The sequence below is a fragment of the Bufo gargarizans genome, chromosome 5 (genome assembly GCF_014858855.1).
Source record: "Bufo gargarizans isolate SCDJY-AF-19 chromosome 5, ASM1485885v1, whole genome shotgun sequence".
In the NCBI taxonomy this organism is placed as follows: domain Eukaryota; kingdom Metazoa; phylum Chordata; class Amphibia; order Anura; family Bufonidae; genus Bufo; species Bufo gargarizans.
The window spans coordinates 357,493,692-357,565,780 of NC_058084.1; positions in this window are offsets into that span (position 1 = coordinate 357,493,692).

The following is a 72,089-nucleotide window of genomic DNA, read 5'->3' on the forward strand; positions in this document are numbered from 1 at the left end:
GTGGAACGTCTCTTTGCACATTAAACACACCCTGATCTTGTCACAAGTATAATGCATGTATGTACACCACTGTAGTCCCTAGCACACACCCGACACATGCACCCCCAATTGGATTAGACCCAACAATACCCCATGGTATTAGGGAGCAGCAACGCCGCGTCAAGGCTCCAATTATGTTGCTGTCCATTCATACACCTTTCACATGGCAGAGGGTGACACCCCTTTTCCAGCAGGAGTGCCACCCCCCCCCCCCATTCACACACCAGTCACACTGTAGTATACACTCCTCACCGTGTGTAGGGACTACAAATAAATCTAAAAACTCATATCCTGAGCATATAAAAAAATAAAAATCTCATACCCTGAGCATATCGAAAAATAATAAAAAAATCATATTGTGTTGAGCAAAAAAATGTAGACATAAAATTATTTTTTTGTTTTTTTCTTTGGGCCAAGGGTGCCCCGGCTCTGGCTCCTCAATCTCCGTGGTGCGGAGGAGGCATGGGGTGGGGATGGAGGGGTGGGGGGAGGAGGGGGGGGAGGAGCATCAACCCCTACTTCCACACTCCTTGCAGGTGGTGGCTGCATGCCCTCCATGGCGTTGGCCAGGCGGGCAAGGATGGTGTTGGTCTGGGCCAACATCCGCATTTGGCGGGTGGTGGTATCCCGCTGATGCCGGCGGGTAACTCTCGCCTCCTCCTGCACTGCAGCGGTGTTGGCCTGCACAGCAGCGGTATTGGCCTCCACCGCAGCTGTCATCCTGCTTAACAAAGCTGGTGTGGTCTCCAGAGCCACCAAGCAGGTGACTATGGCCTTAGAGTTGCCACTAATTTCCCCCAGGCTCTGTGCCACATGTTTGTCTCGGTCCTCATGCAGGGTGAGGGCATGCTGCATAGAGGTGGAGGTGGATGCCATGCTGTCCGCCAGACGACGCACCTCTCCCACCATGGCCCCTATATGGCGGGTCTGCAGGGCCTGCTCCTCCAGCAGACCGTCACGGAGGCTGGAGGATATATGCCTCGTTTTGGACAGAGCCTTCCTGGGAGGAGAGGCTCGGCCACGGACAGAGGGAGAAGGGGAGGGGTCCACAAGGGAGGGGCTTGCCCTGGAGGGGCTTGCCCTGGAGGGGGATGACGTGCTGGGCGGGGGGGTGGTGGGTTGCACAGGGATGGTGGTATCCTCCTGGAGGGAGCCAGAGTCCTCCTGGATGAGGAAAAAGGAATCCTCCTCCAATACCACTTGCTCCTCCATACTTGGCCCCGGTATGATCTCCTCCTGGACCAGCATAGCCAGAATGTCCATGGGGCCTGACTGGACCCCTGGCTCTGGTCTGGATGGGCTGGGTCGAGCCGCAGCCGAAGACGGCCCAGCTTCTTCTTCCTCATCACCACCTGTGGATGACACCAAAACGACATATTTTGCTGGTGCAACACACTTCTCATATGTTCACTTGTACCCCCTCCCATGATGCACAGCAGATATGAAAGAAAAATAACTTACCAGTCCCCAAGTTCCCAACAGTGGAGTCGTACCCTTCAAGTCCCTCCACCTGCTCCTGCACGAACGTTTGTGCAATAAGCTGCTCCTCCTGATTGAGCCGGATCATACATCGCGGACCACCTCCCGTGCCACCGGTATGCTTCCTGATAAGAGCCAGTTTTTCACGGACCCTGCGCCTCATATCATTTAATTTCTTCTGGATGTCATCCCAGGTACGCACTTCATTACCCAGGGCATTGATGTCCAGGGCAATGGCTTCATATATAGCCCTCCTTTGGGCAATGGTGGTGTTTGCCCGCTGGGCACCATATAGGACTTCCTTATGCTGCTGGAGTGCAGCAATCAGGATGTCCATCTCTGCAGCCACAAAGTTGGCCTTCCTTATTTTGGTCCCTTTGGGAGGTGCCATGTCTTGCAAAAGGGCTGAATTTCCTTGCTCAGGGGGGGGTAGGAAAAAGCAGGATGAAATTCAGCAAAGAACCTGCGCAAGTCTGCTCCTATTTATTTGCTCAGTGCAAGCAGCTGAGCAGGATTTGCCCTGAAATTATGCTAGCAAACCTCTGCTGAGCCGAAAATTCCTCATTTACATAGGGGCACACCCACTTTGACTTGCACGGCCTTGCGCCCTCAGCTTTGCCTTAAACAGGAGCAAATTAAATGAACAAACGATTCCTGAATCAGGTGGCAATTTGGCAAAATTGCTCCAGCGCAGAGAAATTCAGCTGAGCGGCTCAGGTGTAAGTAATGGGCAAATCTACCTGAATCTGGGCCATTGAGATTAAGTAAAAAGTAAATTTTAACTTAAAACCCAAAACTCATACAAAAACTAAAACCTTAGGAACACATGCAATTGTATAGGACTGAATTAACAAATCAATGTCTTGGAGGGTTCCCCTGAAACTGTACAGGAGAATTTCTACCCACCCAGTCATTGAAATGTTAATTTGCCTAGCCCCAAACAGCTTCAGATTCATTTTACCAGAGAAGCAGGATTTAACATCACAAGGTCCCAAAACCGGTTTCTTTCCTCTCTGAGCTTCACATTTTCACATTTTAACCGTTCATATTGTGATTTAAAATCTGCTTCATTGATAAATGACCTTGGCTGTCCCTGGGTTCTCTGCCTTTACAAAGAAGCATGTCTGGGACCATTACCCCACCTTGCTGAATAAACCACTTCACTTTTAGGTGTGGTTCTGGGGTACTTAACAAACCTGTGTCTGTTGCCATTAGCAACGTCACAATATCGTGCAAAGTGCCCGTATTCCCTGCATGCGAAACAAAGAATAGCTTGCCTCCCTGCACAATACCTTGCACATGGCGATTTGACTTGGCGAACAACATTAACTATCCTAGCATGACTAGATCCCACACTACTATCTGTATTGAGTCCACTTACCACAGACTCATCTGAGGAATCTTCTGGCCTTGTGTTAATACGCCCAACTCCAGGGTCAGACACATTGTCCATCTCCATTCCTGAGTTGGTTCCACTATCTGAATCACAGTCCTCAGACTTCTCCATGCTTACAGCACATGCATTGCCTCTAACCCCAGATACATTACTCTCCAATGGTTGTTTCGTCAGGCTGTCAGATAAACTTCCATTTTCCTTGCACAGCTCAGTATTACACCTCACAGTACATTCATAATTAGCGCTAGCTTCAGCTGCCTGCTGGACAAGAGTTCTCAATTTAAGAATTTTCACTTTTAAATCTTCCACTTCTCCTTCCAAACTTAGCTTAAGCCTACAAGACTCCTGATATTTATCCGCTATCCACCGAGCAGCAAAAATCAGAGCATACTTGCCTTTCCTTTTGCGCCATTTTTTGGTACCGATCAGGTTTGCTACACAATTCTGGGCCTGCAGCCATGGATCAGTAGATCCCTGCATAGCCTGAAGAATGGCCGCCGTGTCCTTCAACTTTGCTACTTCTTTAAAAATACTTATCATTGCACCAGAAAACAAACACCACAATGGTTGCTACAAAAAAAATACAACACACTAGTACCAATTTCAAGGAGTTGTCCCAATACTTTTGGCACAGAACCTTTCTACACTGTAGTATCCATATTAATTATGCCAAACAAGTCTACAATTCAGTGTAACAGCCACAGATATACAAACATTAAGCAGAATCATCAACTATAGGACGATTTCACCGCTAAACTGCCATTAATGTTCACACAATGATTCCTGTATCAGACTGGTCACTGCGCTATACGATAACCGAACACTCAACTGATATCCAGCACAAAATCAAACTGTACATAGAAAGGTTACAAAAAGACAAGATAACTATTCGACAAAACTAACATTTCAGGCAAAAACAATCAAATTGCTTTCCATAGCAAACTAAGTAAGATGGCCGACGAGCCACATGGTCATAAAGATGGCCGACAAGCACATGGTCATCACACAAAGGAAATCAAGATAGTGTCTACAATATCCAGCAATAAAAACAGTTTCTATATTTCCTGTTCCCTACCCCCGAAACTAGAGCAAAACCTCCACTCTGTGGGTGATTTACAGGCTGACAATATAAAAACCGGAAGTTGCGGACAGCGTGCGTTCCACACACCGGATATTCGACTCCCGGTGGTGGAAATGCGCGCCCGCACGCTCATTTAAACTGAACTAGCACAGGGATGCCCCACTGCTCCATCAAGCTCGGCAGGCGGCAGTCCGGATACTGTGGGGGCACCTCACCTGTAAGTTTTCTTCACCCTGATACACAAAGAGTCAGGCAATCTAGTAAGTAAATACCAATATTGGCATCATCAACTGTGTTAAACAGGGTGATCCCACCATCAGGGTTCATCCCTGGGCAGAGGGGTAATCTAGGGCAGGTACAGGGAGAAAACCATCCCCAGTACCCACAATAAGGTGCCCTATCCTCTATCCATTCCCCATACCTCCCATTAATGTCATTAGTGCCCCCGGAATTTACACTATCTTATTTTTTTTAAAAAATTCACCAATTCACGGTGGTAGCTGGGCAACATCCTGTCCTGTTATATGTTATTTTGGATACCCAGTTATCAGAGGGTGTTTATATATTTTTGGTTTTTTAATTGAACTAAATAAAAGCTACATTTTAAAAGGGTCCAACCTCTAGGCTAATACTCACTTATACGGACACTTATACTATTATATATATATCTAATTCTTTTAACAATATAAAAACACTCTCTAAAAGGTGTCTCTAATGTACAAACACTAAAACCAATTGCTGCCTCTATAAACCTCTATAAAATCGCCTTTTACAAAATCACAGTAACATAAAAGTTAAGAAGTTACAAAGAAAACACAATACCCTGTACTGCTCATCATACAATCTCTGTACAATCAACTCAGATCCACCAAAAACGATAACTCTTACCTTATCCTTACACCCCTTGATGCAGCAGACAACCACATACACCAAAAGGTTCTTTAAATAGATTTTTTTTTTATATCAGCAGATTGGAGTACACAGATTTCAGTTCACAAATAGTAAAACTTTCTCAAAAATAAGAGTAAGGAAAAGGATATTACCTTATACCGGCCTTTTTTGCTTTTTGAAAATTAAACTGTGTCTCCTTTAAGTTCTGCTGATAACGGGGGGAAAAATTATCTCCTTACTGAGCTCGCCAAACTGTTGTAGAAAAATGAATAGTTGTAATCAGCTCGCATCAAAGTTTGTGTAAGGAAAAAGGTAAATCCCTTTTTCCTCAGCCGCAGTCAGAGACAGACCCAGGTGCTACCATCTTGATTAAAATTCTGAGCAACTCCTCCCGCCCTGCTCAGTCTGAGTCTTTTATTTACTAACAAAAGGTGTAAAAGGGGCGGGCCCAAGACAAGGATATGACATACAGGAAGTGATGACATGTCAAAGGACAGGGAGGGGCAATCAATGTGGCTGGAATGCACACACCCCATCCCTGTATAAGGAAGGATGACCACTGGTCCCGATTCAGCCAAAGTACCCTCTGCTAGAATGCTCTTTGGCTAAATCCGACACATAGAGACAGATGACAATCTATAAAAACACACACACATCCTAAAATAAAATGTCCGCATAATAAAATTTCCACAACACAGCTTTAAGTTCCTGGGGACCTACATCTCTGAGAATCTGTCCTGGTCAACCAACATCTCTAGCCTGGTCAAGAAGGCACATCAGCACCTCTTTTGTTTGAGGACACATAAGAAAAAACACCTGTCTGCTGACATACTGGGTAACTTCTATTGCTTTACGATAGAGAGCATCCTGACCAACTGTGTTACAGTCTGGTATGGGAATTGCTCTGTTTCTGACCACAAGGCACTGCAGCGGGTGGTGAAAACCGCACAACGCATCACAGAGACTCCATTTCCTACTATTGAGGATGTTCACAAGAAGAGATGTCTACGTCGGGCACCCATCATTCTTAGGGATTCCTCTCATCCTTCCAATAAACTCTTCCTGTTACTTCCTTTAAGTAGGGGCTATAGGAAACTTCAGACTAAAACCAGCAGGTTTAGGAACAGTTTCTTCCCCACAGCTGTCACCCTACTGAACTCAGTCGCCCCCTGAACCCTTTCATCCATACTCACTTAACCCTCTACACTCCTCCTCCCTCCATCCCTTCCTATGACCATGATCATGACTGTCATTCATTCATTCTCAACATTTACTGTATGTTCATATTGGTTACTGCTATAGTTGGGACACTGTTATAGCATAAGTCTCTGCTATAGTACGTACTTACACTACATTGTTCACTATTACAGTTTGTCCATAGCGCTACTGTTCCACTTCTGGAGCTATATTTATAGCATTCTGCAGATCTGTTTACTATACATCTGTAAAGTTGTATATATGTAGTGCATCTGTATAACTTGTTCATAGTACATCTGTATACTTGTTAATAGTACATCTGTGTATTCGCCGTCTGTATAGAAATAGAAGAGTTTATCTGTATATCTATACAGGGAGTGCAGAATTATTAGGCAAATTAGTATTTTGACCACATCATCCTCTTTATGCATGTTGTCTTACTCCAAGCTGTATAGGCTCGAAAGCCTACTACCAATTAAGCATATTAGGTGATGTGCATCTCTGTAATGAGAAGGGGTGTGGTCTAATGACATCAACACCCTATATCAGGTGTGTATAATTATTAGGCAACTTCCTTTCCTTTGGCAAAATGGGTCAAAAGAAGGACTTGACAGGCTCAGAAAAGTCAAAAATAGTAAGATATCTTGCAGAGGGATGCAGCACTCTTAAAATTGCAAAGCTTCTGAAGCGTGATCATCGAACAATCAAGTGTTTCATTCAAAATAGTCAACAGGGTCGCAAGAAGCGCGTGGAAAAACCAAGGCGCAAAATAACTGCCCATGAACTGAGAAAAGTCAAGCGGGCAGCTGCCAAGATGCCACTTGCCACCAGTTTGGCCATATTTCAGAGCTGCAACATCACTGGAGTGCCCAAAAGCACAAGGTGTGCAATACTCAGAGACATGGCCAAGGTAAGAAAGGCTGAAAGACGACCACCACTGAACAAGACACACAAGCTGAAACGTCAAGACTGGGCCAAGAAATATCTCAAGACTGATTTTTCTAAGGTTTTATGGACTGATGAAATGAGAGTGAGTCTTGATGGGCCAGATGGCTGGATTGGTAAAGGGCAGAGAGCGCCAGTCCGACTCAGACGCCAGCAAGGTGGAGGTGGAGTACTGGTTTGGGCTGGTATCATCAAAGATGAGCTTGTGGGGCCTTTTCGGGTTGAGGATGAAGTCAAGCTGAACTCCCAGTCCTACTGCCAGTTTCTGGAAGACACCTTCAAGCAGTGGTACAGGAAGAAGTCTGCATCCTTCAAGAAAAACATGATTTTCATGCAGGACAATGCTCCATCACACGCGTCCAAGTACTCCACAGCGTGGCTGGCAAGAAAGGGTATAAAAGAAGAAAATCTAATGACATGGCCTCCTTGTTCACCTGATCTGAACCCCATTGAGAACCTGTGGTCCATCATCAAATGTGAGATTTACAAGGAGGGAAAACAGTACACCTCTCTGAACAGTGTCTGGGAGGCTGTGGTTGCTGCTGCACGCAATGTTGATGGTGAACAGATCAAAACACTGACAGAATCCATGGAAGGCAGGCTTTTGAGTGTCCTTGCAAAGAAAGGTGGCTATATTGGTCACTGATTTGTTTGATTTTTGTTTTTGAATGTCAGAAATGTATATTTGTGAATGTTGAGATGTTATATTGGTTTCACTGGTAAAAATAAATAATTGAAATGGGTATATATTTGTTGTTTGTTAAGTTGCCTAATAATTATGCACAGTAATAGTCACCTGCACACACAGATATCCCCCTAAAATAGCTAAAACTAAAAACAAACTAAAAACTACTTCCAAAAATATTCAGCTTTGATATTAATGAGTTTTTTGGGTTCATTGAGAACATGGTTGTTGTTCAATAATAAAATTAATCCTCAAAAATACAACTTGCCTAATAATTCTGCACTCCCTGTATATATATATACATCAGCACATCTGTATATCTGTACAAAAAAATCACAAAAAAACACAAAAGACATAAAATCATTAAAAAGACTGAGGGGCCCCTCACCAAATATTGAAAATATCTAACATTATGTCATAATGCACACCACTAAATACACCAATACCACCAACAAACCCAACAAGCACCATTCACAATGTCCACCACAAATTCCATTATTAGACACCCCCCCCCCCCCGCCAACACACAAATTAAAGCGCATAATCACTACCCAGATCACGTCTACTTCACCCCAAAGAAGAAATAACCCCAAAAAAGAATCACAGACACTCCCTAGACATGGAATATGTCCAAAAAATAAATAAATAAACATAATTAATAAAAAAAAATGCACCCACGGCCGGAAAAAAACGCAGCAGTACTGCATAAAATAGAAAAAGAATAAATGAATATAGTCAACAACCGACACCATGAGATCCCCTACAGTGAAATCCAACCCAGGCTATACATCCAACAATACAGTAGGCGATTATAAGAGACAATTCAAAAATCGGATCTCACCCGATTTTTTAAAAAACGGCTCCCAAAAAATCGGATCCCCAAAAATCGGACATATCTAGATCTTCGATAAAACCACCACACCTAAACGTTCGGTGCACAAGAAAATCGGATCCAGTCCAGGTCTTCAACAGATCCACAAACAGGGTATAAAAGGTAACATAATGGCAGTCAGCAGGCTACCACTGATAAAGAAGGCAGCTAAGACCTTCGAAACGCATCTGGTGACTCCGCCACAAACTTGCTAAAAACATACCACCTTGGAAGCGCTTCCAAACAATCGATATTACCCGAAACTTTTGGCTCGAAAGGATCAAAAAGACCGCCCCGCGAATATTCATAAACTGAACACAGCAAAGACATGTGAGACGCCAGACAAGTGATGTCACACCCACGTGGAACGCCAAAGACCGGGAACAGCCATCACAGAGCGCAGCAAGGACGCTCCAGCAGCCGAGACATCTGTACCTTACAAAGAAGGTAAACCACAGGTAGGGTGCAGCCCTTCTCAGTGTGTGGGACGCCACACCAGGTGCAGCACCCGACTGGTATGTTACCCTCATCTTTTTTTGCTATCTTTCTATCCTTTTATTGTGACTAATAACAGCGTCTGGCTAGCAATCCCTAAACTTTTTCCTTTGCAATATTTTATATACACTCACCTAAAGAATTATTAGGAACACCTGTTCTATTTCTCATTAATGCGATTATCTAGTCAACCAATCACATGGCAGTTGCTTCAATGCATCTAGGGTTGTGGTCCTGGTCAAGACAATCTCCTGAACTCCAAACTAAATGTCAGAATGGGAAAGAAAGGTGATTTAAGCAGTTTTGGGCGTGGTATGGTTGTTGGTGCCAGACGGGCCGGTCTGAGTATTTCACAATCTGCTCAGTTACTGGGATTTTCGCGCACAACCATTTCTAGGGTATACAAAGAATGGTGTGAAAAGGGAAAAACATCCAGTATGCGGCAGTCCTGTGGGCGAAAATGCCTTGTTGATGCTAGAGGTCAGAGGAGAATGGGTCGACTGATTCAAGCTAATAGAAGAGCAACGTTGACTGAAATAACCACTCGTTACAACCGAGGTATGCAGCAAAGCATTTGTGAAGCCACAACATGCACAACCTTGTGGCGGATGGGCTACAACAGCAGAAGACCCCACCGGGTACCACTCATCTCCACTACAAATAGGAAAAAGAGGCTACAATTTGCACAAGCTCACCAAAATTGGACTGTTGAAGACTGGAAAAATGTTGCCTGGTCTGATGAGTCTCTATTTCTGTTGAGACATTCAAATGGTAGAGTCTGAATTTGGCGTAAACAGAATGAGAGCATGTATCCATCATGCCTTGTTGCCACTGTGCAGGCTGGTGGTGGTGTAATGGTGTGGGGGATGTTTTCTGGGTACACTTTAGGCCCCTTAGTGCCAATTGGCCATCGTTTAAATGCCACGGGCTACCTGAGCATTGTTTCTGACCATGTCCATCCCTTCATGACCACCATGTACCCATCCTCTGATGGCTACTTCCAGCAGGATAATGCACCATGTCACAAAGCTCGAATCATTTCAAATTGGTTTCTTGAACATGACAATGAGTTCACTGTACTAAAATGGCCCCCACAGTCACCAGATGTCAACCCAATAGAGCATCTTTGGGATGTGGTGGAACGGGAGCTTCGTGCCCTGGATGTGCATCCCTCAAATCTCCATCAACTGCAAGATGCTATCCTATCAATATGGGCCAACATTTCTAAAGAATGCTATCAGCACCTTGTTGAATAAATGCCACGTAGAATTAATGCAGTTCTGAAGGCAAAAGGGGGTCCAACACCGTATTAGTATTGTGTTCCTAATAATTCCTTAGGTGAGTGTATTTTATAGACATTTTCTATTGCGAACTGCTCATAATGGACACACCCACCAGGGTGCCAATGAACTATTGAACCAATTGAAGGTGGAAACCACCATCAGACGACCACCGTATTGTTCCATTTTCGCATCCACCACCTCTGCAATTTGCTGCAAGGCACAGTGTTCTACACCACTATAAAGGCTCTCTGCAGCCAGGAAATAGCAGTTTTTTTTATGAAATTCGCCACAAATATATTCGGATTTAACCGAATCCGAATAAGTGAGTGGTCATCTCAACAAGGTTTTTATTCAATATAGTTTCTGTTACTTCTACTTTAAGCAGTCTCTGAAGTCTGATTTGAATGGTCTCTATTATAGTTCTATTTTGGGACTTTAAATGTCACCTTCCGCAAGCCCTATTAAGTTCAATACTACATGAATACTGTATGCTAATTGGAGGGCACACAAAATATTTGGTCTCACTTGGACAATATAACATTTCCCATAAAATGTATTTAAAACATAAAACAAAACAGATCAACAAATCAAAAAAAAAAAAAAAAAGTAAAATGCTGGGGCAATTATATTGCTCTAATGGAGTCCGGCATATATATATCCAAGTGCCTCAGTAATTATAGAAACTTAATCCACTTTATTTATCAGCTTTCAAGTCATGGATCTCTTTGTCGGATTTACAGATCTCTATATGCAGACCATAGATTAAAGCGTAAATTAAACTTGAGTATATATACACTCCAGTATAATATTTGGATGTCGATTGTTGAATAGAATTGAGTATTATCAATTTATACCAAAGAATGGAGGTATGCTGGCAGCATATTTCAATGCTGGCAGCAATAAAGTTGGCAAATTCATATTAATGATGATGAGTATATATTAATACTGTAATGTTAACACCCAATATATGTTTCTCAAAGATCTCTTGATTAGTAGAGTATTAAAGTTGACTTGTTATACTCCATGGAGAATTTGTTAGCGACATATATCTTATATACTGTGGCTATTACTGAGGCATTTGGATATATATGCCGGACTCCATTAGAGCAATATAATTGTCCCAGCATTTTATACTTTTTTTTATTGTGTATGTATTTTTGTCCTTTTTGTTGATCTGCTTTGTTTTATGTTTTAAATACATTTTATGGGAAATTTTATATTGTCCATGTGACACCAAATATTTTGTGGGCTCTCCAATTAGCATACAATTATTTTTCCATTCCTCAGCAACATAGGGTATGTTGCGGGGTGAGCACCATCTCCTTGTCTACCCAACTGGTGGAGCCACTATCTATTTTCCACTACATGAATACTGCTGCTGCCCCTGACTCTGGAAGGCTATTTTTTATGTTGGTACTCACTCCATTCCACCACTGTACCACCCCCTGTAAACCAGCTCTGGAATACATTGAGAGGACTTCTGCTTGATATCTCATCCTTCCGTGTGTGAGCTCTGCAGTCCAGTTTGAGGGCACACAGTAGGGGAACTACTGAGTATCAACATACAAACTGCTCATCTAGAGTCAGGGGCAGCAGTACTGTTTATGTAGTACTGTACTTAGTAGGGCTTGGAGGAGCCAGCGGGTTAACTTTAAGCAAACGTGAATTTGTTCAGATTTTAAACTACATTTACATTGTTATATTTACATTTTTTTCGATAATCATACAATTAAAATAACAAGATCCCAGTTGATTACCCAAGAATGATCAAGATGTTACATCATACCTTAGTAAGATAGGTTCAGCCACGTGATATCCATTGGCCAATAAGTTGGGGGCTATAGTAATAATCCAATAACATCATATCCAATTGATGTATTTTCTTTTTCACTGATATTCTTTCGAAAGCCTTTTGTTTCTTGGAATTAGTAACACTCCATGACTTGGTCACAATACACATCTTGCTCTTTTAACATATGACTTGCTTATTTCTACATTGATCTTGACATTTTTTAAATCCATTTATAGAGCTATAGAAATATTACTATTCATCGTTCATGCCTTGTGCTATTCAGTATTTATTTATCTCATACTTGCAATGTGCAAACGTACTTGAAACACCAGTTACGAGCTGGTAATTTCACACTTAAGCTTAGTTCAAATATGAAAACATGAGCACCATATCAATCCCCTTGCGTAATGAGTGATCTTAATGTCTGTGACATTAATTCAGTTATTACAAAACAAGTATAAGTTCATTTTATTTCATATGTGCCATGCATTTAGGAATACTGCAAACTTTAATTTAATGCATAAATCTTAAAGAAAAATAATAATAAAAAATTATTTCAGCCAAACTGTGTATAACAAGGCACTGGATGCTGCCTGAAAAAAGTGCATACAAAAAATATCTTGAGACTCAATGCCATTTGAACATAATAAACACCTTCTGGGAGTTCCATAGTAATTACTGCAAGAAAAATAATTTCCATCTTGTTGCTAACTATGTTGGATTTGAAGCCAGCGCCTAGATTATCCTTAAATACCTTTTACTTCTGGGAAATCTAAATCTAACATTTTGTGACATCATGTTTTCCAGTTTAAAATTAATATTATTGTTATTTAAACATTCACACATCTGAGTTCTTATTCTAGGTGACCTGTGGATGTGACTTTCATTGCCTAGAAGTATTAGCATAAGCTACCATTTGGGTAATATCCAGGAGATTATTTGATACTAAGTAACAGCACAGCACTGGAGAGCATACCATTTGTACTGTACAAGCTAATTCAGTCATCACTGGCTCATGAGACACATAGTGCTAGGGAAATGCCATACATTTGGATTTGCCATGGATGGCAGGAAAACTTCTTGAGGTACATTAACTACGCGATTGTGGTGTAAAAAAAGAGGCAAATTATGGTTCACGGTATATGTGTACCATAACGTTTTAAGCTTCTCAGCACTTTTCAGAAGAGCCGAGAAAAGAGAGCGAGGCTTAGCGGGAGGTGTGGGGCTTTGCCTCCCACCAGAGTTACTTTAACTTCCACCAGAAAATGGCTTACGTTATAGCTGAAGTCTATGCTAGCCTGTAGCTCGCGTAGACTTCAGTATCTGGTGCATGGCAGGGCAGAAATGTGCCTAATTTATTAAGAAGCATCTGTCTCTTAATAAATTAGGCACATTTCACCCCAGTGCAAGGGGATCAAGACTGGTGTAAAGGTACTGCCAGTTTTGTAATATATTGTGTCCTGCTGCAGTAAATCCCATCGATCATTTGTGATTTATGCAGGAACCCAACACCAAGAGATCAATTGCCCTGCAGTGTCACCACAGGTAAAAAAAAAAGACTTACTTGGTTCTAATTCTACACAGTGGGCTGTGTAATGCATGGATGTGTTGGGTCCTCCAAAGTCACAGATGGCCTTTAAAGTCTCTCTCCATTATAGCAAATAGATTAGGATTCTGAATGAGGGATCTGTGCTATTAACTCAAATTTCCCTAATAGGGTATATGAAAGTGAGTTTTCTAAAACAGAAAATTACATGCACAAGTCACAAATGATCGATGGGGTTTACTGCAGCAGGACACAATATATATAAAAATAAATAAAAAATAAAGTATTGTCCAAATTGGACATCTTCTTTAAAGAAAGGAGGAAAAAAAGTGAAAAAAAGAAACCGAGGGACGTTTATCAAAACTGGCAATACCTATATGCAAGTCTTGATCCCCTTGTACTGGGGTGAGATGTGCCTAATTTATTAAGAGACAGGTGCCTCTTAATAAATTAGCACATTTCTGCTCTGCCATGCACCAGATACTGAAGTCTACACCAGCTATAGTACATGCTGGCATAGACTTCAGCTATAACGTAAGCCATTTTCTGGTGAAAGTTATAGTAACTATGGTGGGAGGCAAAGCCCCACACCTCCCGCTAATGTCACGACCCTTGGTTAAGTCGTGACTCTGTGTCCAGCTCCTTTTTCCCTGTTTTGTAGCCCGGTAGCAAAGGACATTGCGCGATGGGTCGTGACAGCTAAGCCTTGCTCTCTTTTCTTGGCTCTTCTGAAAAGTGATGAGAAGCTTAAAAAGTTATGGTGCACATATACCGTGAACCATAATTTGCATCTTCTTTACACCACACGTAGTTAATGTACCTCAAGAAGTTTTCCTGCCAACCAATGTATGGCATTTCCCTAGCACTATGTGTCTCATGAGCCAGTGATGACTGAATTAGCTTGTACAGTACAAATGGCATGCTCTCCAGTGCTGTGCTGTTACTCAGTATCAAATAATCTCCTGGATATTACCCAAATGATAGCCAATGCTAATACTTCTAGGCAATGAAAATCACATCCACGGGTCACCTAGAATAAGAACTCAGATGTGTGAATGGTGGAAAAGTTTATAGTTCCGGGAAATATTTCCATGTTGGAAAAGGAAATACATAGAATTAAAAAAACTTCCATTATATTTTGAAGGAAGTTGCCCAAATTAGTATTGTACAGTATATATGCTGTTTTAATAATATTATGTCTTAGGCTACTTTCACACCTGCGTTAGGTTCGGATCCGTCTGGTATCTGCACAGACGGATCCGCACCTTTAATGCAAACGCTTGCATCCAATCAGAAAGGATCCGTTTGCATTACAATGAATAAAAAAAAAATATATATATATATATTTTTTTTATTTTTTTTCATGATAATGCAAATAGCTCCGTTTTAACTTACATTGAAAGTCAATGGGAGGTGGATCCATTTTCAATTGCCCCATATTGTGTCAGTGAAAACTGAGCCGTCCCTATTGACTTACATTGTAAGTCAGGACGGATACGTTTGGCTCCACATCGTCAGGCGGACATCACAGCGCTGCAAGCAGCGTTTTGGTGTCCACCTCCAGAGCGGAATGGAGTCTGGACGGAGGCAAACTGATGCATTCTGAACGGATCCTTATCCATTCAGAATGCATTCGGGCTAAACTGATCCATTTTTGGCCGCTTGTGAGAGCCCTGAAACGGATCTCACAAGCGGACCCAGAAACGCCAGTGTGAAAGCAGCGTTAGATAAACATAATATAATGATGCGCACACAAAATTACATGCATGTTTAAACTTCTTGGAGGAATTTATCAAGCCCTGCACTCTAGAATTCTGTCTTCAAAAAGTTGCCAAAAAGTTTTTTTGATTTTTTTTTACTCATTTGTGAAAAAATGGTGCACATTCTTCCATTTTTACACCACTTAAGGTGGGTTCACACTAGTGTTAGGGATTCCATTATGGCTTTCCGTCATAACATAGTTATAACGCAAAATAATGGAATGCCCAGACAGAATGCAAAACGGAAGTCTTTAAAAGGCATTCCGTTTGCTTTTCCATCCTAATCGAAGTCTATGGGAAAGCATAACGGATCCGTCTGGGTCCCGCTATGCAAGACGGAATACAAAGTCCAGGACTTTGTTTTCTGTCTTGCATAACGGGACCAAGACGGATCCGTTTTGATTCCCATAGACTTCTATTAGGACGGAGAGCAAACGGAATGCCTTTTAAAGGTTTCTGTTTTGCATTCTGTCATAATACAAGTCTATGGCCAGAAGAATGGATCCGTCCTTCTGTCCATGGTCTTACGGAATCCCTAATGCTAGTGTGAACCCACCCTTACTCCAGTTTTGAAAACTGAGTGGGAAAGTTATTATGATTATAGCTATGATTAGCTATCTTAATAAGAAACCCTCTAGTATTACTACAGGACATAAGAAGGGGTGATTGACGATAAAATAAATCAATCTGTGCTCATTTAGAAGACCTTTAAACAGTGGAAAGTGCATTGGGGACAAATTACTGTATCTTTTCTCCAGTCTTTCAGGGAGATGTGCTACCAACCATTGAGCATTTTTATGGTAGAAGAAACAATCCCATCAGCTTGCAAATAAGTTTCTTGCTTATTTGTTGACTGATCGCTAGCACATTGATACAAGCCATTTATCAGAAAGTTCATATAAATGTTCATAATTGGCTCCATCATCTGCACGAGTAAACAGACCCTTTATTCATACACAAGAGGATAGATTGTTGTATACTGCTGATAAATATAGCATGTATTAAAGGTACACTGATTTCAATATTTTTTACGTGGCTATATTGTCCATGCACAGTGCCTTGAAAAAGTATTCATACCCCTTGAACATTTCCACATTTTTTCACATAACACCCAGTGGCGTACCTTAATATAGAGGCAGACCACGCAGCTGCTATGGGGCCCGGCTATGCAGTTAAGCACCACCACCAATTACACTTACATATCTAGCTATGAAAACCTAGCTAGCTGCTCAGAAGGACCTGCGATGATGTCATCAGCATGTGATCAGGCAGCCATACAGAGTCAGTAGTTTAACAGCTGAAGAACTGTGATGATGTCATTGTCATGTGACCAGGGCAGGGAGATGGAGCTCAACCCTGGAGAGAAAAATGTAGTGAAACTAAATGGGGAGGAACTTCTGTGTGTGTCTGGAGGAGGGTTGAGTGGTGTCCTGGAATAGCCCATAGCATCCTAATACTGGGAGTTGTAGTTTTGTTCTACTGTATCCCCCTCCATGTAATGTTCACTGATGCCCTACAATAACAGTCTGGGCATGCTCACAAGTAGTTCCAGTAAACTATTCCAGCAGAGAAGAACCTGCTGAAGTTCTCTGCTTGCTAGAGGTTACTGGAATGCCCACCCTACCCACTGTACCCAGAGAGCACCGGCAGGCCGTACTGTGTCAGAACTGCTTGCTGGAACTACTGCCAGTATGATAAGACATGTCATGAAAGTGGTCATGATGAGACTTGTAGTTCTCTTGTCACTATTATGATGTTCTGCTGCAGCTGAGGTGTGTATTAGGCTTTGTTCACATCTGCGCTAGTGACATTTGTTGTTCATAACGGTAGTGCTGAATCTGGTGCATCCAGACATGGGGAGCCAATTCAGATTCTTGCTATGGGGCCCAATGATTTTTATGTACTCCCCTGGTTACACCCACAAATGTAAATGTATTTTATTGGGATTTTATGTGATAGACCAACACAAAGTATGTGTGAGGTGCTTTCATAAATTTTAAGAAATAAAAATCTGGAAAGTGTGGCATGCTTTTGTATTCAGCCCTCTGTACTGATACCCCTAAATAAAATACAGTGTGACCAATTGCCTTCAGAAGTCACCTAATTAGTAAATAGAGTCCACCTGTGTGTAATTTATTGTCAGTATAACTACACCTGTTCTGTGAAGGCCTCAGAAGTTTGTTAGAAAACATTAGTGATCAGACAGCATTATGAAAACCAAGAAACACATCAGACGGGTCAGAGATAAAGTTGTAGAGAAGTGTAAAGCAGGGTTAGGTTACAAAAAAATATCCCAAGCTCTGATCATCTCACTGAGCACTGTTCAATCCATCATCCAAAAATGGAAGGTGTATGACACAACTGCAAACCTACCAAAATATGTCCATCAACCTAAAATGACGGCCCAGGCAAGGAGAGCACTAATTAGAGAAGCAGCCAAGAGGACCATGGTCACTCTGAAGGAGCTGCAAAGATCCACATCTCAGGTTGGATCTTTGCAGCTCCTATTAGTTGTGTACTCCCCAAATCTGGCCTTTATAGAAAAATGGCAAGAAGAAAGCCATTTTTGAAAGCTAGACATAAAAAGTCCCATTTGAAGTTTGCCACAAACCATATAGGGGTCACAGAAAATGTGTGGAAGAAAGTGTTGTGGTCAGATGAGACCAAAGTTGAACTTCTTGACCTAATTGCTAAATGCTATGTGTGGCAGAAAACATCACCCTGAACACAACATCCCCACCGTGAAGCATGGTGGTGGCAGCATCATGCTGTGGGGATGCTTTTCTTCAGCAGGGTCAGGGAAGCTGGTCAGAGTAGTTGAGAAGATGGATGGAGCTAAATACAGGGCAATCCTGGAGGAAAACCAGGCTGCAAAAGACTTTAGACAAGAATGGAGGTTCACCTTCCAGCAGGACAACGACCCTAACCATACAGCCAGAGCTACAGTGGAATAGTTTAGATCAAGGATGCTCAACCTGCGGCCCTCCAGGTATTGAAAAACTATAACTCCCAGCATGCCCCATTAGCTATAGGCTGTCCAGGCATGCTGGAAGTTGTAGTTTTATAACAGCTGGAGGGCCACAGGTTGGGCATCCCTAGTTTAGATCAAAGCATACTCATGTGTTACAATGGTCAAGTCAAAGTCCAGACCTAAAACCCATTGACAATCTGGGGCAAGATTTAAAAATTGCTGATCACAGATGCTCTCCATCCAATCTGACTGAGGTTCAGCTATGTTACAAACAAGAATGGGCAATTTTTCACCCTCTAGATGTGAAAAGCTGATAGAGACCTACCCCAAAAGACTTGTAGCTGTAATTGCAGTGAAAAGTGGTCCTACAAAGTATTGGCTCAGGGAAGCTGAATACAAATGCACACAAGACTTTCCAGATTTTCATTTATTAGAAATTTTGAAAACCATGTATTATTTTCTTTTTACTTCAAACATACTTGTTACTTTGTGTTGGCCTATAACATAAAATCCCAATAAAATACATTTAATTTTGTGGGTGTAATGTGAAAAAACATGGAAATGTTCAAGGGGTATGAATACTTTTTCAAGTTACTGTAAATGACATGTCATGAAGAAGGACACCCACTAAAATGGTCCAAAACGCGTAACAATTTGTCCTGTTATTTTTACAAAGTCGCTTAAATAAAGATACTTATTTCTACTTTGGCAATTGAAGCTGGACTTTTTCAAGTTGTTGAATCCGTGATTGCCAGAACTTTCCAGGGGCTGCGTCCGTGCTTATTGCAAAGGAACACAGGTGAGAGCTGCAGACACACCTGTTTTTGCATAGTTAAATAGTGTCTGATTCTATTTAAAAGGTCTATAACACATGGAAAGTACAAAGGGGGAAATTTATCAAAGACTGTCATTTTAGGCCAGTCTTCCAGATGTCCTGCTCTGATGAAGGTGCCGACTAATTTATGACAAGGCACAGGCCTCATCATAAATTACGCGCATATACTGTGCTAAACTGAAATCTACAGCAGCTCTATCTTCATTTGCACCTAAAAATAAGGCAAATAAAAATAAATTTGGTGTACCTGCTGGCCTTGCCCTCTCTCTACCCTTGCCACCCCCCTTTTTAGGAAGTGGGGTAGGGTGGCGCATAAAATTGTGTTGCAAGTGGCATTTAAAAAGTCGCAAATATCAAGGTTTGCAACTCTTTTTACACTAAAGATAGAGGCGCATGGGGAAGATAAATCTCTCTAAAGAGTCCACTCTTCATTCTGATATAATAGATTCTGTAGTGGCTCTGTGTGTGCGGGCTGACATTGTGGAAAGCAGAATGATAGAAGAGAAGGATGTGAAATCGAAAGAAATGGAGACCAGAGTTGTGTTGTACTGGCAGCACCTGGGGAGTGACAGTATGGCTTTTTTTTTTAATTATTTGTAACCCATTATGAGCCATATTATTTTAAAAAATCAATACAGCTGAAAACCCCTTTTAAGGAAGTGGTAGCATGTAGTGAGATCATTTGGGAAACCATAATAATATACAGGAAGCAGGCAGCAGCACATCAACCTATCTATTCACATGTTCAGGATTTGTCACACTCAAGCCACCTCCTTCGTGACTGGGCTATTCGCAAACCAGTTCACATGCAGTGAAAAATCCATACAGATTTTTGTTGCAGACATGGTAGCAGGGGTGGAGTGGAATCTTAAACTGGCCCTGGAAAAAAACCTAAAAGAGGCAATGTGTTGTACGCGGGTCTGAAAAATCGGGCAACACATAAAGGCAGGTACAACACCAATAGGCAGACACAAAATAAGTAGTCGGGCCAGCAATACTGTGTGAAATTAACCTAAGGACTGACTTTGAGTGACTGTGAATGGGCCATTGTTCAACAGCTACCAGGACACAGACCATATCTAGGGAACGCTGAATAATTCGGAGTTAGCTAACATGACTCTTAGATTCTTGATCATTGATCACTTGGTTCTCAGAATCATGTTTTATTTCAGGCCACTAGATACCCAGTATTCATTGTTCCACTGGACATTGACTATACCAGGGACTTCTAAGGACAGAACAGCATTGTTTTCAATGAATGAAAGTTCTACTGCACATTCTTCTGACATTTGCTCTGTATGTTTAAATATCAGTGAACAAATCGACAAGATTCTAACTGTGTGTTCCTTAATGATGTTATTATCACTGGATAATTTTATGATTGCCAAAAAAAAAATGCATAACATTCCTGTAAGACTGAAAAGCGGCAGCAAAAACACACAAAAAAAATTATAATTTGTTACATTAATTATGATCTATTAGCCAATTTGCTGTGCAAAGAATTGGTGGGAGAAAAACAAGTTTTCATGAGAGATCAAAGCATGCACTCACATTTTATAGAAAGGACTTTTCAATATACACTCATTGACAAAAAAAATAACACACCCAGATAGAAATGTTGGATTGCTGCAAAACTCGGCATGCAGTTATGTCTCAGGCAGATATGTAAATTATTACAGATGTGGTCTGATTAGATACTGGGCGTTGCAACAAGAGGGTGAAAAAGTGCTTCCCCCGCTGCCCTAAAAAAGGCTCTAAAAGTCTACTTTTGGGTAGTGTGCCTCTTGGTGAGACATTGTTGACTGGTAGACAGGCCTCTACAATGTACTCCAATACATTTTACCCAGTTGACAGACTTTGAGAGGGGGCGAATCACTGGACTGAGAGAAGCAGGATAGTTGTTTTGACGAATTGTCTGTAGGCCGTTCTGACCTAGCTCATAGGAGATGTTGAGAACAGTGGTTATGTGACAGCATGGAACCGTATTGTGTTTAGTCCTAAATGCAGGTTCTTCCTGGGATCTGACAATGGTCAGGTTCGAGTATAGAGGTCTGGTAGTGAGCTCTTCAATCCTGCTTTTGCTTCAGAATGACACACTGTCTTAACTGCTGGCATACCACAGTCGGTCATGCTACACAAGGTGTTATGCCTCCTGCATAACTTTGCCAGGTGAGCAGATTAACCCTTTGATGTGTCACCTTTACATGCGGTTCTCCCTATGATGCACTATCCCTACATAATTACAGTGCTATGATTAGGCGGTAGTGATTTACAGGTCGCAGTTTTAACTATGTTTAGTTAAAAACAAGCAGAATTCTAACAAGAATTGCGTGACATGAGAAACATGTTCCTCAATAATGTAGCTGCCATTTTTTATTACAGTCAACTGCAAAAGAGATAACGAAATCATGAACTGTAAATTACCTACCATAAACCTTGACATCTTACTTTGATGACAAAATGAAACAGAAGAGACAGTTAACTGTTCATAAAAAAAACCCTTTTTTGAGAAGTAACCACTTACTAATATAATTATAGGAATCATGAGTCAGAGCTTGTAAATTTGGGCTGCTGTTTGATAAGTTGTGTAAAGACAAAAATCTAATATTCTGTATCCTAGTTAATTTCTAGTCACACCACACTTCTTCTAAGCAAAACTTTTAGAAAATATTAGGTACACAGAGCACCATCATCTGGAGGGGCAAGTAGTCTTTCTGCTGCCTGAGGCAAAAATTTAAACAGCTGCCCCCCCCCATGCCAAATTCTCAACCTAAAACCTTTCATCGAGCCCTACTGCTAAAAACAGTAGGTACTTTAAAGGGTAGAGTACCATATACAGTACCTCTTACATCCAGTGATGTCCTTTCTACTATAGATGTTCTATTTCCTCATCTTCTAATTTCTTTCAGCCACCGCTTGTATCTGCAAAGTTTGGCAAACAGATATCTTACTTACCTACTTTTCCATCATCCTTCCACCTTGTGAACACCCCATCCTGACACCCCCAATACTGTCCCCAGGGTGCTCCCCAATACTATACTGCAGAAACAGATAATCCCCCTGAAAATACTAGTACCACACAGATAGTACCCCCTTCAATAATTATTTCCACACAGTGCCCTAAAAAAACTGTGTCCGGCAAATAGTGCCCCTGACATTAATGTGTCATAGCAAAGTGTCACCAAAAATAATTGTGCTAAGCTGATACTGTGCCAGGGTGCTCCCCACAGTAATAACACTGCCCAAAGTCCCACCCAATAAGTGCCAGAGTGTCCCTAATAGTAATAATGTGCCTATTGTGCCCCCACTTGTCCCTAGGTGGCGTCACATGAGGCAATCGACTTACCTCACCTTATAGGACTGTGCACCCTGCCATCATTCACATGCATTCAGGGCCGTTTTAATACGTTGGCAAGTCCACTGCAAAGGTTCAAGATCCCCCCCCCCCCACCCACCATGAATAGGGTTCATTATCTTCTACTGTGTTCACGCTTACTTAAAAGTTATAAATAGAAACAATTTTCAGTTACAATAATTGGAAATTTCTGATTCATAGGTGATGTCTTCTCTGATTTCAAATGTCCAAATTCCCTTTTCCTCTATCCAGCCCAGAGAACCATGAAGACTTCTTACAACCAAGACTCATTTGCTCTCCAGACATCTTTGGCTCCTTGCTTTAAAGGGAACCTGTCTTCACCTGGATTTTGGGTATAGAGCTGAGGACATGGGTTGCTAGATGGCCGCTAGCACATCCGCAATACCTAGTCCCCATAGCTCTGTGTGCTTTTATTGTGTCAAAAAAAACTATTTGATACATATGCAAATTAACCTGAGATGAGTCCTGTCCCTGACTCATCTAAGGGACAGGACTCATCTCAGGTTAATTTGCATATGTATCAAATAGTTTTTTTCACACAATAAAAGCACACAGAGCTATGGGGACTGGGTATTGCGGATGTGCTAGCGGCAATCTGGCAACCCATGTCCTCAGCTCTATATACAAAATCCCGGTCCCAGGTTCCCTTTAAAGTACTCTCGCTGCCTATTTTTAAACAACTTCTACATAGTACTGGGGTCGTAAATGGTGTGTCTTTTGCTGCTCTGTCCCCAAAATATTGTACCTCAGAAATGAATAATAGTTCCACACAAATAGTGACCCCAAAATAGAAATTCTAGATAGAGAGTGTCCCAAAAAATAATGACAGATAGGGCCCTACACAGTAATTGTGACCCAAATTGTAATGGTGCCTAAATGGTGCCTCACATGGTAATAGCACCTAATGCCCTCCCTTGTATTCCATTCAGTAAAATGACCACATTTGTGTGCCTTACTGTAATATTTCTGATCTTAGTACTCTCCATAGAAAGATAAGACAAGAGCTGGATAAAGAGGATGAGATAAGCGGAAGGCTTCTTGAGGATGGGTTGAAGGCTTCTTGAGGGTGGCATGTTTAGAAGAAGAAGGGAAGTCACTAGTGGTTAGTGATGCTGTAGGTGAAAGAAATGGGTTAGGGTTTGTGATAAGCATAGTGATAAGGTTAAGGATAAGGTGGAATGGGACTGAGTTAAGGTGGTGAGATTTAATTTGGTGGGTACTGTGGGGATTCGTTCTGGTAGTTAGGAGAATTACGCAGTACAAAGGAAAAATACAAGTTCGTAATTCAAAATTCAGTGTTTATTCACACATGATGCCAAAAACAAAACATCACTTTTGCAGTGTTGGTGTTACTTCACACCCAATAGCAAGATAGTAAAACAAAAGTCACCTTGGTGGCAGTTCTGCCTCAGAAAGTTTAAAAACAAGCTCTAGGCGGCCTGTGTCCCTGACACACGGGTCTCCGCTCTCCAGCCCAGCACAGGCCTCCTGAGCTCCACTGTCAGACAGAGGTAATCCTCTCCACCTGGCAGTGCTGGCTGGTTTTTATGCCTGGAAAAACTCAGCCTGGAACATGGGGAGTAGTCACCAACCCAGCACTTTGACTACTCCCAGTGTAGTGTCCCACTACGTAAAGGTGGGCACTACTACGGGGTCAATTGGGTCATGTTGTTCCCCACCTCCTGTGGGAGATTTCTTATTGTATTTTGTATTGTATGACTGCATATTTCCATGTTAATTCCTGTGTACCAGGCCTGCTAGGGGTGTAGTTTCTCCTCCTGAGCTGTAGAGGGAGCTAGAGAACCCCCTAGTATATATAGTTAGGCCCAGACAGGAAAGGGGAGCTCAGTCTAGTCTAGGAGGCTAAGCAATTCAGTCTAGCCTGCCTGAAGTCCTGAGTAAGTGAAGCTCAGAGGTTAGTCCAGGAGAAGAAGATCCTCCTGAGTTATCCTGCACCCTGCAGAGTACAGAGCAGTGCTAATCCTATCCAGCCAAGTGGAAAGCTGAGGGGCAGAAGTTTATTGTCAGCAAGAGAATTTATACCAGAGGAGGTTTCCCTACCCAAGGATAAAGCCAGCTATTAGGCATACGGGCCTTGGAGAAAGCCAGACAGGATTCTGCAGAAAGTACAGCCTGATCTGTGAGTTTAATTCCCCCTGAGTTATCGTGCTAGGATTCTACCTGCCACCGAGGTAAAGCCTGCCTGCTACTAAATATTCTTCATATGAAATTGTTTGGAGTTTGTACATAGTTTGAACTGTTCAGTAAAGAAGAATTCTAGTTCACTGCAATCGCGTGTACCTCCATTATTCCTACTAACAATCGGTGTGCCACCGTTACCGGCACTGGCGTCACGAACTGTAAGGGATCTTACCACAGGCACGCTAAACCTTCAACACCCAGGGCACCTCACCTATCACCCGACCTGGTCCCTATATCTAGAGAGTGCCCCAGAGGATCTACATGCCAGCCTCTTAATCACTGACTGTACGCCTGCCCAGGGTATACTACAAACTGTGAGTACTAAGAGCAACCCTCGGTCTGTTAACTGACCCCCGTGACCTCAGACTCGCTCACCTCGAAGGACTGGCGTACTGCACCAGTAAGAGTCATCCCGGATCAGCTATTACAGCCATGCTAAGTACCAAGGTGTCAAACAGCAACTGCTGCTGACACATAAAAACCGGCTCTTACTCCACCGAGGCCAGGAAACTTGGTGACACGTATGTATCATCCACGATGATTCCTTGTACCTTCTTACATACCTCCCCCCTTTGTTTAACCCTGAGGGAGTGAACACATGCCATACAGTATATTCAGGACAGGGCAACCACATTTCCCTGCAACCGGCCTGCCCTGTGTTCTACGGAGAACTTAAAGTTTTGTAAGGACAGGAACCACCTGGTGACTCATGCATTTCTCTCTTTGGCCTGGCTCATCCACTTAAGAGGGGAGTGGTCGGTCACTAGGCGGAATGTTCTCCCCAACAAATAATAGCGGAGAGACTTGAGTGCCCACTTGATAGCCAAGCACTCTCTCTCCACTATACTATACCGGTTTTCGGCTGGGATGAGCTTACGGCTGAGGAAGACAACGGGATGACAGTACAGCACCAAGGCCTACTTCGGAGGCATCGGTCTGTACTATAATCTACCTTTTGAAGTCGGGCGTCACCAAAACTGGGGACCCGCACAGTGCCGACTTCAAAGCAGAGAAAGCCTCTTCCGCCCGATCAAACTAGCGAACCATCACTGACTTGTGTCCCTTCAAGAGCCCTGTCAATGGCGTGGCCACTGTAGCAAAGTGGGGGACAAACCTCATGTAATAGCCCACCATTCCTAGAAGTGACTTTACTTGCCTTGTGGTGACAGGTCGGGACCAATTTCTTATTGCCTCTATTTTATTCACTTGGGGTTTGATGACTCCGCGCCCAATCACAAACCCCAGGTACTTAGTCTCCTCTAACCCTATCGCACATTATTTTGGGTTAGCGGTTAGTCCTGCCTTCCAAAAGCAGTCCACTACAGCCTGCAATTTGGGTAGGTGACTTTTCCAGTCGGTACTGTGGATGACAATATCGTCCAGGTAAGCTGAAGCGTACCGACGATGTGAACGCAGCATAATGTCTATAAACCGTTGAAAAGTGGCAGGGGCACCATGCAGACCAAAGGGTAGCACCTTGTACTGTTACAGCCCTTTAGGTGTGATGAAGGCAGTTTTCTCTTTGGCAGCCTCCATTAAGGGCACCTGCCAGTACCCTTTCATGAGGTCCAAAACAAAAAAAAATACCTGGCTTGTCCTAACCTCTTGATAAGCTCATCCACCCGGGGCATTAGATACGCATCGAATTTGGAAACCTCGTTCAGTTTACGAAAATCTTTACAGAACCATAACATCCTGTCTGGCTTGGGTATTAAGACTTTAGGACTGGCCCACTCACTTTTATAATCCTTAATGACATCTATTGCAGCATTAACTGCACATCCTCCAAGATGGCTTGTCGCCGAGCCTCAGGTACCCGGTATGGTTTTAACCGGACTTTGGCCTGAGGTTCCATGACAATGGATTGTGGAAGTCCATCCAGGGAGGTCCAAGAACCTATCCGTGTTCCGACTAACGAGTTCCCTGGCCCCCTGAGCCTGTTTAGAGGAGAGGCTGTGAGCAACTTTTACGGCGGGGATCGCTTCCTAATGCATCAGACAAAGGGGCCGGAACCTCTTCCCCTAGAAAGTAAATTAACATGGTATATCTGTTCTGGCTTTCGCCGCCCTGGCTGGTGTACCTTGTAGTTCACCTCTCCAACTTTCTCCAGTACCTCGTAGGGCCCCTGACCACGGTCAGTACCAGAACCAAAACCCGATCAACTGGGTTAAAGATCCGGACCCGAGCCTGGCGATTATAGACTTGACTCTGGTCTCGCTGAGCTGCCTCCATAAGAGGCAACATTGTCTCTATCCATTCTTGCATCTGGGTAACATACTCAATAACACTTTTATACGGAGTGGGCTGTTGTTCCCATGCCTCTTTGGCTACATCCAAAAGACCGCGAGGGTGTCTGCCATATAGCAGTTCGAAGAGTGAGAACCCAGTAGAGGTCTGGGATACCTCTCGCACTGCGAACATGAGATAGGGCAGAAGAAGTTCCTAGTCCTTCCCATCTTTAGCCACCACCCTTTTCGACATATATTTTAGTGTTTGGATAAACCTTTCTACCAGACCGTCTGTTGGCAGATGGCAAAACGGACATCCGTAGCTGTTTTCTGTGCAGCAACTCACAGAGTTCCCTCATCATCTTGGACATAAAGGGGGTCCCCTGGTCAGTGAGAACCTCTTTAGGTAGCCCCACTCAGGGGAACCAATCCATTAGCTTCTTAGCTATCAGTTTAGCCGATGTATGTCGCTGTGCCTCCGAGTGGGGCAGTGGCACCTAATCCTAGACTACGCCACCCGGAGGTACCGAGTGGCATAGTCTAGGATGACAAAGATGTGTTAGTGTCCTCTAGCGGACTTCGGCACTGGGCCTACGAGGTCCATAACTATACGCTCGAACGGTGCCTCCATGATCGGAAGAGGCACCAAGGGACTACGGAAAAGGTGCTGGGGGCTAGTTGCCTGGCAGGTCTGACAAGACTTACAGGATTCGTCCACCTCCCTAAACACACCAATTGTGGGGATTCGCTCTGGTAGTTAGGATAAGCGGGCGCAGTACAGAGGCAAAATACATGTTTGTAATTCAAACTTCAGTGTGTGTTCACATATGATGCCAAAAACAAAACATCACGTTTGCAGTGTTGGTGTTACTTCACACCCAATGGCAAGTTAATAAAACAAAAGTCAAATACAGGCTTTAGGCGGCCTGCTCCCCTGACACACGGATATCTGCTCTCCAGCCCAGCACAGGCCCCAGATCCCAACAGACAGATCTCCTGAGCAGGGGCGGACACAGATAGCAGAGGGCCCCTGTGCAAAGAATATGCCCTGGCCCCCCACCCCCCATGCCAAGTTCTCAACCTAACCTATTCTATCCTTACATTACATACAGCAATACAAAACATTCAGGGCAAGGCTACTTTCACACCAATGGTGTATACATAATGTCCCTCCGAAAGAACTGTGCTAAGCTGATGCTGTGCCAGGGTGCCCCCACAGTAATAGTACTCCCAAAGTCCCAACAATAGTAATTATTTATTTGCCAGAGTGCATTTAGTAGTAATAGTGCTCCTACAGTGCCCCCAACAGTAATTGTGCCCCACAAGTAATAATGCTCCCATAGTCCCCTAGTTGTAATAAAGCCCACCATAATGCTCTGATAGTAATAATTATCTTTTGCAGATGACACTAAACTGTGTAAAGTAATTATCACTGAAGAGGACAATATACAGCTACAAATGTATCTGGATAGATTAGAGGCTTAGGCAGAGAAGTGGCAGATGAGGTTTAACACTGACAAATGTAAGGTTATGCACATGGGAAGGAATAATGCAAGTCACCCGTACATACTAAATGTAACACTCGGTAACACCGATATGGAAAAGGACCTAGGAATTTTAATAAACAGCAAACTAAGCAGTAAAAAACTGTGTCAGGCAGCTGCTGCCAAGACCAATAAGATAATGGGTTGCATTCAAAGGGGCATAGTTGCCGTGATGAGAACATAGTCCTGCCACTTTACAAATCACTAATCAGACCACACCTGGAGTACTGTGTACAGTTCTGGGCTCCTGTGAACAGGGCAGATATAGCAGAGCTGGAGAGGGTTCAGAAGAGGGCAACTAAAGTAATAACTGGAATGGGGCAACTACAATACCCTGAAAGATTATCAACATTAGGGTTATTCACTCTACAAAAAAGATGACTGAGGGGAGATCTAATTACTATGTATAAATATATCAGAGGACAGTACAGAGATCTCTCCCATCATCTATTTATCCCCAGGACTGTGACTGTGACGAGGGGACACCCTCTGCGTCTGGAGGAAAGAAGGTTTGTACACACAAACATAGAAGAGGATTATTTATGGTAAGAGCAGTGGGACTATGGAACTCTCTGCCTGAGGAGGTGGTGATGGTGAGCTTTCTAAAAGAGTTCAAGAGGGGCTTGGATGAATTTCTGGAGTGTAATAATATTACAGGCTATAGCTACTAGAGAGGGGTCGTTGATCCAGGGAGTTATTCTGATTGCCTGATTGGAGTCGGGAAGGAATTTTTTCCCCCTTAGGCCGAATGCACACGGCCGTGGAACACGGACATGAGCGGTCCATGGTATCCCGGCCTGGTATCCTGCTGACAGCACTACAGTAATGCACTCGTATAGATCAAAAGAGTGTATTACTGTAGTGCAGCGGTGGCATGAAGCGCACGGCATCATAGCAACCAATGACACCGTGCGCTCCTGCTGTCAGCAGGATGCCAGGCCGGAATACCACGGACCGCTCACGTCCGTGTTCCACGTCCGTGTGCATTCGGTCTTAGGTAGGGAAAATTGGCTGGTACCTCACAGTTGTTTTTTTTTGCATTCCTCTGGATCAACTTGCAGGATGACAGGCCGAACTGGATGGACAGATGTCTTTTTTCAGCCTTATATACTATGTTACTATGTTTATAATGTGTGACAGTAGAAAAACGCCCCCTTATAATGTGCACCAGTACAAAAAATGCCCAGTTGTGTGGCAGTAAAAATAAATAAAAAAATACTCTTAGTGCCCCCAGTAGAGCCACAGTAAGTTGAGAAGCAGGTTATGGGGAAGATCACTGAGTAGTTGGGTAATATTACTGTGCTTCATTTCCATCAGAACAAACCAAGCAATCCAGTGGCAGACTTACCATTTGTGCAACATGTGCAGCTGCACAGGGGCTTAGTAGGAAAGGAGAGTCATGTAAGGGATTGAATTAATGAGTTTCATGACTTATAGTAATTAGTGGATTGATAGAGTGACATAAGTATGTGATCTATGATCAGTTATTGGAGCTCAAAGTATCCATACTGTATATTTTTTTCCATAGGTGTCATCTGTGTCTGTCTCTAAAGCAATCAAATTGTAATGTCAATGTGAAACGTCCAGTAATAGTAACATTTTACTATAATAATTTGACATCTGACGTTTTGCCTATTTGTCTCATAAGGATGATGTCACTAATGATTGTGTATATAAATTTATATTGTTTAATTTGTATACATTTTTGAAAAAGGATGATGCTCAGCCGAAACATTGCTATTAGCACCATATTAACCTTTTTTTTTTTTTATTACTTGAGCTGCCATTTTTGTTTTTGTGGATTATGATTTCTTTGGGCACATTAGACTGAGCCCTACTCTTGGCATACACTGACATATCTATAGTAGATAGCGCTGTCTGCATTTCTCTTACAGATCTAAATCAGCATTGACGAGGCATAGGTATGAAGAGGAACTGGAGCGTAGTCATATGACTGAAGCATGGTCAAAGGACTGGAGCATGGTCAGCAGACTGACAGCTGGAACTAAGAATTGCCAAAAACAGCATCCAGAACCTCGCCAAGGCTGAATCATGTGATACCAGGAGCAACATACTAGGGTAGGCCAGTGTTAGAACAGGGAAATGCATCAGAAAGAACCATAAGCAGTGAACAGGAGCAGGCCTCAGACATTCTGTAACCAGGAGTGTGTGCACCAAGTGCATGACCAGGAGCAAAAACCAGGAACATGTAAATCAAGTGCACAGCCAGGAATTAGAGGGTTACAGACATCAGAAACACAACTAGAAGCTGAAATGTAGTCAGTAACATAGTCAAGGGTCAGCACCAGGAGAGCATTGTAGAAAATAGATGCAGTAAACAATAGACTTGGTGAGAATGTAGTTAGGGTTAACCAGGAGGCAATATCAGAATAGTAATACAAGTTTCAAGAGGCATGGCATCTGAAGGGAAAGGCAACAGCAAAGTCAGGAATAGCCAGGGGTAAGGACTAGAAGAAGTACTACAAATAACAGCAGAACCTAAATGAAAAACAAGGGATCGGATACCAGGAACTAGGAACAATGCTAGGGACAAATAATAAAATAAATGGTTGCTTAAGGCAGAGCCCACGGGAACTGTGATATAACTGGCAGAAAGTGGCTGGGTTTAATGCTAGAGAATAAAAGGTGATATCCAACTAGATACAATAGTCCATTTGGCAGCAGGGATTTGAGAAGTGGAGGTGAGTTGGAAGGTCCCTTAGGGTCACTATTTAATATAGCTCATGTAGATATTTTTATTTAGGTATTCAATTTAGGTAATTCAAGCTGGTGTTCAGTCCATTTCTATGAGACAAGATCACCAGATATGGTCTATAAGCCACTTTCCCACTGTATGGTACTGTCATGGGTGAAGTTTGCAGATAGCTGGAACTTATGAATAAACTAGCGACTGGCTTGATCCCAAACTAAGGAGCTTATTGGTGAGCCCTATAAAACCCTAAGAGCTCTCCCTGACTGCTATGCACATGCAAGGGTCTCGATGGAAGACGATTGCATGCCTATGTACCTAAGTCTGTGTGACACATGAAAACCCTATAATAGTGAGGGGACATGACCACCCTGCACTTAATATCAACGGAGTCATGGTCACCTAGAATCAAGCCAGCAAGGAAACACAATAAAGTAAAGGACTTATCTGAGCAAACAGCAGAAGCGGCCTCCAGCAGTGAACACTTCATCCAGGAAGCAGTATAAATCTCAAAGTTAGGCAGTATGGGAGAGAATATAACGGAAGACGATTAGTCTAAATAAGTGACACCTGGCAGAAGGAAAGGAGATGAGAAAGTGAAACCAAAACAAAGACCATCATACAAGAGGTAAAGAAGAACGTCTGCCAGACCTTCTCTACTCACTAAATGGTAAATGTAGTAAATGGTACCCCTCAATGTAGCTGGTAGCAGTACAGTGACAATTCACTGAGATGGCCTTGCGGTTCGCCCGGCGGTGGTTTCGCGGCGAACATTGCGTGTTCGCGATTCGCTGAATATGCGAACATATGGCGATGTCCGCCGGCGCCATATTCTTTTGAATTGCACTAAACTTTGACCCATGACACATCCATCAGGTGGGACAGGACAGCCAATTGAGACGTTTCAGCACATGGACACACTACCACCATATGACAGAACCCGATCTGGCAGCAATTTTACATTCTGTGTAGTGTTGAGTGAGTGTATTTAAATCAAATTTAGCCTCTATTTCTATGCAGAAGATCACTGTACAGTGAGGGAATCTCTCAGTGTGAGTCCGCGGCTTAGGAGTCCCTGCTTTGACTCCATATATAGCTATGTCCATATATGGAGTCAGTGCTTGGGGACACCCCAGTGTATTTAAATCTAATTTAGCCTGTATTTCAGAAAAGTTTCTTCTGGGATTTGAACTCACAACCTTCTGCATTAGAGGCAAGGCACTTAACCACTCAGCCAGTTACAAAAAAAAAAGTACTGTACTTTTACTGAGATCTATACAGTAGAAATCTCATATTTATTTATTTTTTTGTGATTGGCTATGCAGCTATATAGTGTAGTGGTTAAAGTTCTGGACTATGATTTAGAAGCTGTGAGTTCAAATCCCATCACAAACTTTTTCAGAAATAGAAGTAAAATTAGATTTATATATTTTATATTTTTCTTAGTAATTGTAAAAAATATATGGCACAAAAATGTGCATCTACCACAGCATCTTGCAGCGGCATGCTATTGAAGCTCATCAAGAGAATGCCAAGAGTGTGCAAAGCAGTAATCAAAGCAAAAGGTAGCTACTTTGAAGAACCTAGAATATTACATATTTTCAGTTGTTTCACACTTTTTTGTTATGTATATAATTCCACATGTGTTAATTCATAGCTTTGATGCATTCAGTGTGAATCTACAATTTTCATAGTCATGAAAATAAAGAAAACTCTTTGAATGAGAAGGTGTGTCCAAACTTTTGGTCTGTACTGTATATATTATATAATATATAAAGCTGAGTGTATGCGTATGTGTATATCCGCTAAAGGAATCTTCACCGTTGCATTTACAATCATGAAATTTGGCACACAGGTACATCAGGTGTCCGGGAAGGTTTGAGAACAGGTCTCAGCTCTCTAGTTCCTGAGATATTCCCAAAAAATGCATTTGCCAATAGAAGCTTGGTCACATGACCCTTATCAGCCATTAGAAGCTCTCAGGTCCTTCAGCCTCCACATACAGTTTTACTTCAGGTTTCCATAACAACCCAGCCATTTTTCTTCACTGCTATATAAGAGCTTTAAAGGAAATCTGTTGCAAGAATAATCGCTATTGAAGTAAAGACATGGCCTAATAGCACTTAGTACCTTATTTCCAGATGTGCCTTTATTCCAGCAATAGATGTTTTTATCCTCTGAAAATCCAGTTTACTTGAAATGAAAATTTGCCAGTAAGGTGCCTAGAGGGGCGTCACTCTTGCAGGAAGGAGCCCAGACATGCCCCCTGCCACAATGTGTCCACCCTCAAAAGACTTAAAACCCCGCCCCCAGGTCCTGCTAAGCCACACCCCTGATGCAGTTAGGCCAAGCCCCCTTCCACTCCTGAGCCAACAGGAATTGAAAAAATGAAGGTAAAAATCTACTTCTGTCAGCTGCAGGGGTGGGAGGGATGGTGACTTTCTCCCTTTAGCTCACACTCAGACAGTGCAGTGCTACTGTCTTAGAGTGAGCTGTTCAAAAGGCCACGCCCCCTTCCACTCCTCAGCCGGCGCGGAATTAAAAAATGAAGGTGAAAATCAACTTCTGTCAGCTGCAGGGGTGGGAGGGAGGGTGACTTTCTCCCTGCAGCTTACACTCACTTAGGCTCCACTACACTTAGGCTCCATTCAGATGTCCGTAGTGCAATGTGGATCCGCAATACACCCAGCCGTCACCCCTATAGAAATGCCTATTCTTGTCTGCAATTGCGAACAAGAATAGGACATGCTCTATTGTTTTCTGGAGCTGCAGACCCCTGGGTGCTCTTCACTGGTGTCTTTGAGACCCGTGGGCCAGCTGTTAATCACACAGAGACTCCAGGAAGTAGCAGTAATGGTTCCCCATATTCACAAGCAGAGCCCTTGTAGCACTCAGTGGATATTTTACCGGAATAGGGTTCCAACCCCTTTTAACAATTAATACAAAAACTCCAGTTAGACAGTATTGGATGCAACTTGTTTATTTGGTATTCAGAGTTGGTTTCTGCGGCGAGGTAACGTTTCGGCAACGCTGTGCCTTCATCAGACTAATGACGCTTTTAAGAGAGGAAGCCACGAGGGTGTAGACGCAGTTGTCAGAAAAACATGCGGTTGTACCGCTAGAGGATAGATGCGCCATCTATCCTCTAGCGGTACAATCGCGTGTTTTTCTGACAACTGCATCTACACCCTCGTGGCTTCCTCTTCTAAAAGCGGCATTAGTCTGATGAAGGCACAGAGTTGCCGAAACGTTACCTCGCCGCAGCAACCAACTCTGAATACCAAATAAACAAGTTGCATCCAATACGGTCTAACTGGAGTTTTTGTATTAATTAGTAATGGTTCCCCTGCAGAAGATTTCAGATCCCTGTACAGGGGTAAGGGCTGAATGCCAGGACAAGCTAAGGCCTTGGCAGGCAAAGTTTGTTCAATCTGGTAAAAGGTCAGGGAAGGCAGCACAGGGTTAATCTGGTAAACAAGCAAAAGTCAGGCACTAGAGGTCAGAATATTAGTATAGCACACCTTTGCAAGATTAGACAAGCTAAGAACCTATTGTTTAGACACCCTCTATAGAGGATGACACTTAAATAATCCAGGAAAGTACTGATTAGGCCCCATGCACACTGGGCCTTTAAAAGCCAAAGAGAGAATGCGCATACCCTACGGGAGCAGACTATAGCAGACATGAGGTGGAGAGACCAAAAGAAGCTTCTAGTGTGGAACAGTTATGACAACACACACTACGGCGGCTGAGCCCAAGGTCAGGGAGCAAAGAGACACCGATAGCCACAGACCACTGTGGCAACACAGCTCTGCAAGAGGGCTGGGTATTCTGGTGGTCATGTTGAACTACTGACCCTATATCAAGTATTGTTTCCAGGGAAGAATATCTTAGGCACCCAAGGGAAACTCTTCACACACTCTGTTTTTAATGTCCTTTTTGGCATTATTGATGTAGTTTTTTTGATCCAAAGAAAGAAGTGAATTCTTTTTAATACAGTCAGGCATTTTACTAAAAACAAATCTTTAAAAAAAATGCACCAAAAATGCACATGTGAATCTAGTCTAATAATAATATAATCTAAAACTGGAAAAATTTATATTATACCAAAGCTTAATCACAATTCACAAACTTTTGTGAAATCATCCTCCTCCTTTCCTTTTAAAGTATTTTAAGACATTTTTTACATGAATTATAACAACATCATAAAGCACAAGAACAACTACAAAATAGTTTACAAGAAAAATAGTTTACAAGCACAAATTAATTCGAAAGATCTTGGAAGCTATTACCAAGCTACCTTCTCCAGTAGAGACAAGATAAGTAATCAAATGAAAATTGAAGATGTGGACAAAATGGAGTAGCTTTTGAGCATACAAGTTTGGGGGTGCCACATCAACCATAGATAGTCCTAATTTATAGAAGACCAAAGTTGGCATTTAAAAAATTGAGATTTCTTAAAATGGTTTAGAATGTATGAATACACATTACAACAGAAAGATTTTTTTCTTGCCCTCCTGACCACAGTTTTGACCCAAAATTATTTTCTTTTTCAAGACACTTACTACCAACAGTGCCGTGGGACCGCGATGGGGTCGAATGTCGCACCGCCGTATGCAAATTGCTATATGGCTCAATTTGAACAGGATTTCATATATCCTCATTTACTTTTTCAAGAGCATTGCATTTTTTGGAAGTGCTTTATAGACGATGTGTTTTGCATATGGCGGTGCGACATTGAGACCCTTCAAGAGTTTTTTTCTTTTATTAATGATATATGGCCCGAATTAAAATTCACAGCACATACAGATCTCTTCAAAATACCTTTTTTGGACACCTGGGTTATAAAGGGCCAGGATGGGGTTTGTCAAACAGATCTATATACTAAGAGTACAGACCGCAATAGCCTCCTTAGCTATGATAGCAATCACCCACCGGCAACGAAAAGGTCTATTCCCTATTCACAATTCCAGAGGGTCAATAGGATAGTCAGTGACCCTTCCACTCGGAATATTCATCTTAGAGAAATGACCAATAAGTTTAGGCAAAGGGGCTATCCCGAACGGCTACTTACAGATCAACGTAATAAATGTGAAACATTGCCAATAAATGGAAACACGACCTCTAAAAAACTCCCCCTAGTTATACAGTACCATCCTTGGATTAACCGTGTTAGGGCGGTAATTAATAAGCATTGGAATATTATCACTAGGTCTTACCCTCAGATCACAGAATTTCAAAGTCCACCAATGCTGTGTTATAAGCGGGCAATTAATTTAAGGGACAAAATTATTAGAGCAGATATAGGCACAGCTAAAAAGGGCCCCCGACAAATGACATTTTCTACTGTCAGGAAGGGCACCTTCTCTTGTTTAAGTTGCATTCACTGCTCTAGCATAATAAAAGGCCCTTATATCTCACATCCACACAGTGGGGAACAAATTCCCGTAAAGGGCCACTTCACATGTAATAGTTCCTTTATTATATATCTAATGAAATGTCCATGTGGACTCTGTTATGTAGGGGAGACTACGATGAGAATGAAAGATCGATTTGCAAAACACAAATTGACCATTCGTAATGAAAACTTATTATTGCCAATTCCTTTGCATTTTTCGCAGCAAAAACATAATGTGGCCCAGCTTAGGTTTCAAATTATCGAGGAGGTACTACCCCCTCGAAGAGGAGGGAATAGGGTGGAGTTACTGTTAAAACGTGAAGCCTATTAGATACACCGCCTACAAACGCTGACACCCAAAGGGTTGAATCGTGAGTACGCGCTCAGCAGTTTCCTATGAGAACACATATGAATTAATCTTGTGAGTAATCATCCGTTTACATTTGTATTAATGACAACTTTTGTCTTTATATTCTTTATGTGTTTCCACAGTGTAACTGATCTTGCGATCCCTGACGATACAGAGGGATCGCATCCATGTTTGTATTTCGGATGTTAGTAAACATACCTTGGTTGCCTTGCCAACATGACGCCTGAATCAGATGACCTGAAGTTCGATCATGTGATGAGGGGCGGGCTATTTAAACATGTGTTGATATTCATTTCATTGCCATTTGCCATTTGCATGAGTTTGAGAAAGGCACTTGTACGTGCCCAAACGCGCGTCACTTCTATCCAAGAGTGGCGAATAAAATATTGAAAATTACACCAGAAGGAGTGCCGACCTTTTCTTCATATCAAGTATTTGGGGGACACCCACGGATCGTGCACCCACAACAGCAGTGCCGCCCGGCTTCTATCTTCATGTACAGTCAGGTCCATAAATATTGGGACATCGACACAATTGTAACATTTTTGGCTTTATACACCACCACAATAGATTTGAGATGAAACAAGCAAGATATGCTTTAACTGCAGACTGTCAGATTTATATTGAGGGCATTTACATCCAAATCAGGTGAACAGTGTAGGAATTACAACAGTTTGCATATGTGCCTCTTGCCTATTGAGGGACCAAAAGTAATGGGACAATTGGCTTCTCAGCTGTTTCATGACCAGGTGTGTGTTATTCCCTCATTATCCCAATTACAATGAGCAGATGAAAGGTCCAGAGTTTATTTCAAGTGTGCTATTTGCTTTTGGAATCTGTTGCTGTCAACTCTCAAGATAAGATCCAAAGAGCTGTCACTATCAGGGAAGAAAATCATCATTAGGCTGAAACAAAATAAACCCATCAGAGAGATAGCAAAAACATTAGGTGTGGCCAAAACAACTGTTTGGAACATTCTTAAAAAGAAGGAACGCAACGGTGAACTCAGCAACACCAAAAGACCCGGAAGACCACGGAAAACAACTGTGGTGGATGACCGAATAATTATTTCCCTGGTGAAGAAAACACCCTTCACAACAGTTGGCCAGATCAAGAACACTCTCCAGGAGGTAGGTGCATGTGTGTCAAAATCAACAATAAATAGAAGACTTCACCAGAGTGAATAGAGAGGGTTCACCACAAGATGTAAACCATTGGTCACCTTCAAAAACAGGAAGGCAAGATTAGAGTTTGCCAAACGACATCTAAAAAAGCCTTCACAGTTCTGGAACAACATCATATGGACAGATGAGACCATGATCAACTTGCACAGAGTGATGGGAAGAGAAGAGTATGGAGAAGGAAAGGAACTGCTCATGATCCTAAGCATACCACCTTATCAGTGAAGCATGGTGGTGGTAGTGTCATAGTGTGATCATGTATGGCTGCCAATGGAACTGGTTCTATTGTATTTATTGATGATGTGACTGCTGACAAAAGCAGCAGGATGAATTCAGAAGTGTTTCGGGCAATATTATTTGCTCATATTCAGACAAATGCTTCAGAACTCATTGGACGGAGCTTCACAGTGCAGATGGACAATAACCAAAGCATACTGCAAAAGCAACCAAAGAGTTTTTTAAGGGAAAGAAGTGGAATGTTATTCAATGGCCAAGTCAATCACCTGACCTGAATCTGATTGAGCATGCATTTCACTTGAAGACAAAACTGAAGGGAAAATGCCCCAAGAACAAGCAAGAACTGAAAACAGTTGCAGTAGAGGCCTGAAACCCAGCATCTGGTGATGTCTATGCGTTCCAGACTTCAGGCTGTAATTGACTGCAAAGGATTTCGAACCAAGTATTAAAAAGTGAAAGTTTAATTTAGGATTATTATTCTGTACCATTACTTTTGATCCCTTAAGAAGTGGGAGGCATATATGTAAACTGTTGTAATTCCTACACTGTTCACCTGATTTGGATGTAAATACCCACAAATAAAAGCTGATAGTCTACAGTTAAAGCACATCTTGTTCGTTTCATTTCAAATCCATTGTGGTGGTGTATAGAACCAAAACTTTAGAATTGTGTCGATTTCCCAATATTTATGGACCTGACTGCATAACTGAGTCCCTTTTCAGCAGCCATTACTAGAGCGTCCTAATGGCATACTCTTTCGATTCATTCTGTTTAAAGGGGTAATCCAATTCCTGAAATGCTCCCCCATATGCCTGGGCACATCACATACAATGTACTTACCTGGCACCCGCATGGCCACCGCTGCATCTATCTATCAGGCAGATGAAAACATTCAGCGTCGGCGGGGGGGGCAACCAATAGCAAGCGGTGATGGGGACGAGACTCCCTAGTATCACTCGCGATACTAGAAAGGCTCGTCCCCATCACCACCTGCTATTGGCTGCCCCCTCGACACCAAATGTTTTCATCTGTGTGACAGGGAGATGCAGCAACGTCAGAAGTGACACGGGGGCATGGAGCCAGGTAAGTACATTGTCTGTGAGGGCGGGCCTATGGGGGAGCATTTCAGGGGTTGGATAACCCATTTAAGAGCTAAAACCCTTTGTATGGATTTGAACATGCACTGTGGCATCTGTGAGTAAAACTAAAGTATTTACTACAAAATCATGCAGCCATGGGCCTCTTTATGTTCAGCTGCACATTGATGCAACAACTTGTGCCTGTACCGTAACTGTGTTAGTACAGCTTTTTTTTCTGTTCAACAGAGCAAGTAAAGTATTGTTTATCAGTTTGCAAGGTTATAAGTGTATTAGCATTTCTAAAGTTCGGTTTGAGATAAAAAATGACTAAATGAAACCATTTTTATTTTGCATTGATTTGAAATATTAGTTCAAAATGATCCTGCCGAATGTAATCGCTGAAAGCAGTGTGTGCTTGAAAAAGTTCTGCATCCAGAAATACAACTGCACACAAGAGGAGAATTACAACTATGTCTGCAGTTGGGAAAACAAATGCCATACAGGTCCTGAGTTAGCAAATTCAGTGAACTACCTGATGACTAAAGAGAAATTTTGGGTGGTGGAGTACCTGAAAACTGTATCAAAGATGGATGAGTCTTGGTTGAAGCATTTGGGTCAAAGAAAAGAACAAACAGTATTTGAGACATAGAGGAAATAAAATGTCTAGTGGTTGATATGTTCTGCCAAGCAAAGTGTAGGAAATGTAACAGTGTAGGCCTTCTTTTGTGCTGGTTAGGTGAGAAATTTCTGTAAGAGTTAGGGTACGGCCACACATTTAGATTCAAACTAAATCGGTTTTGGAAGCCAAAATCAAGAGTGGATCGTAAAAGGAGAAAAAAAGTATAAAGGACAGATACCACTTTTTTTTATTCACCCCTGGTTTTGGCTTCCAAAGCGGCATCAAGAAAACTAAATATGTGGCCTTAACCTTACCATGTTACTGTATGACAACCTATGATTGGTGAAAGCTTCACCGTTCAACAGTATGTCAGTCAGAAGTATACATATAAGCTATTCAAATCATTTATGGTGAATACACTAACAGCTGGTTCTGCACTGAACGACAAAATCTCAGTATTGAAGGATGAACTTCATGGTATGGTTAAGGCAAATGTCCTAAAAAACCTAAGGGGAGACCTATGAAAAATTGCATTAGTTGAGCCTATAGGTGGCTGATATTTGTTTTTTACTTTGAGTTTGACCTTTCCGGCCTCTATCCATTATGGGATGTCCTTTTAGTAGATATTAGCTATTATTGGATATAGGCTGGGGCTCCATACTACTTTATTTATATTTATCCTCTATCTCATCGGTGATTATTTACATTGTTTTGGACATGTATTATACTCTCTTCGGGGTAGTAAGATTTGGAGGGGCCTGTGATTCCACATAGCATTTTTAGGTCACTGTTACCTTTCTGACAGTATTACCCCTGATTTATTTGTGTATTTATTATTTTTTGTCTTTATTTGATGTAATAAAGCTGTATAATTTTTACAAACAGGGCTGACCCATAATGCCAAGCATGCAGCCAATCAGCAGCCAGCCAGCCCTGTGATGTCACAGCCCTATAAATACCCGCAGCCATCTTGGATTCAGACATTTTCCAGCATTCTGAGTGCAGGGACAGAAATTGCAGGTGCTAGGGAAAGTTATACTGAAAACCAGGGCCGGACTGGGACAAAAAATAGGCCCGGGCATTTTTGACTGAGCAGCCCAATCACATGACACCCAACAGGCCCCACCCCCTTGCAGTCTAGGGGTGGAGCCAAAACCGGAAGCACAATTGACTTTGTTTTCCGACTTGCATAACAGGAACCAGATGGATCTGTTTTGATTCCCATAGACTTTTATGAGGACGGAGAGCAAACTGAAAGCCTCTTGCAGAGTCTGCACTGTACAAGAGAGAGATAGCAGTGGCTGTGAAGGGAAAAGTTCCAGAGCGCAATGACTGCCCCAGAGCCTTTCTGCTGCCTGACCAACCGTATGCTGCCACAGCACCAGCCTGCAGGACATCAGAGAGGCCTGGGGTCCACATTATAGCACCACTACATTTACTTACTACATTTATAATAAAACAATTTACTTACAAAAGAAGCTATTAAGTTGTCTGCTTTGCCGTCCTCTGCTTGCTTCCACTGATTATTTGCCCTCCTTTCTGTCTCTCCTCGCAGGCGCACTGTTATGGGCATCAGTGGATGACACACTGTTATGGGCATCAGTGGATGACACACTGTTATGGGCATCAGTGGATGACACACTGTTATGGGCATCAGTGGATGACACACTGTTATGGGCATCAGTGGATGACACACGGTTATGGGGGCATCTGTGGATGACACACTGTTATGGGCATCAGTGGATGACACACGGTTATGGGGGCATCTGTGGATGACACTGTTATGGGCATCAGTGGATGACGCACTGTTATGGGCATCTGTGGATGACGCACTGTTATGGGCATCTGTGGATGACGCACTGTTATGGGCATCTGTGGATGACGCACTGTTATGGGCATCTGTGGATGACGCACTGTTATGGGCATCTGTGGATGACGCACTGTTATGGGCATCTGTGGATGACGCACTGTTATGGGCATCTGTGGATGACGCACTGTTATGGGCATCTGTGGATGACGCACTGTTATGGGCATCTGTGGATGACGCACTGTTATGGGCATCTGTGGATGACGCACTGTTATGGGCATCTGTGGATGACGCACTGTTATGGGCATCTGTGGATGACGCACTGTTATGGGCATCTGTGGATGACGCACTGTTATGGGCATCTGTGGATGACGCACTGTTATGGGCATCTGTGGATGACGCACTGTTATGGGCATCTGTGGATGACGCACTGTTATGGGCATCTGTGGATGACGCACGGTTATGGGGGCATCTGTGGATGACACTGTTATGGGCATCAGTGGATGACGCACTGTTATGGGCATCAGTGGATGACACACGGTTATGGGCATCAGTGGATGACACACGGTTATGGGCATCAGTGGATGACACACGGTTATGGGGGCATCTGTGGATGACACTGTTATGGGCATCAGTGGATGACGCACTGTTATGGGCATCTGTGGATGACGCACTGTTATGGGCATCTGTGGATGACGCACTGTTATGGGCATCTGTGGATGACGCACTGTTATGGGCATCTGTGGATGACGCACTGTTATGGGGCATCTGTGGATGACGCACTGTTATGGGGCATCTGTGGATGACGCACTGTTATGGGGCATCTGTGGATGACACTGTTTCTGTGGATGACACTGTTATGGGGACATCTGTGGATGACGCACTGTTATGGGGGATCTGTGGATGACACACTGGTATGGGCATCTGTGGATGACACTGGCATGGTGGCATCTGTGTGGATTGTGGAATGATGGAATCTGACACAGATACCGGGGGGGGGGGGGCATCTGTGGATGACACTGTTATGGGTGGCCGGGGGGATCTGTGGATGACACACATATATGGCAGCGCAAGCATCTTGTGCTATATAAATGTGTCATCATCCACATATCACATCTCCCCCCCCCCCCCATAACAGTGTCCCTCCCTATTGTAAGACGTCTGTTCCTTATGTAAGTGAGCTATTGAGCTTGTAAATAAACTTGTGCAAAGTATATGAGTAGTTAGTAACTAAACTACTCATATACTTTGCAGTTTGCACAAGTTTATTTACAAGCTCAATAGCTCTCTCACTTACATAAAGTTACTATCTAATATAATCTATCACTATCATCACTAACTTACCAAAGCCAGTTGGGCACTAGTACTGGGGCAGGCTGGCAGGCAGAAGCTGGTGGGCTGGTGCGGTGGTGGCTCCAGTCCAGTCCCGCTCTTCAACATTCAAACTAGGCGGCCGCGTAGCGTAACGTGCCGTCACTCACTACGTCACGTCGCACGCTCCTCCCTCTTTATTAATGAAGGCGGAGCAGGCGCGTGACGTCTGAGTGACGTTACGCTGCCGGCCGCCGGAAGATGGAGTCACAGAGGCCGGGCACAGGAGGCGGAGCAGTGGGGGTGGACTCACACAGTAAGTATGAGTGTGCGGCCGGGGCTGGCAGGAGGCGGAGCACAGGGAGGGGTCTGATTAGGCCATACCGGCACACCCACTCGAGCCCTGAGGCGGCCCGGCCCTGATCAGACAGATTATTAAGATGTGCGGCCGGGGCTGGCAGGAGGCGGAGCACAGACAGACAGGGGTGTGATTAGGCACACCCACTCGAGCCCTGAGGCGGCCCGGCCCACCGGGCAAATGCCCGGTCTGCCCTATGGCCAGTCCGGCCCTGCTGAAAACCTCATTGTGAAAAAAAAAGCGATTTACAAGTGCAGGGAAACATTATTCAAATTGCAGGGAAATGATAGTGAGGAATTATTTCACAGCCTCTTAGTGCAGGGAAAGACATCTGAAGTCCAAGGGACAGTGCTAGAAAAGCCTTCTTGTGAAAAAAAAAAAGCGATTTACAAGTGCAGGGAAACATTATTTGGGGATCCAAATAGCCATTATACAGCTCTGGCATTCCAGCAATTTCTTCTTGTTATTGGGGTGCAAGTGCTATGTTGAAAAGCCTTTAGTGGCTTATATCTGTGGAAAAAGATAAATATATACACATTTCACTTCTGCAGTTATTTGTTTTGAGACAGTTTAGTGGGCCATTTCAGTACAAAAAGGAAAAATATATACGCATTTCACTTCTGCAGTTATATGTGGTGAAAGCGTTTAGTGTCCTATTTCAGTACAAAAAGGGAAAAAATATACGCACTTCACTGGAGCATTTATTTTTGCTAAAAGCAATTAGTGGCCTATTTCAGTACAGAAAGAAAAATATATACGCACTTCACTGGTGCAGTTATTTGTGGAAAAAGCATTTAGTGGCCTATTCCAGTACAAAAAGAAAAAAATATATGCACTTCACTGGAGCATTTATTTCTGCTAAAAGCGTTTACTGGCCTATTTCAGTACAGAAAGAAAAATATATTCTCAGTTCACTTCTGCAGTTATATGTGTTGAAAGCGTTTATTGGCATATTTCAGTACAGATAGAAAAATATATACGCACTTCACTGGTGCATTTATTTCTGCTAAAAGCGTTTACTGGCCTATTTCAGTACAAAAAGAAAAATATATTCTCAGTTCACTTCTGCAGTTATTTGTGGCAAAAGCGTTTAGAGGCCTATTTCAGTAAAGAAAGAAAAAAATATACGTACTTCACTGGTGCACTTATTTATGGCAAAAGCGTTTAGTAGCCAATTTCAGTACAGAAAGAAGAAAATATACGCACTTCACTGTTGCAGTTATTTGTGGCGAAAGCGTTTAGTGGCCTATTTCCGTACAGCATAAATATATATTCTCAGTTCACTTTGGTGGTTATACGTGTTGAAAGAGTTTAGTGGCCTATTTCATTACAAAAAGAAAAATATATTCTCAGTTCACGTTGGCGGTTATATGTGCTGAATACATTTAGTGACCTATTTCAGTACAAAAAGAAAAATATATTCTCAGTTCAAGTTTATTTGTTATTTTGTATTTCAGTTTAAAAAGAAAAATATATTCTCAGTTCACTTCAGCGATTATTTGTGTTGAAAGCGTTTAGTGGCCTATTTAAGTACAAAAAGAAAAATATATTCTCAGTTCACGTTGGCGGTTATATGCGTTGAAAGAATTTAGTGGCCTATTTCAGTACAAAAAGAAAAATATATTCTCAGTTCACGTCAGCGGTTATATGTGTTGAAAGCATGGCTGGGAGTCAGTAGGGTGGCAGCAGTGGGAGGTCAGGAGCCAAACGTGCCCGGGGTAGACCACCTGCTTCGCAGCAGCCCACCTGCCCGGGAAGTAGTGGTGCAGGGGTTCACGGCAGCAGCAGCAGAAGCAGTCAGTCAGTGCGGACTGTTGGGGAAAAATCACCTACTCGGCGGTGTGGCAGTTTTTTGTTAAGCCGCCGGAGGAGGTTAACATGGCAATATGTAGAATATGTCGGCAGAAGGTGAAGCGTGGCCTGTGTGCCAATGTTGGCACCAGGGCCCGGCGTCAACATATGCAGTGTCACCATATGTAGTATCCAGATTCCGCTGCTGCTACTGCCATGCCCACACTATGTCACCTTGCTACTCTGTGGAATCCTCCTGATGCTGCTGCTGCTGCTACTGCCGTCTCCACACTATGTCACATTGCCACTCTGTGGAATCCTGATGCTGCTGCTGCTACTGCCATCTCCACACTATGTCACCTTGCCACTCTGTGGTATCCTGATTCGGCTGCTGCTACTGCCATCTCCACACTATGTCACCTTGCCACTCTGTAGTATCCTCCTGATGCTGCTGCTGCCATCTCCACACTATGTCACCTTGCCACTCTGTGGTATCCTGCTGCTGCTGCTACTGCCATCTACACACTATGTCACCTTGCCACTCTGTGGTATTCTCCTGATGCTGCTGCTACTGCCATCTCCACACTATGTCACCTTGCAACTCTGTGGTATCCTCCTGATGCTGCTGATGCTGCTGCTGTCCCCACCTCCAGACGCAGTCATTGTGCCACTCTGTGGCCTCCTCCGGATGCTGCTGCTGCCACCACCTCCACACTCTGTCATTGGGCCACTCTGTGGTCTCCTGATGCTGCCGCCAACTCCAGACTGTGTCATTGGGCCACTCAGTGGCCTCCTAATACTGCTGCCAACTCCAGACTTGGTCATTGTACCACTTGGTGGCCTCCCCATACTGCTGCCAACTCCAGACTCTGTCAGTGTCCCACTCGGTGGCCTCCTCTGATTTTCAGAACAAGAAGGTCTATCGGTGGAATCAGTCTGGGAAGCGCCCTAGAACTGCTTCACAGTCTCTTTCGAGTGTGTCATCCCTTAGTGAGCAAGGATGTAGGGATCATTTTTTAGACACACGCAGGGGATCTAGCGAAAAAGGTGGCGAGGTGGTCTGGGTCTCTTGTCTCAGAACATCATCCATAAAAAGAAAAAAAAAAAGATTAAACAACTGAGTTGAGAAACGAGCAAAGAGGCATTAAAGGTTATTAATTTGTCTGATGTGGCTCTTACACAATCCCAGTTATCGGTTTTGCAGAACTTTTTCACCAGCGGAGAAGTTTGATTACTTCTCAACAGTGAAGGACTTGGAACTTTTCGTTAGAAAACTACTGTTTTAAAAACATTTTGGGAAAATAGGTGAAGGAGATACTTTCTCTCCTGTTGAACTATAAACATTAAAAGACTTAGAGTCTCTTTTAGAGGAGCAGGAAGCTGAGAGGGAGCCTAGGTACCCAGTACATCTACACCACCAACTACAACATTGGTCCCCCCATGTCATCTTGTTCGGCCATTGAGATATTTGTCAAATTAGTCAGACAAAATTTTGACAAAATACATAGCAAGGGTATTAAGGATAATCTCAATGTTGAACAACGGGCTGCTTAAAATGAATGAAGGAATATGAAAACTGTTGTAATTAAACCAGCGGACAAAGGAGACAATGTTATGATCTGGCCGATACATATGTATGAACAGGAGGCGTTCCGCTAACTGTATGACGGGTCATGTTACCGTAAATAAGACCATAATCCAAGAAAGAATTAGATGAGATCCTTAATACGGCCTATAGGTCTGGGATTATCAGCTCTAAAATGTTGGAGGGACTTACTACGGATTTTCCGGTCGTCCCTACATTTTATCTGCTCCCCAAGGTGCACAAAGATATGATCCACCTACCTGGTAGGCTGATTGTATCGGTGATCAGTGGTCTGTGTGAAACTGCATGTCGGTTTGTCAATTTCTATTTACAGAAATGTGTGGAAACCCTACCATCCTATGTAAGAGATACTACCGATGTCCCTAAGAGACTTGGTGGAATACATCTGGAATATGACATGGTACTTGTTACATGCAATATCGAGTCCCTATATACGTCTATATGTCACAACCACATGCTACGGGCGTCCAGATCTTTTTTAGAAATGACCAATTTGGATGTGGGTCAATTGATCTGATTATAATACTTTAACAATTTGCTTTGACCTACAAAATTTTTACATTTAAAGACGTTCTCTCTTCCTACAGCTATGGGGGACAGCTACGGGGGCGACTTGTGCACTCTCCTATGCTAATCTGATCCTGGGGCTGTGGGAGAGAGAAATTGTGATGAATATGGAAGGTCATGACACCGTGGTCTCGTGGTCTAGATATATACAGAACAGAAGTATTTTAACACCCTGCGATTTTGCAAGTTCTCCCACTTAGAAATCATAGAGGAGTCTAAAATTCACATTGTAGGTGCATTCCCACTCTGAGAGATAGAATTTAAAAAAATCACAATCAGGAAATCACATTGTATGATTTTTAAAGAATTGATTTGTCTTGTACTGCTGAACATAAGTATTTGAACACCTGAGATAATCAGTGTTAATATTTGGTACAGAAGCCTTTGTTTCTAATTACAGGGGTCAAACGTTTCCTGCAGTTCTTGACCAGGTTTGCACACACTGCAACAGGGATTTTGGCCCACTCCTCCACACAGATCTCCTCTAGATCTCTCAGGATTTGGGGCTCTCGCTGAGCAACACAGAGTTTCAGCTTCCTCCAAGGATGTTCTATTGGATTTAGGTCTGGAGACTGGCTAGGCCACTCCAGAACCTTGATATGCTTCTTATGGAGCCACTCCTTGGTTATCCTGGCTGTGAGCTTCGGGTCATTGTCATGTTGGAAGACCCAGCCACGACCCATCTTCAATGCTCTGACTGAGGGAAGGAGGTTGTTGCTCACAATCTCACAACAAATGGCCCCATTCATCCTCTCCTTAATACGGTGCAGTCGCCCTGTCCCCTTCGAAGAAAAGCACCCCCAAAGCATGATGTTACCACCCCCATGCTTCACTGTAGGGATGGTGTTTTTGGGATGCAACTCATCCTTTTTTTTTCCTCCAAACACTACGAGTGAAGTTTAGACCAAAAAGTTCTACTTTGGTCTCATCTGACCACATAATTTTCTCCCATGCCTCATCTGGATCATCCTGATGGTCATTTTCAAACTTCAGATGAGCCTGGACATGTGATGACTTGAGCAGGGGAACCTTCCATGCAATTCATTATTTGAAACCATGACGGCGTAGTGTTCTACCGACAGTGACCTTTGAAACTGTGGTCCCAGCTCTCTACATGTCATTGACTAGCTCCTTCCTTGTAGTTCTGAGCTGATTCCTCACCTTGCTGTTTCTCAGGTGTTCAAATACTTATGTTCAGCAGAGCAGACCAAATAAATTCTTTAAAAATCATGATTATTATTATTTTTTTATTCTGTCTCTTAGAGTGGGAATGCAACTGCAATGAGAATTTCAGAGCCCTCCATGATTTCTAAGTGGGAGAACTTGCAAAATCGCAGGGTGTTCAAATACTTCTGTTCCTCACTGTATACATGATATTTTATTCATCTGGCAGGACTCAACATCGCATTTGGAACAATTTTTGAATAGATTGAATACTAATGATTTGAATATTAGACTTCGGCTACTTTCACACTTGTGGCAGAGGGATCAGGCAAGCAGTTCTGTCACCGAAACTGCCTCCCGGATCCGGCAATGCTGCAGTATTTAATCCGTCCAAAACGCCGTTCAGTGACTAAACTGAAGACATCCTGATGCATCCTGAACAGATTTCTCTCCATTCAAAATGCATGGGGATAAAACTGATCAGTTCTTTTCCGGTATTGAGCCCCTATGACGGAACTCAGTGCCGGAAAAGAAAAATGCTAGTGTGAAAGTACCCTTACGTGCCAGTTTAGTTCTGTGAAAGCCGAATTCCTTGACCTTGTGATCTTGGTGGATGAGGGTGGCTTCCTGGAGACTGATTTTAGTGTTTAGGAAACCTACATCCACTAATTCTTTGTTACACTCTACCTGCTCTCATCATCCACAGGTTATCAAAGCCATATCTACTGGCCAATTTTGTAGAATTAGGAGGATCTGTTCATAGATGATTTGAAGAAAGGGGTTACACTAAAAGACTCATTAAAAAGGGCTATGATAAAAATTTGTCAAGAGTCTTTATTGGTAAGTGGGCATAAACATAATCAAAAATGTGAAGGCTAGTCCAGATTTATTACCAGCTACGGGCTATAACTCCCAGTGGAGGCAAGCAGTGGCGACTCTAGGATCAATTGGCGATTCAGCGAATCAGCAGGGGGGGCACCAGGGGGGGCAAGGAATGACCTGGGGGGGCAATTGCCCCCCTGTAGCGACCCCACTGGAGGAAAGTGTATTCCATTTTGAACAAACATTGGCAAGTGTTGCTAACGGATAAAGATCTGAGAGGACAAATCTCCCAGGGTCCCATGATTATATGGAAACGGTCAAGAGATATGATCACTACGAGCCACTATGTGGCACTGAGGAGTGGCGGTTTGTATGGAGACAGAGGCCCTAAGTGGAGCACTGTCCCCTGTGGCAATTGCATCACTTGTCATTACATTATACGGTGCGAGACCTTCCTAAAATCAAAGGAAAGTAAGGAATACAAAAGGGTGCATCACAGTTTGTGTAGTATGGCAGGGGTGATACACTATGCTCAGTGCCCATGTGGGTTGATCTATATAGGCATGACAACCAGAGCCTTGAAAGTATTGGAACATATTAGAGACATCAAAGCAGTGGCAGAAGTCCATGATCTTGAGAAAGTAATTAAGTTGAAACCTATTGCAAAACACTTTAGAGAGACACATGGGAGTAACCCTCAAGGTATACAATTCAGGGGGATCGGCAGAGTGAGGTTAGGCATGGGGGGGGGGGCATATCAACAAAGACCTCCTCCAAAAGGAGACAAAATGGATGCGTTTTATATTTTTATGTTTTTACAGTATTACTGATTTTCGGTTTGTTTTTATTTTATATTTTTCTTTTTAGATATATTGACCTGGATGCTTTTCTTTTGGACTTTTTGTTAGAAAAATAGATATATAAGCTTATGGATGAATGCCATGATTGGACACTTTCCTTTGGGAAATATCTTTGGGGAATGGATTACTTTACATATGGACTGAGGATTATCACCATTCTACAGTAGATCAGGAACCATGGAATTTATGATTTTTTTGGTTTTTTTGTTTATCATTTGGCACATTACACTGTTTTTCATGAGTTATTTTTTCAGGTGGTTTTATATACAGTAATTATGAATTATATGGTTTTCACCATTTTATATACACATATAAATTATATTTTTGATGGGTCCATCTAATTTTATCTATTCTATACACCAAGGATGCACTTTACCCTTTTCATAAATTTTTTTGTTATGGACTGTCACTTTAATGTGAATCATGTTTTTTCTAATATTATAATATTATGCAAATAATGGTATTTTCACGAGTATATGTATATTATTAGTATGTACCCAGTAACATTATGGATTGAGTTTTTAGTTATATATGCTGTAATACCTCAAATTATCTTTTGATTATGCTTGGGAATAGGAACACATTGGTCTGTTTTTATGACAGCGGTATCCATGCGCTTTGGATAGGTTGGTTGAGCGCGTCACTGAGGTGCGCTGCGTGACCCCATCACATGGTGGCGTCATCACGGGCCTTAGTGGGCGGACTGGATCAAAGATGTGCGCTCCGCTCCTTCCTCCGATGCAGGGAACACCCCCATGATGACGTGGCGAGCATCACACAGGAGGTATCAGCCAATGCACGCCACCTATTTGTTTTTGGCGCCATATATGAATATATAAAGACACCAGGTCAGTACACATTTGACCCTATGATGAAACTGTGAGGGCAAAACGCGCGTTGAGGTAGTTTTTTCTGGTTCACCAATCATCTCCCTCCCCCGATCAAATCCACAGGTTAGCCTAGAGGTGGCTGATATTTGTTTTGTACTTTGAGTTTGATCTTTCCAGCCTCTATCCAATATGGGACGTCCTTTTTGTAGATATTGACTATTATTGGATATAGGCTGGGGCTCTATACTACTTTATTTATATTTATCCTCTATCTCATGGGTGATTTTTTTCCATTGTTGTGGACATGTATTATACTATTTTTGGGGGTAGTGAGACTTGGGGGGCCTGTGATTCCACATAGAATGTTTAGGTAACTGTTACCTTTCTGACAGTATTACCTCTGATTTATTTATATGTGCATTTATTATTTTTTTGTCTTTATTTGATGTAATACAGCTGTATAATATTTACAATTTTTTTTTGTCCCTATGTAGGGGTACAAGTTTGTTGGTTATATGGTTGTATATGCATGCCTTTGCTAATGCTGGATGGAGCTTTTTAGTTTTTTATTAGGTACAATAAAAGTTATTTAATTTAGTGCTGCCTGGTTTTTCATTTTTTTTATTGCATTACATGGACAAGTGGACCTTTGACTGGTGAGGAGTGCACTCACATTATTTTTTATTTTTTTATTCTTGTGCTATTGTTTTTCTTGATAGATAGATAGATAGATAGATAGAGTATATATTACATATCAGCTCACGTAGCAGAAAACAATTCTAATTAATAAGTTGAGTAACTTCCAAATCTGCAATCTTTAATACCAGATGCTATTGTTCACGTGCAGTATAAAGCTATAATCCTGTTAATGTGCTGTGCCACATTGATTTATGAAAAAAACTGGTCACACGATTTGGACTACCCAAGGAATCTAAGGACATCATTCTAGAAAAACTAATACCCATAAGAGATATTTAATATTTGCAAAAATAAGGTGAAGATAAAGCCTAATTTTGATTAAAGTATATTTTCCCTTAAGACCTGTATATTATGTGTCAGTCTGTGTAAGACATCTGTTTTATTCCCTGTTTGGAAACTAGAACGTGAGAGGAGTGTGTAATCATGATTATCGATCCATACACAAATAAACAGCATAGACACAGTACATACTGTATTCTCCTGCCAGCCATCCGTATATTAAAAGTATAAGTTAAAGTAGATTTGTCACCATAGTATCCTCTCCTGTTTAGTGGGAGAGGACCACTGTGTTAATATTCATAACTACAAAATGAAAAAAATGACATAAAATATTTGTAATTTTCTGACTAGAGCTTAAAAAAAAAACAATGCAGATGTACATATAATCATAAAGGTGAGTGCTCTCTGACTCTCTTAGGCTGCTTTCACATCACCGCTATTATCTCTGCTAGGACAAGTAGCTGACACACACATCAGCAAACGGATATGTACCACATGAACAATCATATTCAGTTCAATCTGTACTGCGCCTTTTCTATGGCCTTCTGGGCAGGGGCGTACATAAAAATCACTGGGCCCCATAGCAGGAATCTAAATTGGGCCCCCATTCCCCTTTTATAGCCCCTCCCTTTGTTCCATGAACTATTCTTGCTGCTGCCTTTTATAATTTATGTCATCAGGGCCGGATTGGGATTACAAAACAGCCTTGGCACACAAAAGAGATATAATAGATGCAGTTTGTACAGATGTATAGTATATACAGCAGTGTACAGTTATGTGAGGTACGCGGTATAATATATGCAGTGTGCACATGTATATAGTATATCCCTAGTGTTCTGATGTGTGAGGTACAGAGTATAATATATGCAGTGTGTACAGGTATATAGTATATACAGCAGTGTACTGATATGTGAGGTACGGGGTATAATATATGCAGTGTATACAGTATATACAGTAGCATAATATGTGAGGTACGAGGTATAATAGATGCAGTGTGTACAGGTATATAGTAAATACAGCAGTGTATTGACACCTCGTACCTCACATATCGGTACACTGCTGTATATACTATATATCTGTACACACTGCATATATTATACCTGACATATCAGTACACTGCTGTATATACTATATATCTGTACACACTGCATCTATTATACCTTGTACCTCACATATCAGTGCACTGCTGTATATACTATATATCAGTACACTGCTGTATATACTATATATCTGTACATATTGCATGTATAATACTGTGTAATATATGCTGTGTGTGTGTGTGTATATATATATATATATATATACAGTACAGTAAAGAAAAACGAGTGGCCATCATTACTTTAAGAAATGAATGTCAGTCAGTCCGAAAAATTGGGAAAACTTTAAAAGTGTCTCCAAGTGCAGTCACAAAAACCATCAAGCGCTACATAGAAACTGTCTCACATGCGGACCGCCCTGCGGAGGATAAGTTCATCCGAGTCACCAGCCTCAGAAATCGCAGGTTAACAGCAGCTCAGATTAGAGACAGAGGCAGGTCAATGCCACACAGAGTCCTAGCAGCAGACACATCTCTAGAACAACTGTTAAGAGGAGGCTGTGTGAATCAGGCCTTCATGGTAGAATATCTGCTAGGAAACCACTGCTAAGGACAGGCAACAAGCAGAAGAGACTTGTTTAGGCGTAAGAACAAAAGGAATGGACATTAGGCCAGTGGAAATCTGTGCTTTGGTCTGATGAGTCCAAATTTGAGATCTTTGGTTCCAACCACCGTGTCTTTGTGCGACTCTACATGCCTGGTTCCCACCGTGAAGCATGGAGGAGGAGGTGTGAAGGTGTGGGGGTGCTTTGCTGGTGACACATTTATTCAATTTTGAAGGCATACTGAACCAGCATGGCTACCACAGCATCTTGCAGCGGCATGCTATTCCATCCGGTTTGCGTTGAGTTGGAGCATCATTTATTTTTCAACAGGACAATGACCCCAAACACACCTGCAGGATGTGTAAGGGCTATTTGACCATTAAGGAGAGTGATGGGGTGCTGCGCCAGATGACCTGGCCTCCACAGTCACCGGACCTGTTCCCAATCAAGATAGTTTGGGGTGAGCTGGACCGCAGAGTGAAGGCAAAAGGGCCAACAAGTGCTAAGCATCTCTGGGAACTCCTTCAAGACTGTTGGAAGACCATTTCAGGTGACTACCTCTTGAAGCTCATCAAGAGAATGCCAAGAGTGTGCAAAGCAGTAATCAAAGCAAAAGGTGGCTACTTTAAAGAACCTAGAATATGGCATATTTTCAGTTGTTTCATACTTTTTTGATAAGTATATAATTCCACATGTGTTAATTCATAGTTTTGATGCCTTCAGTGTGAATCTACAATTTTCATAGTCATGAAAATAAAGAAAACTCTTTGAATGAGAAGGTGTGTCCAAACTTTTGGTCTGTACTGTATATATTTATATAATATATAAAGTTGAGTGTATGCATATGTGTATATCCGCTAAAGGAATCTGCACCATTGCATTTACAATCATGAAATTTAGCACACAGGTACATCAGGTGTCCGGGGAGGTTTTAGAACAGGTCTCAGCTCTCTAGTTCCTGAGATATTCCCCAAAAATGCATTCGCCAATAGAAGCTTGGTCACATGACCCTTATCAGCCATTAGAAGCTCTCAGGTCCTTCAGCCTCCACATACAGTTTTACTTCAGGTTTCCATAACAACCCAGCCATTTTTCTTCACTGCTATATAAGAGCTTTAAAGGAAATTTGTTGCAAGAATAATCGCTATTGAAGTAAAGCCATGGCCCAATAGCACTTAGTACCTTATTTCCAGATGTGCCTTTATTCCAGCAAAAGGGTCAACAAGTGCTAAGCATCTCTGGGAACTCCTTCAAGACTGTTGGAAGACCATTCAGGTGACTACCTCTTGAAGCTCATCAAGAGAATGCCAAGAGTGTGCAAAGCAGTAATCAAAGCAAAAGGTGGCTACTTTGAAGAACCTAGAATATGACATATTTTCAGTTGTTTCATACTTTTTTGATAAGTATATAATTCCACATGTGTTAATTCATAGTTTTGATGCCTTCAGTGTGAATCTACAATTTTCATAGTCATGAAAATAAAGAAAACTCTTTGAATGAGAAGGTGTGTCCAAACCTTTGGTCTGTACTGTATATATATATATATATATATATATATATAAATGCAAAAAGAAAAACCACAGGCGGCACCACCCTACAGATATATGGGTGCAAATCCAAAGACGGCAGCAGGTGCTTACCCAGTAATGAAGATACAAAAATTGGACTGCACTCCAAGTAATTCGTGAAGAAAATCTGTGTTTATTCACCCATCTTGTGGCAAAGCGACGTTTCGGCTCCAACTGAGCCTTTCTCAAGCCTGAGAAAGGGCTTGAGAAAGGCTCAGTTGGAGCCGAAACGTCGCTTTGCCACAAGATGGGTGAATAAACACAGATTTTCTTCACGAATTACTTGGAGTGCAGTCCAATTTTTGTATATATATATATATATATATATATATATATACATACATACACACACACACAGCAGTGTATTGATGTGAGACATAGAAGGTATGATACTGTAGATGCAGTGTTTACAGAAATATGTGGTCAGTTATACATTATGGTCACTGTGTGTGTGAGGTACATGAGGTAGTGGTCACTGTAACTGTCTGAAGTATTATACATGAGTGAGCAATGAGTAGAAACAGGGCATGGAGGGGGGGTAAATGATGAAAAGTGGAGGACCTCCTCTTACCACTCCATTCCAGTCTGTATGGATCAATGCAGAGCTGCTTTTGAACTTCTAATACTTGCTGTTAGGGGTTGAAGGACCTGTGATGATGTCATCACAGGTCCTGGCAGATATACCTTTGAAACCTAGGAACTACACCATTTTGGTGCAGTTCCTTTGCTAGATTCTGCAGGACCTGTGGACCTATGATGTTGAAGATGATGTCATCACAGGTCCTAGCAGATGCACTGTTCTAACCTGGGAACTACACTTTACACTGTGCAGTTCCCTTACAGGACCTCTGATGACATCATCAAAGGTCCTTTAGCTTTAGAAAGATAAACAGGAGCAATTAGGGGGCGGGGCCTCTCATCCACTTCGGGCCCCTCTTTCTCACGGGCCCCATAGCAGCTGCGTGGTCTGCCTATATGGTAGGTACGCCACTGCTTCTGGGCATGCAGATTGGAACAGTGGGCCAAACTGTTTGCTATAGATGTACTGTGTTGTCCTGCCTCTAGTGTCATCTCAGAGAGGGTTTCAGTACAACAGGTGGCATCGTTAAAACCCAAATGGACAAACTTGCCCTCTGCAAGTGTACAAAGCATCACACTTGTCAAAAGGAAATTGGCATAAATCCGTGAGGATACACCTCTGGCTGATGCCATAGAATAGATCTGCTATTGCTGACTGGCTATTTATCAACGGTACAGACATGCCACTGCTGCTGTCTGCCTGCCATCATGTCTCCTATTGTATTGCTGCTTTGGCTGCCGCAGCCGCTACTCCCTCTACTGCCACTACCCCTATAGAGACAAACATCTACTGCCTTGCCACTACTACAACTACCATCTCTACACATCTGCTGATTTCTCTGTTAGATTCTATGTTGTGCTGCTACTGCTGCTACTACTATTGATTATGCTATTATCCCTACACAGCTGCATATCTTCTACCTTCTCCGTGAGGTTCACGTCCATACTGCACTGTTGTCGACCCCAAAAAAGGGAGAATTTTTGGACACTTGTTCAAAACATGCAACTGTTTGTGCCAATAATACCATTCATGTGTATAAATATGGGTAGACATCTGCCCCCTTTAACCTCTTAAGGACCCTGCCATATTTCACCTTAAAGACCAGGCCATTTTTTGCAAATCTGACATGTGTCAATTTATGTAGTGATAACTTTAAAATGCTTTTACTTATCTAGGCCATTCTGAGATTGTTTTCTCATCACACATTGTACTTCATGACAGTGGTAAAATTGAGTCAAAATATTTTTTTTATTTATAAAAAAAATACCAAACTTACAAAAAATTGGGAAAAATTAGCAAATTTCCAAATTTCTCTACTTTTATAATAACAAAAAATAATAATGGAATCGCACTCACCAGAACTTGAGGTCATCCGGTATGCAACAGCCTACCTGGAGTCCAAGATTCATCAGGGCTCCTACATTATAAGTCCAAGAAAAGAAGATGGAGGCAGCATGACCGGTAAAAAAGTCCCTTTTAATGGGAACCACCAAGTGAACAAGCGTGCAACAGTTGTGACGTTTCGGCTGCTTCACAGCCTTTATCAAACACAATGTGAAATCTAAAAGTACCTGTTTAAAAACATTAAAACACACCCACTCACACAGGACAACAAACCACAAACCGACAGACAGGAATAATTTGTTAGAATTCAGGAGTAATCACCCACGACGGATGGTGGAGTCGTTACCCTGGAGTCAGATGCTGAGGGTGAGACGGGTGGTATCGGGGGAGGAGCGATTTTGGATAAGGGTGGAGGAGATGGGGAAGAAATTCCTCGAGAGGGGATACCCACGACGATTGGTGGAGAAGATCCCACAAAAAGTGGGGGAGGTTGACCGGGAGTCCACGTTCCAGGGAAAGAAGAAGGAGAGGGACTCTAAACGGATTCCGTTTGTCTCAACATATGGAACCAACAGTGGCGACATAGCGCGTATTATACGCAAAGAGTGGCACATCTTGCAAAAAGGGTTACCCATGGTAGAGGAATTTGTTGGTTTCCCCATGATGGCATATAAGAGAGGGGCCAACCTGCGTGATAAATTGGTGAGGACCGAGGTTGGTGAGCCAATGGGGATGGGCAGAGGTATCTGGCACCAAGGAAGTTGGGATGTTTTCCCTGCCTTGGTTGTTGCAACTGCGGCAACATGCTAAAGGGAGATACCTTTGCCCATCCCTATAGTGGCAAGCCCTATAAGATTAAAAACTTATTTACATGCAGGTCACGGGACGTGATATATATGATCACGTGCCCGTGTGGCCTTATTTACATTGGGGAAACCACAATGGAAGCCAGGGAACGTATCAACTCCCATAAGAGCAATATTCGTAGGGCCCAGATTGACAAGCCGGTGGCGAAACACTTCCTGGAACGTGGACACTCGGTCAACCAACTCCGGTTTAGAATCATTGATTCTGTCGGCCCTCTTAGACGTGGGGGGGACAAGGATCGGATTCTACGCAAAAAGGAGCTTAAGTGGATCTTTGAGATGAGAGCCCTTCAACCTTTTGGAATGAACGTAGATTTCTCAGTAACAAATGTGTAATGATTCCGAGTGACCTTTGAACTTGTTCTCTGTATAGTGTTTTTTAACTGTACTTTGATTTTTTGATTAATACACATTCTCACTTGTTCCTGGCCCACATGGATCACGGCACAGTATAAATCATAGGGCTTGGTCCTAATTGCACCCCTGATATGAGTGTGGGTGTCTCCCACCGCACGCCACTGCAGGGGGCGGGGCTAGACCTTGGTTGCATCTCTGGCAAAACGGGGTGGGTCGGACGTTGGAGGGGCGGGGCCATGACGTCACCAAGGCCGGGTTTCGGCTGGAGGCGTGGTGCCTCCGCCTGCGCCTCAGCGGACGTCCCCCGATTGCGCCAGAGGATATGAAGAGTAGGCTGGTGAGTTTTGACTACCGCACAACTCGATCCAGGTTCTGACCGCTACCGCTGTGGAGGTGATGGTGTGGGGTGATCGCATGCAATTCTCGGGGATGGGCGGACCGGCTCATAGGCGTCCTTGGCAACGGTGCGCATGCCAGGAGAGGTATGATGACGCGAGATTGTTTGGGAGGAGCCGCTCGCGATCAGTTGATTTTGGGTGAATCAGGTAGTGACGTAGCCCTTTCTTTCCTGACATGCGCACCGAGAGCCTGGGAACGCCGAGATACATGTGTGCCCTGAAGGTATGTGGGCTAATGGATCTGATACTTATGATTGATGTAGATTGAGACACCTAGTAGGAGCACTAGAGGACGCATCCTAGATGACATCAGCACTTTAGTCACTATGTTATTGGCCACTCCTGTGTGAGTGGGTGTGGTTTAATGTATTTAAACAGGTACTTTTAGATTTCACATTGTGTTTGATAAAGGCTGTGAATCAGCCGAAACGTCACAACTGTTGCACGCTTGTTCACTTGGTGGTTCCCATTAAAAGGGACTTTTTTACCGTTCATGCTGCCTCCATCTTCTTTTCTTCTACTTTTATAATAGATAGTAATACATCCAAAAATTGTTATTACTTTACATTCCCCATATGTCTACTATATGTTCGGATCATTTTGTGAATGCCAATTTTATTTTTGGGGGACCTTAGAAGTTTAGAAGTAAATCTTGAAATTTTTCCGAAAATTTCCAAAACTTACTTTTTAAGGACCAGTTCAGGTCTGAAGTCTCTTTGTGAGGCTTACATAATATAAACCACCCAAAAATGACCCCATTTTAGAAACTACACCCCTCAACATATACAAAACTCATTTTACAAACTTTGTTTACCCTTTAGGTGTTCCAAAATAATTAATGGGATATAGAGATGAAATTTCAGAATTTCACTTTTTTGGCAGATTTTCCATTTTAATCCATTTTTTCCAGTTACAAAGCAAGGGTTAACAGCCAAATAAAACTCAATATTTATGGCCCTGATTCTGTAGTTTACAGATACACCCCATATGTGGGCGTAAACTGCTGTATGGGCACACGGCATTGCGCAGAAAGAAAGGTGGCCCTGATTCTGTAGTTTACAGAAACACCCCATATGTGGATGTAAACTGCTGTACGGGCACACGGCATTACGCAGTAGGAAAGGAACTTTATATGGTTTTTGGAAAGCAGATTTCACTGGGATCATTTTAAGCTGCCATGTCACATTTGAAGACCCCGCTGATGCATCCCTAGACTAGAAACTCCAAAAAAGTTACCCCATTTTAGAAACTACAGCCCTCAAGGTATACAAAACTGATTTTACTAACTTTGTTAGTCCTTTAGGTGTTTCCCAAGAATTAATGGAAAATGCTGATGAAATTTCAGAATTTCACTTTTAATTAAAAAAAATCACTAACAAAGCAAGTGTTAACAGCCAAAAAAGCTCAATATTTATTGCCCTGATTCTGTAGTTTACAGAAACAGCCCATATGTGGTCGTAAACTGATGTATGGGCACACAGCAATGTGCAGAAGGAAAGGAACGCCATGTGGTTTCTGGAAGGCAGATGTCCCATTTGAAGCCCCCCTGATGCACCCCTAGAATAGAAACTCCAAAAAAGTGACCCCATTTTGGAAACTACGGGATAAGGTGGAGTTTTGTTGCTACTATTTTAGGGTACACATAATTTTTGGTTTCTCTATATTACACTTTTTGTGAGACAAGGTAACAAAAAATAGCTGTTTTGGCACCGTTTTTTTTTTTTTTTACGGTGGTCAGCTGAGGGGTTAGTTCATGTGGTATTTTTATAAAGAAGGTTGTTACGGACACGGCAATTTTTTTTACTTAAGTTTTACACAATAACAGCATTTTTGAAACCAAAACGATGTTTTAGTGTCTCCATATTCTGAGCCATATTTTTTTTTATTGTCTTAGGTAGGGGCTCATTTTTTGCGGGATGAGGTGACGGTTAGATTGGGTCTATTTTGGGGGGTACATGCCTTTCTGATCGCTTGGTGTTGCACTTTTAGTGATATAAGGTGACAAAAAAATTGTTTATTTAGCACAGTTTTCATTTTATTTTTTTGACGGTGTTCACCTGATGGGTTAGGTCATGTGATATTTTTATAAAGCCAGTCAATATGAACGTGGCAATACCTAATATGTCTACTTTCATTTTTTTCCCTATTTTTTAAAAATAAATGTAACTTTATTTTTGTAACTTTTTTTACTTTATTTTTTGTCCCATTCTGGGACTTCAACTTTTGGGGGTCTGATCCCCTTTACAATGTATGACAATACTTCTGTATTGTCATGCATTGGCTGCCTTCCATGACATTGGGTGATTTCACCGATGCCAGCACATGCAGCAGGGGTCCGGCTATCAGTGACTGCCGGACCCCTGTCTCAGATCGGGCGGGCCCAGGTCCTGCACCCGCCCGATCACCATGATGTACATGTACTTCTCTGGTCCTTAAGTCAGAGATGATGTAAATGAATGTCATGTGTCCTTAAAGGGTTAAAGGGGTTGTTATTCTTTGTATAGCTTTTCTATAGACCCCACAGTGTGGTTATACTAACCTGATGCTAGTCTTTGACTGTAGCTGTTGTGTGACCCACAGGGAGACCTAGTTCCTGTAATGTTGGTGGGGCAGAAAAGAAGCTGGATTGCAGTGGCCGGTATCAGGTAAGTATTATTACCACCTGGGTCCGGCGATGCAGTGGGGGAAGTAGAAAAGTGCTACTAAGGTGAACAACCCATTTATGGCATAATGTTTGGACCGCTTGTTCAGAACAAGCTACTGTTTTGTTACAATACCGCCCTGTTTGTTTAAACACCAGCAGGCATTGGGCATCTGCATACAACAAAGGACAATTATTTGGAACATTTTTTTAATTTTAAAAAGCATAAATAATGACTGCAAAATGCATCAATAAGCAATAGCACAATGTGTTTTTAAACAGGTTTTTTGTTAACAACATCAACCGTGAGTTTACCCATAGATTATTTACTATTGCTGTCCTTGCATTAAAGAGCTTAAAGCTAAGAGGGCTATGAGAGAGAGAAAAAAGAACATTCAGAAAAAAAAGAGAGAGTGTCATAGACTAATTTTCAGGCTTTTTGGAGCACTTTCATTCAGGTATATTCGATTTGGACACAAACATAATTTTTTTCATCAATTTGTTAGAATTGGGCACAAAACAAATCTCAATAAATTCTCTCATCTCTAGTAATATATATGTATGACCTGGATTTCCACATTTCTATTGCATACCTCAATCTTTAAAGAATATAAGAGAATTGCCTATACCATATTTTTCGCCCCATAAGACGCACGTTTTTCCCCTAAAGTGGGGGAAAAACATCACTGCGTCTTATGGGGTGAATACTAATGTAGTCCAGGAGAATCGGGAAGTGGTGAATTCAGTGCTCCCCTGGCTCTGTACTCACCGGTCCCTGGCCCTCTGCCATCGGCTGTGCCATGGCTGCTCACAGCGTGAGGGCATTCTGTGACCTAATGCTGTGCGCGTCGGGTCACAGCACAGCCGACAGCAGGAGATAAGGAGTGGTGGCGTCCAGAGCAGGAGAGGTAAGTTAATTTTTTATTTTGTTATCTGAGGCTGGAGGCTGCTGAAATATGGCTGGGGGCTGCTGAAATATGGTTGGGGGCTTATGAAATATGTCTGAAAGTGATTAAATATGGCTGAGGGTGATGACATATGGTTGGGGGCTGGTGAAATATGACTGGGGCTGGTGAAATATGACTGGGGGCTGATGAAATATGGCTGGGGGCTGATGACATATGGCTGGGGATGATGAAATATGGTGGCTGATATGAGGCATGGGGGGCTGATAGGTATGGGCAATGATCTGAGGTCTGATTGGGGGTCATTCACATTGGGGTCCGAGCATAAGTCTGATTGTGGCTCAGATCTGAGGTCTTATAGGGGTCTTATTAACATTGCGGTCTGATCTGAGGTCTGATTTAGGGTCTTATTAACATTGGGGGTATGATTGGAGCTTGTGAGCTGAGGTCTGATTAACAGTGGGGGTCTGATTGCCTAAGGCTTCTTTCACACGAACAACACAGATTGGGTCTGGATGCATTCAGGGTGCATTCAGTGAAACTCGTACCATTTTACACGCAAGTTCAGTTAGCTTTGTCTGCAATTGCGTTCAGTTGTTTAGTTTTTTCCGCATGGGTGCAATGTGTTTTGAGGCGTTTTTCACGTGCTTGATAAAAAACTGAAGGTTTATAAACAACGTCTCTTAGCAACCATTAGTGAAAAACACATTGCATCTGCACTTGCTTCCGGATACAATGCGTTTTTTAATGAAGCCCCATTCACTGCTATGGGGCCAGAGCTGCATGAAAAACGCTGAATATAGAATATGCTGTGTTTTTAAAAAAAAATGCTCATGTACACAGACCAATCGAAATGAATGTTTCAGGATTCAGTGCGGGTGTGTCATGGTCTTACCTTCTTGCTGTTCTCCTTCGTTTGACATGTGCTGGCGGCCATCTTGGTTTCTGGGTTTCTTGTAGCCTCCCACCCTGCGGCTTCTCCTTCCCACTGGGAGGAGCTGGATGCCTAGCTCATATATATAGGAGGTCTGTGGCTTCAGTTCCCTGCTTGGTCCTCCTGTGCTCACATGCTTCTAAGACTGCTGCTGCTTCTGGTTCCTGATCCTGGCTTCGTCTGACTACCCTGCTGATTCCTGATCCTGGCTTCGTCTGACTACCCTGTTGGTTCCTGATCCTGGCTTCATCTGACTACCCTTCTGGTTCCTGATCTCTGGTTTCGCAAGACCCTGCTTCGGTTTAGCCATCCGTTTGGACTTTTGCCTTACAGCTTTATTTTCAATAAAGCCTTCTTATTTCCACTCATCTCTTGTTGTACGTCTGGTTCATGGTTCCATGACATTAGGACCAAGCCATGAATTCTGACGGTACAGGGCCATCCTCGCTACCTACGCTGGTTGCCAGGCTTGATCAGCAGGATCACCTGTTGGGTCGGTTCGCTGTGGCGTTGCAAACCCTGCTTGAACGCACGGCTCATTTAGCTTCCGTTGCCGATGGGTCGGTTGTCGCTCCTGGGCCCGCTCCTACTGCCGCTCCGGTTGTTGCGCCAGAGTCTACCCCGACACCTGTTGCTGCGCCTGCGGTGTTTCGGGGTATGACCGGTTCTGCCCCCCTTCCACAGCGCTTTGGGGGAGAGCCAACTCAGTGCCGAGGTTTCCTTAACCAGGTGGGCATTTACTTCGAGTTGCTGCCACATGCCTTTCCTACTGAGAGATCAAAGGTGGGCTTCTTGATCTCGCTGCTCTCGGACAAGGCCTTGGCCTGGGCCAGCCCTTTATGGGAGAACAACAATCCGGTGGTTGCCGAGTTTTCCGGTTTTGTTGCTTCTCTTCGGAAGGTATTCGATGTGCCGGCTCGTGCTGCCTCTGCTGCGAAGCTCCTTATGTCCATCAGACAGGGTTCACGATCCGTAGCTGAATACGCCATTGAGTTTCGTACCCTGGCAGCAGAGGTGGGCTGGAATAATGAGGCTCTGGTCGCTGCTTTCTCTCATGGTCTCTCGGATGCCTTGAAGGATGAGGTTGCAGCTAAGGACCTACCTGTGGAGCTCGAGTCTCTTATTTCTTTCCTGATTTTGATTGACACCAGACTCAGGGAGAGACCTTCCTTTCAGGAGAGCCTGCGGAGGCCTTCTAACAGATTGGCGCCTACGTTTGCTGTCCCACCCGTGCCTCCCTCTCCTCCCACGCCTCCTCACCAGCAGCCATCTTAACTAATCCAATTTCTGGCCCAGTGGCCATCTTAACCACTTCAACCCCGCTAGCTGAAACCCCCTTCATGACCAGAGCACTTTTTACACTTCGGCACTACACTGCTTTCACCGTTTATCGCTCGGTCATGCAACTTACCACCCAAATGAATTTTACCTCCTTTTCTTTTCACTAATAGAGCTTTCATTTGGTGGTATTTTATTGCTGCTGACATTTTTACTTTTTTTGTTATTAATCAAAATGTAACGATTTTTTTGCAAAAAAATGACATTTTTCACTTTCAGCTGTAAAATTTTGCAAAAAAAACGACATCCATATATAAATTTTTCGCCAAATTTATTGTTCTACATATCTTTGATAAAAAAAATGTTTGGGCCAAAAAAAATGGTTTGGGTAAAAGTTATAGCGTTTACACACTACACACAGGGGCATGGCGAGTTCCTAGAATTTTTTATTTTTTGTCACAAGTTAGCGGAAAATTATGATTTTTTTATTTTATTTTTTTTTTCCTTACAAAGTCTCATATTCCACTAACTTTCGACAAAAAAAATAATAATTCTAGGAACTCGCCATGCCCCTCACGGAATACCTTGGGGTGTCTTCTTTCCAAAATGGGGTCACTTGTGGGGTAGTTATACTGCCCTGGCAATTTAGGGGCCCAAATGTGTGAGAAGTACTTTGCAATCAAAATGTGTAAAAAATGGCCGGTGAAATCCGAAAGGTGCACTTTGGAATATGTGCCCCTTTGCCCACCTTGGCAGCAAAAAAGTGTCACACATCTGGTATCGCCGTACTCAGGAGAAGTTGGGCAATGTGTTTTGTGGTGTCATTTTACATATACCCATGCTGGGTGAGAAAAATATCTTGGTCAAATGCCAACTTTGTATAAAAAAATGGGAAAAGTTGTCTTTTGCCAAGATATTTCTCTCAACCAGCATGGGTATATGTAAAATGACACCCCAAAACACATTGCCCAACTTCTCCTGAGTACGGCGATACCAGATGTGTGACACTTTTTTGCAGCCAAGGTGGGCAAAGGGGCACATATTCCAAAGTGCACCTTTCGGATTTCGCTGGTCATTTTTTACACATTTTGATTGCAAAGTACTTCTCACACATTTGGGCCCCTAAATTGCCAGGGCAGTATAATTACGCCACAAGTGACCCCATTTTGGAAAGAAGACACCCCAAGGTATTCCCTGAGGGGCATGGCGAGTTCCTAGAATTTTTTATTTTTTGTCACAAGTTAGCGGAAAATGATGATTTTTTAATTATTTATTTTTTTTCCTTACAAAGTCTCATATTCCACTAACTTGCGACAAAAAATAAAAAATTCTAGGAACTCGCCATGCCCCACACGGAATACCTTGGGGTGTCTTCTTTCCAAAATGGGGTCACTTGTGGCGTAGTTATACTGCCCTGGCAATTTAGGGGCCCTAATGTGTGAGAAGTACTTTGCAATCAAAATGTGTAAAAAATGACCAGCGAAATCCGAAAGGTGCACTTTGGAATATGTGCCCCTTTGCCCACCTTGGCTGCAAAAAAGTGTCACACATCTGGTATCGCCGTACTCAAGAGAAGTTGGGGAATGTGTTTTGGGGTGTCATTTCACATATAACCATGCTGGGTGAGAGAAATATCTTGGCAAAAGACAACTTTTCAATTTTTTTTATACAAAGTTGGCATTTGACCAAGATATTTATCTCACCCAGCATGGGTATATGTAAAATGACACCCCAAAACACATTCCCCAACTTCTCCTGAGTACGGCGATACCAGATGTGTGACACTTTTGCGCATCTAGGCTGCAAAAGTGCCCAAATTCCTTTTAGGAGGGCATTTTTAGACATTTGGATCCCAGACTTCTTCTCACGCTTTAGGGCCCCTAAAAAGCCAGGGCAGTATAAATACCCCACATGTGACCCCACTTTGGAAAGAAGACACCCCAAGGTATTCAATGAGGGGCATGGCGAGTTCATAGAAATGTATTTTTTTGGCATAAGTTAGCGGAAATTGATTTTTTTTTTGTTTTTTCTCACAAAGTCTCACTTTCTGCTAACTTAGGACAAAAATTTAAATCTTTCATGGACTCAATATGCCCCTCAGCGAATACCTTGGGGTGTCTTCTTTCCAAAATGGGGTCAGTTGTGGGGTGTTTGTACTGCCCTGGCATTTGAGGGTCTCCGCAATCATTACATGTATGGCCAGCATTAGGAGTTTCTGCTATTCTCCTTATATTGAGCATACAGGTAATGAGATTTTTTTTTTCCGTTCAGCCTCTGGGCTGAAAGAAAAAAATGAACGGCACAGATTTCTTCATTCGCATCGATCAATGTGGATGAAAAAATCTCTGCCCAAAAAAAAAAAAGGAGGGGAAAGGCATCTGCCAGGACATAGGAGCTCCGCCCAACATCCATACCCACTTAGCTCGTATGCCCTGGCAAACCAGATTTCTCCATTCACATCAATCGATGTGGATGAATAAATCATTGCCGGGATTTTTTTTTTTATATATACAAAGTGTTTGCCAAAGCATAGGAACGCCGCCTCCTCCTCAGCTCGTATGCATCGGCAAACGTATCTGTTACTGCAGAGTAGAAATCTCGTCTTGCAGCGCCGCATACACTGACTTGCGTGTAATCTGACAGCAGCGCAATGCTTCTGTCAGAATGCACATCAGTGCTGCAGCTAGTAGATCGGTTGGTCCACCTGTTAGGTAAAAAAAAAAAAAAAAAAACAGGCCACAACGCAATAATTTTATTAACTTTGGAACAGAACATATAATATAAACTTTAACTTTTTGAACTAAACATTAACCTGTTTGCTTACTGGTGTTTTTTTTTTTTTTTTTACCTTTATAGAACAAACCTCTCCTTCCCCATGGGTCAATGTGCAAAGAGCAAATCGCCCAAAGATGTGGCGAAGTGCGTTATGCACTTTGTCCCATGTGAAAGGAGACGTTTGCAGCAGCTGTGAGTGAATGGGCCCTAATAGCCCTGTGTGCCTGTCCTGGTGAGATGATCCCTATGCTAATAGTGTACCTGTGAGTGGTACTTCCGGAAACACTCTCCAAAGCATAGGGCAGGGTGGTCAGGACAGTCAGGACAGAAATAGCGGGTGTCACGCGTTATTCCACTCCTGCTACAGACACGACATTTTTTTCGGGGTGGCGGTCGGTTTGAGGTACCAGGTACGACACTGGGGAAATGTCGCTCGTGTAGATGGCTAACTACACTGGTGGATGGGGCCACGGAACCTCCTGGGTACAGGAGGTTCGCGATGATCTCTTCCTGAAATTTGAGGAAGGATCCAGTTCTCCCAGCCTTACTGTAGAGAACAAAACTATTGTACAGAGCCAATTGAATTAAATATACAGACACCTTCTTATACCAGCGTCTGGTTCTGCGGGACACTAAATACGGAGCCAACATCTGGTCATTGAAGTCCACCCCTCCCATGTGAAGGTTATAGTCGTGGACTGAGAGGGGCTTTTCAATGACACGGGTTGCTCGCTCAATTTGGATTGTCGTGTCTGCGTGAATGGAGGAGAGCATGTAAACGTCACGCTTGTCTCTCCATTTCACCGCGAGCAGTTCTTCGTTACAAAGTGCGGCCCTCTGCCCCCTTGCAAGACGGGTGGTAACGAGCCGTTGGGGGAAGCCCGCGCGACTAGTTCGCGCGGTACCACAGGCGCCAATCCGTTCTAGAAACAAATGCCTAAAGAGGGCCACACTTGTGTAAAAATTGTCCACATAAAGATGGTACCCCTTGCCGAATAAGGGTGACACCAAGTCCCAAACTGTCTTCCCACTGCTCCCCAGGTAGTCAGGGCAACCGACCGGCTCCAGGGTCTGATCTTTTCCCTCATAGATCCGAAATTTGTGGGTATTGCCTGTGGCCCTTTCACAGAGCTTATACAATTTGACCCCATACCGGGCGCGCTTGCTTGGGATGTTTTGTTTGAAGCCAAGGCGCCCGGTAAAATGTATCAGGGACTCGTCTACGCGGATGTTTTGCTCAGGGGTATACAAATCTGCAAATTTCAGGTTGAAATGGTCTATGAGGGGCCGAATTTTGTGGAGCCGGTCAAAAGCAGGGTGGCCTCTGGGACGGGAGGTGCTGTTATCACTAAAGTGCAGGAAACGCAGGATGGTCTCAAATCGTGTCCTGGACATAGCAGCAGAGAACATGGGCATGTGATGAATTGGGTTCGTGGACCAATATGACCGCAATTCATGCTTTTTAGTTAGACCCATGTTGAGGAGGAGGCCCAAAAAAGTTTTAATTTCGGAAACTTGGACTGGTTTCCACCGGAAAGACTGGGCATAAGAGCTTCCCGGGTTGGCGGATATAAATTGTGTGGCATACAGATTTGTTTCGGCCACGACTAAGTCCAAGAGCTCCGCAGTCAAGAACAGCTCAAAAAATCCCAGGGCCGAACCGATCTGAGCTGTCTCAACCCGAACTCCAGACTGGGCAGTGAAAGGGAAAACTACAGGTGCGGCTGAAGTTGGGGACTGCCAATCAGGGTTTGCCAGCACCTCAGGAATTCTAGGGGCTCTACGGGCACGTCTTTGCGGTGGCTGCGACGGGGTCACTACTGCTCGTGCCACCGTACCAGCTTCAACTGCCCTTCTGGTGCTCGCCACTTCACCAGGTTGTACGGCAGTGCTGGTACTAGGTCCAGGAAGGGCTGGGCTGCTGGTGTATGCCTCACCACGTAATCCGACAGCACCAGCCCCACTCTGCTGCTCTTGAAGCGGATCCTGCGCAACCTGCGGTCTAGTGACACGGGGCCGGGTACGCCTGGTGCTATCAGGGACCTCAGCCTCCTCGTCCGAACTTTGGGTCAGAGAGCCACTGCTTTCTACAGGTTCGTATTCTGACCCGCTGGATTCATCAGATGAGGGTTCCCACTCCTCATCCGACTGGGTCAGAAGCCTGTAGGCCTCTTCAGAAGAATACCCCCTGTTAGACATTTGGGCAACTAAATTTAGGGGTATTCCCTGAGACTACCCAAGAAAAAAAAAGCAAGCCTGTCTTACAAAGGGGAGGCTAGCGAAGTACCGGAGGCCGCTGCAGTTGATAAAAAATATCAAAACAGATTTTTTTATCGCCGCAGTGCGTGTAAAGTGAATGTGCAGTGATCAAAAAAAAATTTTTTTTTTGTCACTGCGGTGGGGCAGGGCGTGGGCGAACGCACGTGTGGGCGACCGATCAGGCCTGATCGGGCAAACACTGCGTTTTGGGTGGAGGGAGAACTAAAGTGACACTAATACAATTATAGATCTGACCGTGATCAGTTTTGATCACTTTCAGATACTATAAAAGTACAAATGCTGATTAGCGATACGCTAATCAGCGAATAACGGACTGCGGTGCGGTGGGCTGGGCGCTAACTGATCGCTAAACTACCTAACCAAGGGGCCTAAACTATACCTAAAACCTAACGGTCAATACCAGTGAAAAAAAAAAAGTGACAGTTTGCACTGATCACTTTTTTCCTTTTCACTAGTGATTGACAGGGGCAAGAAGGGGTGATCAAAGGGTTAATTGGGTGCTGGGAGGTGATCTGGGGGCTAAGTGTGGTGTAGTGGGTACTCACAGTGATGTGTGCTCCTCTGCTGGAACCAACCGACCAAAAGAAGGAGCAGAGGAGCACAGCAGCCATATAACCCCATCATATTTACTAATATGATGGGTTATGTGGCTTCTGATTGTTTTTTTTTTAAATCATCAACCTGCCAGCCAATGATCGTGGCCGGCAGGTTGATGACGAACTTCTTCTTTGAATTTTGCCGGCCCGCGATGCGCATGCGCGGGCCGGCATACCCGGAAATCTCGCGTCTCGCGAGAGGACGCACCGGCGCGTCCACCCAGAGCTGCACGACCGCCGAGAAGACGCAATCCTGCGTACGGCGGTCGTGAGCAGGTTAAAAGAGGGAACTTCACACCCCTGCCCAGCAGCCATCTTAGTTACTGGTATTTTTGCTGATACAGCTACAAACACGAGAAAATACACATAGATCTAAGTAGCACCACATAGAGTACTGAACTCAGTAAGTTAAGGATATACATATACCTATAATTAGTTCTTACTTGTAGTATGGTTTAATTGTTTAATTAGATGCAATGCCGCAACTTCTATTTTTTTCTTCCTTTACTAGGATTAAGTCAGCACTTGGAGTCAACTTCATCTCAATTCATAACAGCTTGTTGTGGTTGTTGCAGATGTCCAGCTTCGGGAGTGAGGATCTGTGTTTGACCTCGTTCCCAGGGCGGCTTTGCTAGCTGGGAGGCCACCTGCTCCTAGGTCTGCCTTGAGCGCCGAACTAATCACTCGCTGCTCGACTGGTCGGTCTGTCGTTCATGTGACACTGGCCACGTCACTTGACCCTCACTCCCCACTATAAATACAGGCAGCCTGCTGGCCACAGGTTGCCTGTTAATTTAGGTTCCTGGCAGTTGTTGGATACCTGTGTACTTACCTGATCCTGTTCCCTGACGATCCTTTGCCTGCTCCTCCTGTACTGTGCATCCTTCCTGGTATATTGACCTCGGCTTCCACCTGACTATTCTTTGCGGACTCCTTTGGTACTTCTCGGCTCTCCTGGTATTTATGACCCCGGCTTCTCCTGACCTTTCTTTGCTTATCCCTCTGTACTGCGTTGTCCTCTTGGTTTTGACCCGGTCCGTTCACTATCCGTTGTCTTGTCTGTCCTTCCCGCACGTATTCTAAGTTAGGGACTGACGTCCAGTTGTCCCCTGTCATCGGGACTCGTGAGGCAAGTAGGCAGGGCCAGGGGTGAGGGTGGAGCGCAGTGGTCACTATCCTCCCCCCTGTGTGTGTGTGTGTGTACGTGACCGTTACAAAGGGCCTTAATTTGGGTTGAGGATTGTCCAGTGTCTTGACGGACATTTAATTGGATCCTCTGGCTCAGTGCTGATGAAATTTTGGGGGGTTTTCCACTTGACTTTTTTGTTCCATAACCCTCAGGATCATTTAAGAAGTTCCAAATAACTGTCTTACTGCTTCCCACCTCAGCAGCGATGGCGCGCTGTGAGAGACCCTGCTTATGCAGTTCAACAACCCGACCACGTTCAAAAAGGGAGAGTTTTTTTGCCTTTGCCATCACAACGTGTGACTACCTGACAGAAAATGACAATGAATCCACATCTTTGCACAGATTTGGCCTTTTAAAAAGCATGTGATCCTAAAATTTGGATCAGCTAAAAAAACTGCCTGTTTCAGTTTAATCATTATTTTCAATTAATTGA